Raw genomic sequence first — 72,089 nt, forward strand, 5'->3', positions numbered from 1 at the left:
ACCTGGCGGCAGGCAGGCCAGCCCATCAGAAAGCCAGACCAGCCAGCACAGAAGCCAGGAAACTCTGTCTAGTTATGTTTAAGTGACACTCCCTATCTATGTGAAATACTGATAGTCTGCATTTTTTTTTTGGGGGGGGGGGGTATTAAGGGGGCATTATCCAACATTTTGCTGAGCAGGCCTATACAGACCGCTGTCAAGTTCATATAAATTTGGCTCCACCCATGACCACACCCACATTTGGTTGCATGGCCACACCCATTTAGGTTATTTTTAAAATAGCATTCATATATTTAAATGATGATTTGTTTTTATGTCTCCAGTACAGTAATAGGGTCCTCTTACACTTTGTGTAGTGCAGTTGCGTTCTGATTTGGAACAATTGCACTGCAGCCGAAAAAGTCACACCATGTGTTATAGCCGCAATGCGGTCAAGGGAAAATAATGAACATGAGACTTCTGGTGCACTTTGGGGATTACCTCAGAAGTCACACGGTAATGCTCTGTAGCCTGTGTGTTAACCGAAGCTCTTCCATCATGCTGCGTCGCACTGCAGGCAGTGTGTCATGTCTCATTGACTTCAAAGAAAACCTGTACTGAAAATTAAAAGTGAAATAAACATACACGGGTCATACTTACTTCCCGTGTACTCTACTCCTCAATCTCTTTCTCCTTTCCCACGTCCTGTTTGTCCACTGGGATCAAGGGAATTCTCTGTCCTCCATTTTGAAAATGGCCATTACCCATAACAGCTTTCTGGTCAGCACACAGTTAAACTGTAACATCGCCCACTTGAGCTATAGGGAAACATGGACATTACCGGGTACCGTTTTCCTCCCAGCTATAACTGACAGCAACTGATATATAACTGACAGCAACTGATATATTTAAATTCTGACAAAATGTTGTCAGAACTCAAAGCAATCACTGTCAGAAGAAAATGGTGAGCTTCTGAGAGGAACTGATGGCAAGGTAACAATGTAATGTTCATTTGAAGTTACCTCATGTGTTTATTTTAAATAATTTTACTCAGTACAGGTTCTCTTTAATGGGATCTGAGGAGCTCATCTTTGTACCTAATGGCAGTCAGGCTTCCTCTGGAGGGCTGTGCGGCCCCTAAAAGAAATGCCACCCCACTCCATTACTAACCCACTGCCACACCGGTCATACCAGAGGATGTTGTAGGCAGCAGAAACTTCTCCATGGCTTCTCCCTACTCTGTCACATGTGCTCAGTGCTTTTATCTGTGAAGAGCACAGGGCACCAGTGGAGAATTTGCCAATCTTGGTGTTCTCTGGCAAATGCTAAATGTCTTGCACGGTGTTGGGCTGTAAGTACATCCCCCACCTGTGGATGTTGAGCCCTCATACCACCCTCATGGAGTCTATTTCTGACTCTTTGAGCCGACACATGCACATTTATGGCCTGCTGGAGGTCATTTTGCAGGGCTCTGGCAGTGCTCCTCTTGTTCCTCTTTGCAGAAAGATGGAGGAAGCGGTCCTGCTGCTTGGTTGTTGCCCTCTGACGGCCTCTTCCACATCTGATGTACTGGCCTATCTCCTGGTAGCGCCTCCTGGACACTACACTGACAGACAGCAAACCTTCTTGCCACAGTTCACATTTATGTGCCATCCTGGATGAGCTGCACTACCGGAGCCTCTTGTGTGTGTTGTACACTCCGTCTTATGCTACCACTAGTGTGAAAGCTCCACCAACTTTCAAAAGTGACCAAAACATCAGCCAGAAAGCATAGGAACTGAGAAGTGGTCTCACTGGCGTAACTATACTTAATAGAGCCCCCCTGCAAAATTGATAGCATGAGCCCCCCTTGGACCAGGAACTCCATGAGGGATATGGGATCGGGAGCCAGCAAATGCCAGCAGGGAGGGTTCTACTGTGAAGCAGGGTCTGGAAACAGAAAACATTTACAGATGCTTCTGCTACTCGCTACTCTGAATGGCAGGACGAGGTGGCAGGGACAGTTTTTGTGAGTAAACGGGAAAGTTTTTTATGCTAATTGACTGCACTTGTGGTTGAGAAGAGGGAGAAGGAGGGGCCCCAAAAGCCTCATGGCCCCCTGTGATGGCAGTGGGGTCGCAGGGGTGATTGCTACGTCCATGAGTGGTGTGTAGTCACCACCTGCAGAAGCAGTCCTTTATTGGGGATGTCTTGCTAATGGCCTATAATTTCCACCTGTTGTCTATTCCATTTGCACAACAGCATGTGAAATAGATTGTCAATCGGTGTTGCTACCTAAGTGGACAGTTTGATTTCACAGAAGTGTGAGTGGCTTGGAGTTACATTGTGTTGTTTTAGGCCTTGTTCACATTGTGTTTGGCGGCTCACGTGTCAGTCAGCGGTGGGCTTTTTTTCTGCGTTTCTTAAAAGTTTTTTCTGGCGATTTTCTGTGCGCTCGCTCGTTTTTGTGGGCGTTTTTGTAAGCAGATTTTGCAGAGTGCTTCCGTCTTTTGATCTGGAAAAAAATCTGGAAACAATAAATACTAAAAAAGATTTCCTATACCTTCCATTGAGGCAAATCTCCTCAAAAATGGCCCAAACGCCTCTTTTCAAAGCGGATCGCAAACGCACCGCTCTGATATGATCTCTCTCATAGAGAATCATTGCACAAGCACTTTCAGGGTGATTTTGATAATTGCCCGCGCTTAAATTTTAACAAAAAAAAACTATAATGTGAACAAGGCTTGCTTAAAGGGAACATAAACTGAGGAGTATATGGATTTTTCCTTTAAAAATAATACCAGTTGCCTGAGGGCTCGTTCCCACTGTTGCGACGCGATTTCGGCCGCATTCCGACGCTTGTAAAAACGCATGCGGATGCGTTTCCGCATGCGTTTTTACCCGCGATTTCGCATGCGATTTCACATGGCAGGGTGCCATGCGAAATTAACCATGACACTGCCAGGGCTAAATAAAATTGAAAAAGGTGCGAAATCGCACGCGAAATCGCGGGTAAAAACGCATGTAACAAACGCATGCGTTTTTACTATTAAATACATTAGCGGCGATTCGCACGGATTCCCGACGCAGGCGAAATCGTTGGCTCTTTTGTGCGTTTTTTTTCCGCTGAAAAAAACGCACCTCAACAACGCTACAGTGGAAACAGGCCCATCCACTTGCATTACATGTGCGGATCTGCATGCGTTGGACGCATGCAGATTCGCGATAGTGGGAACGAGACCTGACTCTCCTGCTGATCCTGTGTCTCTAATACTTTTAGCCACAGCCCCTCAACAAGCATGCAGATCAGGTGCTCTGACTGAAGTCAGACTGGATTAGCTGCATACTTGTTTCAGGTGTGCGATTCAGCCACTACTGCAGCACAGGGGCGTATCTGGGTAATATAGAGCCCATGGCATACACTGAAATAGCGCCCCCCCTCCCCCTCTTCCTGATCAGAGCCCCCTTCCCCTCTAAAAACAGCATTCTTTCTTGTGTACATGTGTTATGGTTGCCTGTGTTTTTTGGCTCGGAATATTGTTAGTTAATTTTTTGAAAATATCTCTTCTTATTGCCTCTCTGTCCCCATTTTTAACACTAAGCCAAGTGCGCCCTACATACATAAGTTAAGTAGCCATGTTCCCCAGATGACAGAATTAATCTGATCTGAGGTCTGAGTGATGGGGTGGCACCAGGGACATGGTAGAATAGCACTAGGGCAGGCATCGGGGCGCAGCACAGAGGCAGGTATGGCGCCCATGGTGCTGTGGCGCCCATGGCATGAGCCATGCCTGCACCCCTCTAGATACGCCTCTGCTGCAGCAAAAGAGATCATCAGGAGTGCCAAGCAACTCGTATTATTTAAAAGGAAACATCCATATCCCTCTCAGTTAAGGCTCCTTTAAAGTGTTCCCTTAATTTTTTGAGCAGTGTGGGGAGAGAGAGAGAGAGAGAGACAGAGAGAGAGAGAGAGAGAGAGAGAGAGAGAGAGAGAGAGAGAGAGAGACACAGACACAGAGATGTATGTGAGAACTGGGATATTTATAAATCAAAGGGTAAACTCAGCCTGCACTGCATCGCTAGAATCCCAGAAACCCAACTTTACTGCAATAAGCAATATTACCGTGCCCCGGTTTCATCTAGCAGCCTGACACCGAGACCTTGGACTATACATAAATCCCTCTGATCCTCGCTAGGCGCTGAATCCATTAACTGTTGTTATAAATCAATAGGCTGCAACACAGAAAGGGCCCTTAAATGCACATTTGTCTTTGCCCTGTGCAGGGGTCACATGGTCACAATGGACATTGTTCTAGCTTGAATACAGAGTACATTAGTCAGGGCTGGTGCTGTGCCTGGCCTGGTGGCACGTTTAATACCCCAGGAGGGAGTTACTGATGGAATGCAATTCCTTGCAGCCAATCTGCAATGGTCGCTGACTGCTCTAATTATTCTGGATAATTGTTATCACCACCCAAAGGTAATATTTCTTCCATATGTTCTTGCAGTCAAGCTGAATAACATAGCAGGTCTGGATTATTAAAGCAAACCTTCGCGATTTCTGGCTTTGAGCTCAGTTAAGTTGCTACTTTTATTGCTTGAAGAAGCGGGTCAAAGACTGCGAAACATGTTGCCTCTTTGGAGCTATTTTGATTAACCTCCTGAGTGTTACAGCGCTCAGGTTTTGCATTTTTTTGCCCGCCGTTACCCTCCCCCCCCCCCCCCCCCCCCCCCCAGAGATCCCGCAGCCGAAAACGTTCTAGATAGCACTAGCTAGTACAAATGCCCAGCACCCCCCTCTCCCCACCGCTCCCCCGTTTATACATTACCCAGCCTGGATCCCGCGATCGCAGCAGCCTCCCCGGACAGCTCCGGTCTTCAATATGGGGAGGATCGCATATGACGTCATGAGCAAACCCGATCCTCCCCATAGAGAGACTGGAGCTGTACCGGGAGGCTGCGCGATCGCTGGATCCAGGCGGGGTAACGTATAAACGGGGGGATCAGGGGGGGGGGGAATCGCAGAGGAGCAGCGGGTGCCTGACACTTGAACTAGCTAGCCTAGTGCTATCTAAAGGATTTAAAGTAATTTGGAAGAAAATGGGGGACTCCTGGGGCCACAGAGCGGTATGCCTGACGCAGTGTCGTCCATACCGCTAAGGAGGTTAAAGACTAATTTATGCTGAATTTATCTTTCTGAATCTATATTGTGGGAAGTAAGTCCATCACTACCTATTTTTAATCTGTTTTTAGTCCATTTTTTCCTGTTTAGGTGCCTCTGTATACAGCTGCTTAAAGGACACCCGAGGCAAAAATAAACAAATGAAATAAACAATTGTATCTATCTTCCTTCTCCTAAAAATGACTTTTTAAGATGTTCCACGGTTTTATTTTATGTTTAAATCTACTTTTTAAGTTTTAACTATTTTATTGTTTTTGCTCAATGACACATTCATTGAAGTATGCCAGAGCTAAAATCTTTGAACTATTGACCTTTTTATCTCTTTCCTGCTCTCAGAAGCCATTTTCTGCTAGGAAAGTGTTTTATCGTTGGAATTTCTTATCAGTGAGGGTCACACTGTAGTCACTTCCTGTCTGAGTCAGCCACTTACATACCTGATATTTAACTCTTTCAGACAGAGAAATCAAAAAAGGAACACAGTATTTGTGTGCTAGGCACTGTACATACCCATGTCTATCTCATCATGTCACATGTCACCTTAGGTGTCCTTTAATATGCACTAAAGTTTGTCACACATTTCAGTTATTTTGTTCTACATATCTTTGTGTGCCATCTTGCTGGCCAGAGCTGCAGAATGTATTATTTCTGTGCCATGGGAGCCACCATCTTGGTCTCTGCAAATACCGAAAATGACATTACCTGCATCTGACACTCTTTTTCTGAGTTAACCCCCTTGGCGGTATGAAAAATACCGCCAGGGGGAAGCGCAGCAGTTTTTTAAAAAAAAATAATTTTTTTAATCATGTAGCGAGCCGAGGGCTCGCTACATGATAGCCGCTGCTCAGCGGCATCCCCCCGCCCGCTTCGATCGCCTTCGGCGATCACCGATCAGGAAATCCCGTTCAAAGAACGGGATTTCCTGGAGGGCTTCCCCCGTCGCCATGGCGACGGGGCGGGATGACTTCACCGACGTCAGCGACGTCGAGACGTCATTGGGAGACCCGATCCACCCCTCGGCGCTGCCTGGCACTGATTGGCCAGGCAGCGCTCGGGGTCTGGGGGGGGAGGCCGCGCGCCGCACCGGATAGCGACGATCGGGCGCGCGGCGGCGGCGATCGGGGTGCTGGCGCAGCTAGCAAAGTGCTAGCTGCGTCCAGCAAAAAAAAAATTAAGTAAATCGGCCCAGCAGGGCCTGAGCGGCACCCTCCGGCGGCTTACCCCGTGTCACACACGGGGTTACCGCCAAGGAGGTTAAAGCAGTTGCTGGCCTAGGAGATAATTTTCCATCTTCTGTTTAGAATAACTTTTGCACTCTGCCAGTGAAAAAGTATCAAAAAGTAGGTGTAAAAGTACTGTCAAAATAAATGTAAATATTTTGTTTACTTGCTAGTGGCTTAAGGCATTTTATTTATAATATGAAAATTTCACCTAGGAGAAAACAGAATGGGATGGGGCACATTGCGTCCATGAGCATACCGCACATGGCCATGATCCGGCACATCAGGCATGAACCATGTGTTCAGTATGATGAAATAAAGGTTCTAACATGAACGTTTTCACCGACCCAATGAAGATATTACATTGGGACAAACAATTCCACTAGCTGTTTTGTTTATTAAAGAGACACTGAAGCGAAAAAAAAATGCTATAATGAATTGGTGTAATATGGATAATTACTAGTACATTAGTAGCAAAGAAAATATTCTTATGTTTTTATTTTCAGTTATATAGTGTTTTTATATAACATTGCATCATTCTCTAATATTTGCAGTTTACACACTACTCAGCATTCTAAATGATTTTACAGAGCAGGCCAGTGAACTTTTGACCTGTCCTCTGGAGAGAAAAAGAAAATACAGTGACTGACAGTTGAGATAACAAGCTTCAGAAGACAGAGCTCTCTGCGAAAGTCGTGGAGCTCAGTGGCTCTTTTGCACAGATAACAACTGGAGTTTCTTAACTCTTCCTGCACTGTAAAACAATATTAGACTTATGTTTCGGCTCCTAATGTTTTATTTCTTAGATGTGCTACACATACAAATCATTATATCATAATTTTTTTTTCGCTTCAATTTCTTAATCAGCTAGTAGCGAACTGATTGATGCAATTAACCAGCTGATAGTGATTAGCATGGTGCCTGCTGGCTTTTGATAAGCACAATTTCTTTCCCTTAAAGTGAACCTCCGGACTAAAAATCTACTCAGCAGCACTGAAAAGGCTTGGTGTTTCTTCAACAGTTTCACAGCATCAGAACTTTGTTTTTCTTACCAAAGCATCATTTTCAGCTGCATTTTTAGCTAAGCTCCACCCATCAAAGAAAACAAGCCCAGGCTTTTTTTCCCTAATGCTGTGCAGAGCATGATGGGATTTCCTATGTTGTTGTTCTCGTTGCCTAGCAACTGGAAGGGGTGTCATCCGGACACAGGACAGTTGGAACTGTGTCTCATGCTCCCTGTCACCTCCTTTCAACCAAAAAGATGGCTGCCATCATGAAATCAAACATTTGCCTGTTCTTTTACAACAGTGTCAGTAAGAGATTATATTACCTATCTATTTTAATTACCATAACTAATGTAACCTAATGACAATATGTTTGTTTAGGCTGGAGTTCCTCTTTAACCTCCTCAGCGGTATGGACGAATATATCCATCCATCACCGCCGGAGGTCGCCGCTCAGGCCCTGCTGGGCCGATTTTCATCAAATAAAAAGCAGCACACGCAGCCGGCACTTTGCCAGCCGCGTGTGCTGCCTGATCGCCGCCGCTCTGCGGGGATCGCCCGCGAGCAGCGGCTAAAGTGGGTCCCCCCAGCCGCCCGAGCCCTGCGCAGCCGGAACAAAAGTTCCGGCCAGCGCTAAGGGCTGGATCGGAGGCGGCTGACGTCAGGACGATGTAAGCACGATGTAAGCAAAACAAGGAAGGCTGCTCATTGCGGCCTTCCTTGTTTATTCTGGTCGCCGGAGGCGATCAGAATGACGCTTCCGGAGCGCCCTCTAGTGGGCTTTCATGCAACCAACTTTCAGTTGGCTGCATGAAACAGTTTTTTTTTTATTAAAAAAAAACCCTCCCGCAGCTGCCCTGGCGATCTTAATAGACCGCCAGGGAAGTTAAGGTGGCCATACATCTTGATTTCGCTGCCTATCAACCATCCGAGTTTGATAATTATGATCGAATTGGATATTATGATCGCTAAGGATATCAAATCTAACCCAAAAAAGTTTTACAAGTACATTAACTCTAAAAAAAGAAAGGTTGACTGTATAGGACTCCTAAAGGATGAGGGTGGGAACTCAATGGTGGACGACCAAGGTAAGGCAGAGTTATTAAATGCTTTCTTTGCTTCTGTCTTCACAAAAGAAACAGCACTGTTGCAAACTACAGAGGTGGAAGAGTCTCAATCTTCTAACTGTAATATTAAATACTTAACGCAGGAAGAAGTGAAGGCAAGACTAAATAAATTAAAAATAGGCAAGGCACCTGGCCCGGATGGCATGCATCCTCAGGTCCTAAGGGAATTAAGTTCAGTTATAGATAAACCCCTTTATCTTATCTTTTGTGACTCTCTTGCAACTGGCAGAGTCCCAGTGGATTGGCGTACAGCCCACGTTTTCCCATTATTTAAGAAGGGCAAAAAATCAGATCCAGGAAATTATAGACCTGTAAGCTTAACATCAGTTGTATGCAAACTATTTGAGGGGTTACTAAGAGATACTATACATGACTTCATAGTAGAAAATAATCTTATTTCTCAGCATCAACATGGGTTTACTAAAGACAGGTCCTGTTTGACTAACATGCTCAGCTTTTATGAGGTAGTGAATGCTAATATGGATATTGGGAATGCTGTAGATGTGATATACTTGGACTTTGCAAAGGCCTTCGACACTGTTCCCCACAAAAGTCTGGTGCAAAAGTTGAGGATGCAAGGACTGGGTAAGAGTCTGTGTTCATGGATAGGGAACTGGCTAATGGACAGAAAACAAAGAGTTGTGGTCAATGGATCGTACTCAAAATGGGAGACTGTTAGCAGTGGGGTCCCACAGGGGTCTGTTCTGGGTCCAGTGCTCTTCAATTTATTTATTAATGACCTAGTAGATGCAGTAGTGAGCAATGTTGCTATTTTTGCAGATGATACAAAATTGTGCAGAATCATCAACTCTCAGGAAGATAGTGTCATATTGCAACAGGATCTGGATAGGATGGCTATATGGGCACATACATGGCAGGTGAAATTCAATGTTGACAAATGTAAAGTCATGCATTTTGGACGTACTAATGGTCTGGCACCATACAAAATAATTGGGATACAGTTGGGGACATCGAACTTGGAGAAGGACTTAGGAGTACTCATTGACAACAAGTTAAATAATCGTACTCAATGCCAAGCCGCTGTAGCTAAAGCTAACAAAATTTTGGGATGCATTAAAAGGGAAATAAAAACTCGAGATGCTAGCATAATATTGCCCCTGTTTAACTCTCTAGTAAGGCCACATCTGGAATATGGAATTCAGTTCTGGGCACCACATTACAAAAAAGATATTGCAGTTTTAGAGCAGGTGCAGAGACGAGCAACAAAATTGATACGTGGGATGGAAGGTCTCACTTATCAAGAAAGGTTAGATAAACTGGGTTTATTTAGTCTAGAGAAAAGACGCCTTAGAGGGGATCTAATTAACATGTATAAATACATCAGCGGGCAATATAATAGCTTGGCGGATGAGCTTTTTGTCCCTAGGCCTTCTCTAAGGACTAGAGGACATGATCTGCGCATGGAGGAAAAACGTTTTAGTCACTTATTTAGGAAACGGTTCTTTACAGTAAGAGTGATTAAGATGTGGAATGCATTGCCACAGGAAGTCGTTATGGCAAACTCTATACCTGCATTTAAAGGGGGCTTAGATGCTTTCCTTGCGTTTAAAGACATCCATGGCTACAATTACTAGGTAATGCCTAATAATGTTGATCCAGGGATTTTATCTGATTGCCATCTGGAGTCGGGAAGGAATTTTTCCCTTTAGGGGCTAATTGGACCATGCCTTGTAAGGGTTTTTTCGCCTTCCTCTGGATCAACAGGGATATGTGGGGGACGGGCTGGAGTTGTACTTTGTACTGGTTGAACTCGATGGACGTATGTCTTTTTTCAACCAAAATAACTATGTAACTATGAAACCAGTGCGGCCAAGAACATGCCCGATGGACGATGTGACAAATTTTGGTCTGAAATTAGTTGCATGTATCGATTGGACATGCTGAAAGATTTTGGGCTGGCGTGGACGATTGGGTGCATGGTGGTAACAGTGAGCGATAGCGGGATGAGCGATGAACGTGAGGAAACCCCATGCGCTGTTCCCCTTAGCGTATAAATGTGCCCCCCATGTGTGCATTCATACATTACCTGTCCTGTATCGTCCACCAGGTGGTGCCCATCTGTCTTCGGAATCCCCCACTCTTCCATCAGCACTATACAGGCCATCTGTGTATAGCATGTGGCGCGTGTGTGACATCACGTGGTGGAGTCGGGATTTCAGCATGAAATTGATCAGGAATCGCTCTGCTGTGTATGGGCAGCTGACAGATCTCTCTCTAATCAAATTTGATCAGAGAGAGATTTGTCTCTTGGTCGAATCTTCCTATCATCGCCTGATGTTTGGCTACCTTTACTGGGTTGTGGACATTTTGCATATAAGGAAAATTAATTTTGTTGTAGCTAGAATTCAGCAGCCACCACTAGGTCCTCATGTGACCCAGGTGAAGGTTGCAATGACTGCCAGTTCAGCATTTCTCAGCTCTCTCAACTCCAGGGAGAGGGGACCAGAGGGGAGGAGCCAGCAGAAAATGCACACGTATAAGGTAGAGGTTTTCCTCCCTTGGTTCGATGTAATTTACCTACAAAAGGCAAGTAATCAGGATGAGTATAAGTACACTTTTAAATAGAAAGTAAATGATAATTTTCCTTACCATGAAATTCAGGACTCCCTAGTGGCATCTGGATCAATTTCCCTAATCAAAACGTTCTGCTATTTGTAATTAGAAGTGTGGACGTCATTAGTGGTAAGGAAAGCAGCCAGTCCATTTTCAATTCCTTTATGGATTTTTCATTACCACGTCTTGTGATAGGACAACCCACAGCTGGCCGCAGGCATTATAGCTTATCATTGATAGGACTACTGCCCTGGCCTGAGATACACAGCATAAATACTGTATTGGCTAATTAGCGCTGAAATAAAATCATCTTAAAGCGGGGTTGTCAGCAACAAAATCAAATTCCATTTACCATCTTCTCTGTGTTTATTATGAAGTCTATATCCTGACCCTGCATTCCAATATAATCATAAATGTGTCTGCTGTAATGAATCTTATCTCATTCAGTCTGGCTTCTTTCTAGAACAGGGAGGATGAAGTTTGTTACTCCCCTCCCACATTCCTGCTCCTCACTGATTGGCTGAGGGCAGTTCAGTGTAACACGAGGCTGAGAAGTCAAATACACCTCACCCCTCTGCAGAAGCTGCTGAAATACAATCTATACTGTGCTCACATGCGTTTACAAAGCAGGCTAGATATGACAGTGCAGTTTCTTGGAGAATAAAAGAGTAGGGGAGGAAATTACACCAGATTTGGCTTCAGTCACAGGCAGTAAAGGTGGAAAATGTCTCTTTACTTACTATATAAAATTCACTGAAATCAAAAAGTACAATACATATGTTTTGTAAGTATTTATCTACTTATATATGGTATGTGTTTTTTTCCTGTAATAGTATGGCTGTCCCTGCTGCTTTAGGCCACTTGCACACTACATACAATTCCAATTTGCGATTTTGATGCGATTTTACAAGTAATTCCAAATTGCGATTTTTAATTAGTACTGTATGCTGCGTTTTTCTGCATTTTTCTTTTTGTTTTGATCACATCCAGGGAAAATCGGAATCGCAAATCGGATTTGCAGTGTGCAATGCACTGACCTACACAGTGCACTGGTAGGGGAGTTTGTTGGCACTAATCTGCAAATACAGTAAAAGCTGTACTATTTATTTCTGAATGAAATAGATTAAATTGTTGAATAGCAATGGTGGCCTACAGACCACTTGTCCAATTCAGTGTTTTGTCTTTATAATGCAAGAGCCCGCTTCCATGCCAGACACAAGTCCCACCCAGTTTGTAGTGACTTCAAGTGACTCATTGTAGCTTTAGTGTAGATAACCATTATATGGAGTGCACTGGGTGGATGTGTGGTTTCTGGTTACTTGTTTTGTGCCTCTTCTTCTCACTTGTACCTAATGGTGAGTGTCCCATGCTTGCCCAGAGGAAGAGAAAATGTTAGCCAGTACAAGCAATGAGGTGCCGGTTTCTACCAATGCCAATTACCGTTTTCACAGATTTCCATTTCCAATTTCCAGGGAGTCTGTGTTTGGTCATTTTTTAGCAACCTCTTCCGAGTGGACTCTGCATTCTCTGATCTAAAATGACCAGATTTCAGTAATGCGGCATTGCTATGGGAATCCGATTTCCCATCTCTGCAGATCGTAAATCGTAAATTTCAATTCCACAAAATCCGAATAAGCATCCCTAAAGGCCGTCTAAAAGGCATGGGCTCGCGAGTCCAGAAGGACTCGAATTCAGTATTCTTATGAAGTCTAATGACTTCACCTGTGACCACAGGCAACAGGGGGTTAACTTACCCAGAAGTCTTTGGTCCCGTCTGCGTTTCATTATGCGTCATTGGCATAATGAAAGCCGCATTCCAGGACTCACTAACGCGCGTCCTCTTTCCGGCTTGAAAGAGGAAGCGCGGTAGTGAGTCTTGGAACGCAGCTTTCATTATGCTAATGGTGCGTAATGAAATGCAGACATCCCGAAGACCTCTGGGTAATTTAACCCCCCCGGTTGCCTGTGGTCACAGGTGAAGTCATTAGACTTCATATGAATACTCGTGAGCCCATGCCTGCCACCTTATTCTGCTATGCGGGGGAGAGGCAAGGGACACCTAATAACAGTATGCTTATCATGAGGACAGGTGGAGGGCTGCCAGGCAGCATCTGTGACAAGCTGTCATTAACTACTCTGTGACTTAAGTGGCACCATCAGTAGGGCTGGGAAGTGTGTAGACGAATAATCTCTATGGGTGACTAGTGTGAGAGGAGAAGGGCTTACATGAGGAGAACCTCTCAGCCAGCCTGACTAAGTGAGGAAGCTGTAAGCAGGGTCTGATTCTGGATGCTGTTCAGGGGCGTATCTACAAATTATTATTATTTATTGTATTTATAAAGCGCCAACATATTACGCAGCACTGGACAATAAATAGGGATACATACAATGTAATAAGGGGTGACAGACAAGGCGGTAGCAAACAGTTATACAACATAACAAAAGGTTATACATGCAATCAGGGTATATAATGCGTTTTACAGAGACCCAGCAAATCAAGTCCGAGTTAGTCCATGAGAAAGGTGTCATTGCTGGGATAGCAAAATTAAGAAAGACACACTAAGGGAGGGGGGGGGGGGGGTCGCTGCCAAAGGCTTACAATCTAAAGGGTGGGGGAGGGACACATAAGGTAGGGTTGTGGAAAAGGTGGTTGACTGAGAGTTAGAGTGTGGTAGATGTGGGGTGGGCCATTTTAAAGAAATGTGTTTTGAGGGCTTGCTTGAAGGTGTTGAAGGAAGGAGCGAGTCTGAGGGGGAGTGGAAGGGAGTTCCATAGGGTGGGGGCAGCTCTTGAAAAGTCTTGTAAGCGTGCCTGGGATTGAGAAATGCGTGGGGAGGTCAGGCGGAGATAATTGGAGGACCGGAGGGGGCGAGCAGGTATATGTCTGTTGACAAGCTCAGAAATGTAGTTTGGGCAGGTCTTGTGCACAGATTGTTAGTTTACAAATCATGGGGCCCCCCAGCAAAACTTTGGTGGGGCCCCCCAGTGTTCACACTCTTTTTCTTGCCTACCCCTGGCGACCCTCACAGCCTGGAGGCCCATCTCACAAGGGTCATACTACAAGTGTGGACATCATAATCTTCACACCCATAACACGTGTAGCCACAAAAACACCTGATCTGAAGGATGGACCCCTTTCTTAGGAGTGAAGTAGTAGTTAGGGCCCCCTTACAACTCTGGGCCCCTTGCGGTTGCAGTGGCTGCTTCCCTGTGGTCATGCCCCTGATGGTGTTGCTGAGCCCTGCCCATCACTGCATCTTCCTTCACAAACCATGCAATCATTCTGCACCAGTTTCTTTCAGATGGGGGCTCAGAATCGACATCGCCCTCCGGTTCCCAGTATATGCTAATGAGCCGGCAACCTCTGGACACTCTCCCTTTGTAGCTGGAATTCCTTTCTGTCAATCCAAGATATTTAGCCTAATTTGGTCTTCCCGGTTGCAGCTAAGCCCCATTCATTTTCTGAAGCCGGGTAGAGAGAGAATATGACAGCTGCCGCACTCCTGGCTCTGACTTCTGTCGCCTCCGCTTACAATAATGCGATGTTTCTATGATGTTTAGCAGAGAATACGTGTCAAAATAGTGTCATTTCCGGAAATCAGAGGATGTGTTTCATTAACAAGCAGCTATTTTGGTGAAGGAGGAAAAAAAAACAAAAGCAAAAAAATTAAAATAAAGATGTTGTTCATGAATAATGTATAAAGTAAGAGAAAGGGATCGGAGACACTAGAGCTGAATGAATTGTGTAGGAGAAGAGTAATACCCGCCAATTATTGAAGTAAATCACATTCAGCCGAAATACAAAACAGCCACTTTCCGCGATGCCATGTGATGTGAGAGATCGCGGCAGCGATGACATTCTGTATCAGACACTCTTCATTCAGGCTCAGTCATCATGACACAAGCCAAATCGAGCTGCGTTCGCCTTACGGTTCGCGGAATATGTATTCGTAGGCTTGTCTATCACACCTTGGGCTCGATTTACAAAACGGTGCTAACTTTAGCACTAGCCCTTAGCACGTCTAAACTCAGTTGAAATGTAAGATCTGATTGAGAAAACCGGTGCTAACCTACTTAGCACCCTGGTTAGCATGCCTAAAGACTTTAGACGTGCTAAGTAGGTTAGCACCGCTTAGTAAATCAAGCCCCTTGTGTGTTTCTGAGATATTGGGATACTTCCCAACTTTTTGAGATAAGAAAGTGGGACACTTAAGCCCTGCCCCCATGCCACACCCCTAGTCATGCCTACCATAAAGAGTTCATAACAAAAGTATTGTGAAATTTGCCTTCTTAAAACAGAAGGAAATGTGCGATAATTCAGCTACAAGTGAACATTTGTGGTTACCCACAATGCACCACTACTGAATATGCAAATGATCTCTTTTCCCCTGTGAGCCAGACAAGCATCCAGAACCGCTGGTGTATAGCAAGACTATAGCTTTAAATATTACACAGCCACACCAACCCCAAATGTAGACAGCCTGTTTCGAGCTTTTGGCCCTCATCGGTACATGGCAGGGATTGATATGGCTGTATGGGATAGGGCTTGGACCAGTACAACAGAGTAACCAGGCAAAAGAAAATTTCCCTAGGCATTGCTTATTAGTAGGAGGACTTTTCGGTCTCTTTTATCCCCCTATATATTCCTAGTGGTTTGGGTCACAACGAGCTGCTTGCTTACTCTATAACAAAAGTATGTTATTTTATAACTCAAACCACACTGGTCCTTTCTATGTTGGTTCATTTTCCTTCATATTAACATTTGAAATTAAGAAATATATCAATTTAAAGGGTGGGAATAAAGTTTACAGTCAATTAAACCCCTTTTATTTGCAGAAAAATACATGTATTCATACAGATCTGTGCATCAGTTCTGAAAGAGGGAAAGAGGAACAGGTTTCCCAAAGAGGGACTGTCCCTCCAAAAGAGGGACAGTTGGGAGCTATGATATATATATATATATATATATATATATATATATATATATATATATTGGCTGTTTGTGGCTCCTCCCCTCTCCAGCATTTGAACCCCAGTCACCCAATACCAACTGTAGCAGGTTTGAGGCATCTGCTATTAACAGTGTAAAAATGGCAGCAATTTAAATATTCCCCTTGAAAATCAACAGGTGAATTTTGATTGGCTATTATAGGCTCCACCCACTTCCCTGAATATTAATTTCAGCCAGTGACCATCTGGGTAAAGTTTGAGAACCCTGCTATTAACAGTGTAAGAATGGCTGCAGTTTATATTTTCCCAGTGAAACTTGTTTTTAGCTCTGCCCACTTTTTGTAACCTGGACACACAGTCACTCAATGACCACGTTTGTGAGCTTTGGGGCCCTTGGGGTCAATAATTTGTATTGTCCCAGTGAAATGAAACAAATCTAATTGGCTGTTTGTGGCTCCACCCCCTTTCTGAATTTGAACCCCAGTGACCCAATGACCAACTGTACCAGGTTTGAGGCTTGTGCCATTAACAGTGCAATAATGGCAGCAATTTAAATTTTCACCTTGAAAATCAACAGGTGAATTTTGATTGGCTTTTTTCAGCTCCACCCACTTTTCTGAATATTAATCCCAGTCACCCAGTGACCAACTGTGTCAAGTTTGGGAACCATGCCATTAACAATGTAAGAATGGTTGCAGTTTAAATTTTCCAATTCAAAAAGTTAGTTGTTTTTGGCTCCACCCACTATGTCTAACCTTGACATACAGTCACTCAATGACCAAGTTTATGAGCTTTGTGATCCTTGGCATCAATAAGTTGCATTTTCCCATTGAAATTAAACAAATCTGATTGTCTGTTTGTGGCCCGCCCCCTTTTCAGAATTTAATCCCCAGTCTGCCAGTGACTGACTGTACCAGATTTGAGGCCTCTGCTATTAAGAGTGTAAGAATGGCAGCAATGAAAATATTTCCCTTGAAAATCAATCAGTGAATTTTGATTGGCTGTTGTAGGCTCCACCCACTTTCTAGAATATTAATCCCAGTCATCCAGTGACCATCTGTGTCAAGTTTGAGAACCCTGCCAATAACAGAATGCCTGAAATCAATCTACCAAAACTGATTGGCTGTTTGTGGCTCCACCCCCTTTAGTGAATTTGGACCCCAGTCACCCAATGACTGACTGTATTAGGTTTGAGGCTTGTGCCATTAACAGTGCAAGAATCTCAGCAATTTTAATATTCACTTTGAAAATCAATAGGTAAATTTTGATTGGCTTTTTTAGGCTCCACCCGCTTTTCTGAATATTAATCCCAGTCACCCAGTAACCAACTGTGAAAAGTTTGAGAACCCTCCCATTAACAGTGAAGAAGGGCTGCAGTTTTACATTTGTATTTGACTCCACCCACTTTTTGTAACCTTTACACATAGTTGCTCAATGACCAAGTTTGTGAGCTTTTGGGTTCCTGGCATCAAAATTGTGTGAATGAAAGCAGTTTATCCAGCAAAAAAATCTGATTGGCTGTTTGTGACTCTACCACTTGAATTTGAACCCCAGTCACATAATGACCCACTGTAGCAGGTTTGAGGCCTCTGCCATTAACAGTGCAAGAATGGCAGCAATGTAAATATTTACCTTGCAAATCAATAGGTGAATTTAGATTGGCTGTTGTAGGCTCCACCCACTTTTCTGAATATTAATCCCAGTTACCCAATGACCAACTGTGTCAAGTTTTAGAACCCTGCAATAACAGAATGGCTGAAATCAATCTAACAAATATGATTAGCTGTTTGTGGCTCCACCTCCTTTAGTAAATTTGGACCCCAGTCACCCAATGACTGACTGTATCAGGTTTGAGGCCTCCACCATTAACAGTGTAATACTAGTAGTAATGTAAATATTCCCCTTGAAAATCAATCAGTGAATTTTGATTGGCTGCTGTAGGCTCCACCCACATTTCTGAATATTAATCCCAGTCACCCAGTGGCCAACTGTGTTAAGTTTGGGAACCCTGCCATTAACAGTGTAAGAATTCCATAAATTCCAAAAACATACGGATAAGTTAATTGGCTCCCCCTAAAATTGGCCCTAGACTACAGTACTTACACTACATAATGGCAATGGTAGGGATTAGATTGTGAGCTCCTTTGAGGGACAGTTAGTGACAAGATATATATATACACTGTACAGCGCTGCGTAATATGTCGGCGCTATATAAATACTAAATAATAATAATAAAAGAATGGTTGCAGTTTATATTTTAGCATGTAAAAAAATGTAGTTGTTGGCACCGCACACTTTTTATAACCTTGACATACAGTCACTCAATTACCAAGTTTATGAGCTTTGGGGTACTTGATGTCAATAATCCGTATCTTCCCATTGAAATTAAACAAATCTGATTGTCTGTTTGAGGCTCTGCCCCCTTTCTGAATTTGATCCCCCAGTTACCCAGTGACCAACTGTACCAGGTTTGAGGCATCTGCTAGTAGCAGTGTAAGAATGGCAGCAATTTAAATATTCCCTTTGAAAATCAACAGGAGAATTTTAATTGGCTGTTGTAGGCTCCACCCATTTTCCTCATTATTAATCCCAGTTACCCAATGACCAACTGGGCAAAGTTTGAGAACCCTGCCATTACCCGTGTAAGAATGGCTGCAGTTTATATTTTCCCAGTGAAATGTGTTTTGGCTCCACCCACTTTTTGTAACTTTGACACACAGTCACTCAATGACCAAGTTTGTCAGCTGTCAGGTTCCTGGCATCAAGAATGTGTGAATGGAAGCAGTTTATCCACCAAGGAAATCTGATTGGCTGTTTGTGGCCCCGCCCCTTTAGTGAATTTGGACCCCAGTCACCCAATGACTGACTGTAGCAAGTTTGAAGCCTTTGCCATTAACAGTGTAAGAATGGCAGCAGGTTAAATATTCCCCTTGAAAATCAACAGGTGAATTTTGATTGGCTGTTGTAGGCTCCACCCAATTTCCTGAATATTAACCTCATCCACCCAGTGACCAAGTGTGCCAAGTTTAAAAAGCCTGCGATTAACAGTCTAAGAATGGCTGCAGTTTTCATTTTCTCATTTAAAATGAACGGCTGAAATTTGATTGGCTGTTTTATGCTCCGCCCACTTTTCCTGGATTTGTAACCTCGGTCACCAAGTGACCAACTGTGCCATGTGTGGGGACTCTGGCTTGATTACTGTGAGAACGGCAGCCTTTTCCATTCTTTTTATTGACATGAATGGGTGAAATCTGATTTGCTGCTTGTAGCTCCGCCCACGTGTGCAGGGGGGCCGCGAGACCCCCAGAACCTATCATCCCAGGTAGTAAGGGATCTGTATACCAAGTTTCGTTCAAATCGGTCAAGCCGTTTTAGAGTGATCGCGGCGCACACACACACACACACACACACGCACGCACGCACACACGCACACGCGCATGCACACACACACACACCTCCTCTCGGGCTCGCCACTATCAATTACATAGGATTGGTGACTCTGACTTTAACTCGTGCTGTGATCCCAGAATAGGAAGCCTGCGGGTCCTCTCTGTGTATGCACAGGCTTCCTGTCTTCTTCCTCCCCTCTGCGCGTACACCGTGGATGTGACTGTTTGTCTTCATCAAGATGAATCTTCACACAAACATACACTTCTTTTTCTACTAATGCCCTTGTGTAATAAAATGAGCTTCACACATTGGGCACTATTCACAAAAGGGTGCTAACTAAGTTAGCACACCTAAAAGCTTTGGGCGTGCGAACTAGGGTGCTAAGCGGTTAGCACACCCAAAGCTTTCATTGATCGCACGCAAAGTTTAGAGCTGCGCGGTTCACGCAAAACATTGCACCGGGTGCGACTAAAACGGCACACCAGTTGCCCCTAAAACATTGCACCGAGTGCGCCCGAAATGCGACGTTTCGGGCGTACCTGGTGCAACGTTTCCGGGGCACCCGGTGCAACTCGTTTCACGCGCACCGCACAGCGCAAAACTTTGCGCATCTTAAAGGACTTTAGGCATGCTAGGGGGCTTTTAGGCATGCTAACTAAGTTAGCACCCTTTTGTGAATCAAGCCCATTGTATATTTACCAACTCATAGTGAAAAAATAAGGAACAACTTTCTTCCGGTTTGGAAAATCCGGCGTGGATTTTCTCTGGGCACTTTTCCTCCCCAAAAACATACAGATAACTTAATTGGCTTTCATCTAGACTATGATACATACACTAGACACGTGACTATGGCAGGGATTAGATTGTGAGCCCTTCTGAGTGACATTTAAGTTAAGTGATAAGACAATATACTCTGTACAGCCCTGCAGAAGATGTTGGTGCTATATAAATACTAAACAATAATAATAATTATCAGTTTGTGTATTAGATCTTCCATTCCCCTGAAGAAAAGCCATTTTAGGCCCCATTCACACTTGCGTTTTGGCAAGTAAACGGACCGGATCCTGATCGGATCCTGATCGGATCTTGACCTGATCCTGATCAGAACCGTACGATCCGGATCCGGTCTGTTTGTATCAGGCATGCATCAGGCTGCCATCCGGATCCGTGGGCAAAAAATAGTTAAATATAAATAAAAAAATGTTCGGGTCAGCAGAAGGTGCACCTGGTGCACATGTACAATCAGGTTCCTCCGCTGTAGGCATCACCTCCACCTCCGACATTCTGCCAAACAGCTCCAGCACGTCTGTCACTGCTGCTCCACTCCAGACATGCTTGGCCCATGTGTCCCCATCCGAAATGGCCGCTTAGATACGCATAGGAAGTGGGGTAGAATGTCAGGTGTTTGTAGGCAGTGTGTTCTGTGCCTTCCGTTTCCCATTGGTTTCTGTGTTCCTGATGGTGCTGTCAGGCTCAGGTCAGGCTCCGGTCAGGATGCGTTGGCCGGAGATCCGGACACAAAAAATAGCGCATGTTGGAAAAGAGTCCGGAGTCCGGATCCGGTCCGGCTCCGTACTGTACGGAACGTACGTATGTGAACGTCCGCATAGCCTTTGCATTGCTATGCGGAACGTACGTTCCGTTTGTACAGTATGCGGTCCGGATCAGATCCGGAAAATCCGGATAGCGAACGCTAATGTGAACCGGGCCTTAGTGACTGTCTTCTGTACAACATACAGGCGAAAGGAAGACCTGATCCAGACATTCCAAAAGCCACCAATCCTAATCGGATTCATGCTGGACAATAACAAATGGGACAGAAAGTTTCAGTTTGATTGGTTACTATTGAGGAGCGCTGACTATCTGAGATAATTGTCCCTGAAATTCTTTGATCAATAAATTCAATTGATTTAGGGCCGGCAAACAGCAGCATTCTATCAATAGCAACACATTTTAATAGATTGTAGACGTGACGGATAGAGGGCTAAAAATAGTAAATTCTCCTAGGTGCTGATAGTGGCTAAGCACAAAAAAATAAATACAAATACTTGGCAGCCCTAAGCAGTTGCATTAATTATGAAGATGAGTCATTTTATTTACATATGTTAAAGCTTACTTTTACATGCTACTGTATTTTCAACGTTGAATCTATTCAGGGCACGCATGTGAGTATTTAGACACGAATAATTGCTGCTTGCATGCATATTTAATGCAAGTTATGCGCAGACTGGAACTGAGCCCATCAGAATCAACAGGAAGTAAATTTGATTGGCGCACTTGCAAGCTGCATACAGTGTGCTTTTAAAGCAAACCGGTGACTTAAAGAGACCCTGTAACAAAATGTTCAGCCTTATTTCTTCTATCCTATAAGTTCATATACCTGTTCTAATGTGGTCTGGATTACTGCAGCCCTTTCTAGTTGCACTGTCTCTGTAATATATCTAATCTTTTCTTTGTCAAGCTTTGTCGACCCAGGGAGGAATGTGCTGTCTCTGCTGTGTTAGGGAGAAGTTATGCACGCCCCCCCCCCCCCCCCCATGCCCCCTCTGCTCTCCTGTGTGCTGTGTGTATGAGTCACAGGCAAGGTCTTTGTTCACAGCCAGTATGTCTGACGCTCAGGGAGCTGTGACCTTGTGAACAGCTGTGAGTGCAGAAAGATCAGTAGAGATTGGTCGGACCTCCGATTTTCGGTTCGCGAACCTCGAAAGTGAACTTTCGCGAACCGCAATAGACTTCAATGGGGATGCGAACTTTGAAAACTAGAAACATTTATGCTGGCCACAAAAGTGATGGAAAAGATGTTTCAAGCAGTCTAACATCTAAGTTTTTGCATGGTTGAGTGGGATATACGCCAAAAGTCCCGGGGAAAAATCTGGATTTGACGCAAAGCATAATTTTAAGGGCAGAAATCACATTGCATGCTAAATTGGAGGCCTAAAGTGCTTTAAAACATCTTGCATATGTATACATCAATCAGGTAGTGTAATTAGTGTACTGCTCCACACTGACAGACCAAACTCACTGTGTAACGCACCGCAAACAGCTGTTTGTGTAGTGATGGCCGTGCTGGACTGGTGCGCGCCATGGCGAAAGTGCAGGCCATGCCGGTTTTCAAGCCCATATGGTCACTGGGCTGAGGTAGCTCAATAACAGAACAACAGTATCTGTCCAGCTGATCGAATTTGGTCTGTCTACAATGAAGCAACGACCTTATTATCTTGGGTGTACCAGCCCCCCCCCCCCCGAGACACTCATACAGCCGGCGGTCATTGCTTCATTGTGATACGCAACCCCTTCACCACAAGGTAATGATCACGAAGGAGAATTGACACATGTACATGCCTTTTGTTTTGTTGTTGCAGCTGCAGTGCAGCCAGAAAAAGTAGGCAGGCATGTACAGCATGAAATGCAGCGGCCTTAAAAATCCAGGCATTTGCCTGGAGTCCTGGACCCTGTTGGTGGTGGCGGAGAAGGCAGTCAAGCAGCCTGCAGGCAGAGATGCTGTGTTGGGACTGACTTAGTCTTGGGGCAGGCAGTCACACGGCGTGCAGGCAGAGATGCTGTGTGTGGGGACTGACTTAGTCTTCGGGCAGGCCTGAGCGTGCTTTGCAGACCAGACATCCGTGGTTAGATGGACCCTTGACCCAACGCTGTGTGCCAGAGATGTCACCATTTGCCTTTCAACATCACATACAGTTTAGGTATCGACTTTTTTGAGAAATAATTGCGGCCTGGTATCTTCCACTGAGGTGTGTGGCTTTGCTATTGTGTGCTGCTTTTCCTCAGGTGGTCATCCCATTGCAGTTTGTGCTTTGTAATCATGTGCCTTCATAAGGTAGTTGACCTTACGCGGGTCTTGGTCTTTCCACGGCTCAATTTTTGGTGGCAGAGAGTACAGATGGCATTGCTCTCATCTGAGGCAGACACACAAAAAAATGTCCACACCGCTGTACCCTGGGATGATGGCACTTTGGTGATGGCTGCCGACAGAGTGTTAAGTGGGGTGCAAGAATCAGAGCAGGAGGAGGAAGATATGTCACGCTTCCATGTGGAAGCTGAGGAAGATGAGATGTTCTGTGTTAAATAGTCAACTACGTCCTGACAATATTGGGAGTTGATGGCGCGTGCCTTCTTCTGAACACTGTACTTTGGTCAAGGGCCACACAAAATCATAACAGCACGACCTCGAACAGACCTGCCAGTTGTCCTGCCCATGGCTCTGCCTTTTGTTTTGTCCATATTGGGGGGGATGAAGTGAAAGGTATGCACTGACTTGGCTAATACCATGTACGGTTACACAGGTGCAGTGAACAGGTTGCAGTGACTGCTGGTACAACAATGTGCAGTTACACAGGTGCAGTGAACAGGTTGCAATGACTGCTGGTACAACAATGTGCGGTTACACAGGTGCAGTTAACAAGTATACACGGACTGGTATATAAAACAGCGTGCGGCCAAATGGTGCAGTGAACAGGTATGCAGTGACTGGTATTACAAATGTGCAGCTGTCACACACACTCACAGGTACCATGAACAGGTGCAGTGACTGGTGGTATATAACACTGCGTGCGCTCTCGTAGGCAGGTAGGTAGGTGCACTGAACAACAACAGGTGGGTATGCAGTGATTGGTATTACAAATGTGCAGCTGTCACACACACACAGGTACCATGAACAGGTGCAGTGACACTGCGTGCCCACGTAGGTAGGTGGGTGCACTAAACAATAGGTAGGTATATGCAGTGATAGGTATTACAAATGTGCACCTGTCACACACACACACACACACACACACACACACACACACACACACACACACACACACACACACACACACAAGTACCGTGAACAGGTACAGTGATCGGTGGTATTAAATATCACACTGCGTGCGCTCACGTAGGTAGGTGGGTGCAATGAACAACAGGTAGGTATATGCAGTGATGGGTATTACAAATGTGCACCTGTCACACACATACATAGGTACCGTGAACAGGTGCAGTGTCACGGTGTGCGGTCACATAGGTGGGTGGGTGCACTGAACAACAGGTAGGTATATTCAGTGATGGGTATTACAAATGTGCAGCTGTCACACAAACAGGTAGTCACTGAATGTGCTGGGCCTGGCAGTGGCACAGTAGGAATTACCAAGGGGCCAAGGTCCAGCAGTTGTATATGCAACACAAGTGTCTGTGGGACACACACACAAAAAAAATAGATCACAAGAACAATATTAGCTCTCAGAAGAGCTGTTGAGGATGAGGAGTGCTTTTTAGCAATAAGTATCAGCTAGAAAGAGCAACCTAACAAGCCTAACTGTAGCCTAACTAAGCTTTCCCTAATGTCTCTGCAGCACCACTCCCTTCTCTAATTACTGCAGCCACACGAGTGAGTGAAATGGCTGACGCTGACTGCTTTTTATAAGGAGGGAGTGTAGCCTGATTGGCTACCCTGTGCCTGCTGACTGTGATGTATAGGGTCAAAGTTGACCCTAATGATGTAGTATAGGGGGCGGGTCGAACCGCCATAAAGTTCGCATTCGTTCGCGAACGTGAACCACCGAAGTTTGCGCGGATAAGTTCACGGTCGAACCGTTCGGGCCATCTCTAAAGATCAGTTCAAAGACCAGACAAGCAGCTAAGGCAACACTGGGAGTAACAGTCCAGCAGTCAATTCAGGCTTCAGAGGAGCCTCAAACAGGCACCTGCTCTGATGATGTATTTCCTGTTTGGCGGCCATCTTCATTGTTTACAAAAACAATGAAAAAACTGTGATTTTATCACCAAGAAAGCAGTGGGGAGCGGCGAAAATGTCACAGATGGGGCTAGGAGAAGACAACAGGCTGGTACGATTTTTTATGTAAGATTTTAACTGTACAGATTCTCTTTAAAACTGTAGTGAGAAGAATATGGAGGCTGCCATATTCATTTGCTCTTAAACAATACCAGTTGCCTGGCTGCTGATCTATTTGGCTGCAGTCGTGTCTGAATAACACCAGAAACAAGCATGCAGCTAATCTTGTCAGATCTGACAATAATGTCAGAAACACCTGAGCTGCTGCATGCTTGTTCAGGGTCCATAGCTTTTAGAGGCAGAGGATCAGCAGGATAGTGAGGCAACTGGTATTGCTTAACCTCCTTGGCGGTAACCCCGTGTGTGACACGGGGTAAGCCGCCGGAGGGTGCCGCTCAGGCCCTGCTGGGCCGATTTTCATAATTTTTGTTTTGCTGGACGCAGCTAGCACTTTGCTAGCTGCGCCAGCACTCTGATCGCCGCCGGCCCCTGCCCGATCGCCGCTATCTGCTGCGGCGCGCCCCCCCCCCCCCCCTCCAGACCCCAGCGCTGCCTGGCCAATCAGTGCCAGGCAGCGCCGAGGGGTGGCCCGGGACTCCCAATGACGTCCCGACGTCAGTGACGTCGGTGACGTCATCCCGCCCCGTCGCCATGGCGACGGGGGAAGCCCTCCAGGAAATCCCGTTCTATGAACGGGATTTCCTGATCGGAGATCGCCGAAGGCGATCGAAGCGGGCGGGGGGATGCCGCTCAGCAGCGGCTATCATGTAGCGAGCCCTCGGCTCGCTACATGATTAAAAAAATTTTTTTTTTTTAAAAAACTGCTGCGCTCCCTCCTGGCGGTATTTTTCATACCGCCAAGGAGGTTAAAAGGAAAAAAATATGGCAGCTTCCATTTCCCTCTTGTTACAGTTTTCGTTTAATTCTTTTATCTAAGTGAAGGGAAGCCTCGGGATGGCCCAAGGGCTTCCTATGTCCTTCTTGACCCCACCAGTAGTGATGAGCATACATTTCGCAAAATCGTAATTTCACATTGTAATTTGCAAGTACGATGCAAAATTGTAATGCGCAATTGCAGGTAAAATCGTAAATAATTTTCTTTAAAAACATAATCAGGGAGCGTAGTTTAGCAAATTTTGCATAATCTTTGCATAATTTTGTGCCGAATTTAGTGGTTAATACCAAAGCCACCATACATGTTATCATCACCAAAAGTACTATGTATGGTAAGTGGAATAGTGGGAACAAGTAAAAAAAATAAAAATTCTAAAATACTATGTCGTTTTTGAGAAAATCAATTTAAAAATGCAAAGGAAAAATGTTTTTTAAACTGTCATTTTTCTGATTTTAAAAAACATTTTTCCTTTGAATTTTTAAAATAGATTTTCTCAAAAACTACAAAGTCATTTTGAAAATTATTTTCAAATTTTTTTTTTTGCCCTTTCCCTACCCTTCTCCTTATGCGTAACAATTTTGGTAAAGATACCATGTATGGGGGCTGTAATCTCTAAAGTCGACATGAAATTACAGGAAAATTATGCAAAATTATGAATGGAAATACAGATATATGGTGGCTGCCATATTTATTTCCTTTAAACTATTCCAGTTGCCAGGCAGTCCTGCTGATTTCTTTTGGTTGCAGTAGTGCCTGAATCACACATCTGAAACAAGCATGCGGAAATTCCAGTCACATTTCAGACAGAAGCATCTGCTCTGCATGCTCGTTCAGGATCTATGGCTCAATATATTAGTGGCAGAGGCTCAGCAGGACAGCCAGGCAATCTGCATTGTTTAAAATTAAGCCTCCCTATTCCTCAAGTTCAAAATAGGCCATTACCATGAAGAGAGGGAAGCCTGAGGATCCTATTGAGGCTTCCCTTGGTGTTCCGCAGTCCCCCTGTAATTTACACGTAATTTCATGCTGACTTTGGCGGTGAATTGCAAAGCACCCATTAAGGCTTCTTGCACACCAAGACGTTGTGTTAGGTGGCACGTTAAGGTCGCATAACGTGCACCTAACACAACGTATGGTGCTGCAAAAGCCGACGGTAGAGTGAGCCGCGTTAGGCTGCTCGATGCCCATAATATCTCCCAGAGTGGCGCTGATTGGCCAGCGGGACCACGTGATGCGGAGCGAGACACTCCGCATCACGTGGTCCCGCCGGCCAATCAGCGCCCGCCAGTGCAGTGAATATTAAGTAGCCATGTGCGCGGCTACTGTAGCTGGCTCTCCCCGCCTCCTCCGCCCCCCACTGCGCATGTGCAAACAGTCTAACGCGGCTATAGCCGCTCCAACGCCGTAGCATGCTGCACTTTGCACAGAACGTGCAGCGTTACATGTAACGCAACGTGGGCTGTGTGAACAGCCCACTTGTGTTACATTGCTGTGCGTTGGGGGAGCGTTACAGGCGCACTAACGTGCGCCTGTAACGTCTTGGTGTGCAAGCAGCCTCAAGCTTAGCTACAAAAATTGCTACATGTGCTAAGGAGAATTGTGGGTGCAAGTCAAACATTTTTTTCAAAAAGACCTTCTAGTTTTTGAGAAAATCGATTTTAAAATGCAAAGAAAAATGTTTTTTAAACCCAGAAAAATGACAGTTTAAAAAAAACATTTTTTTGCATTTTAAAAATCGATTTACTCAAAAACGTCAATGTCTTTTTGAACAATTCCTCTTGTAACTTGTACCCACTATTCTTCTTGACATGTGTAGCAATTTTGGTAGCAATACCAGGCATGAGGGCTTTGCTATTCACCTACCAAAGTCGGCACGAAATTAAACGTAAATTACACGTAAATTACACGTAAATTGATGCGTAATTACAAATGGAAACAATAAACTGCGGAATTAATTACGCTATTGCCCTGACATTTCGCATTACGATGCGTAATTGCATATTACGATGCATAATTACGCATGGGCGTAATTTCTGCTCATCACTAGCAACGAGGGACATAAGAGCAGCGAGGGGAGCTGCTGAGGCTGCCCTCGCTTTATAGCGCACCTAAAGCATACCGTTATCTGAGTATCAGCCACGATATGCAAAGAACAGTAATACCACCCAGCATCCAAATTACCGTATATCACATATACACGTTTCCCCTGTGTTTACTTTGCATGTATAAAGCGAGTTAGGCCAGGCGCACAGTAGAGATCGCAAACTGCTGTTGCAATCGCTTACGCTTTGTGTAAGTATGTTGCTGGCGGTTTGTGCTGCGTTTCTGGTGATTAAGGAAAATCATGTACTATGTATTGGAACCCAAATGCTCACAAAATGCTGCATGTCCTGCACTTGTGACTTCCAGAATCACAATCGATCTAGTGGTCTAGAACACCATTGATCTACACTAGTGTTTTTAAAAGTGTTGCCTATTGTTGGAGCTTCAAAAACATGCCCACAATCACTCTAATGTGACCCAGCCCTTATGCAGATCGTGAATTGCATAACTCGGTTAAGCCTATCGTGCGCTGTCTGCACACATTCCGTTTCCCAAACTTTTCTGCAGCTACCCCTTATCTCCTGTTTGTGTCCTCCCCCTTTGATGGTAGACTCCATTACCATGCTGAAGAAGCCCTCCTGTGCATTTGTCATCTACTTCTTGGTAGTGGTGGAGACCCCCACAGATGACACTCCGGGGTGATCACAAGAATGCAGTCGCACAGCTGTCTGTGGAAAAGGATTTTGTGTATGCATTGCCATGGAAGCAAAGGATTAAAGTGAACCTCAGGACTAAAAATCTACTCAGCAGAACTGAAAGGCTTGGTGTTTCTTTAACAGTTTCACAGCAACAGAACTTTGTTTTTCTTACCAAAGCATCATTTTTAGCTGCATTTTTAGCTAAGCTCCACCCATCAAAGAAAATTGCCCGGGCTTTTTTCCCCTGATGCTGTGCAAAGCATGATGGGATTTCCTATGTTGTTGTTCACGTTGCCTAGCAACTGGGAGGGGTAATAAGCACACAGGATAGTTGGAACTGTGTCTCATGCTCCCTGTCACCTCCTTTCAACCAAAAAGATGGCTGCCCTCATGAAATCAAACATTTGCCTATTCTTTTAAAACGGAGTGGGTAAGAGATTATATTACCTATCTATTTTAATTAACATAACTAATGTAACTTAATGACAGTATGTTTGTTTAGGCTGAAGATCCTCTTTAACTGCTCACCATCCAGACTGTCAATCCAGTTATTTCATTCCTTCAAAATGCCAGTGAGGTCACTACCTAAGCGAGCCTGGCCTGCGGAGCAATCAGTCTGATGATATCTCAGACAGTGCCGTGGTGAACAATGTAACATGAACACATACATACACAAAGGCATACAAGAGTTAAAGCGGACCTGAACTTAGAACTTCCTCTCTGCTCTAAAAGATAAACAACAGCATAATAACCTTTAAACAAAAACATTTATTTGTTACAACTGATTCAACCCCTGCAATACATTTGCAGTGTGCCTATTTCCTGCTTGCATGGAAGCAGACATATTGTTAACATCCTGTGTTTAGCAATTAGGTGCTCTGCCATGGCAGTCAGTTGACACAGGGGAGAGATCCAATTACAACTTGTGATTAGTCACAGATGAGGGAGAATCAGACATGTCTTTGTTACAGTTGATATAAATTTGCAATGTAACTACTTCCTGCTTTCACGGAAACAGACATACTGTTAACATCCTGTGCTTACAAATTAGCAGATCTGCCGTGGCAAATTATGGTGGTGATGAGTCACAGATGAGGGGGAATTAGACAGGCTAAACTCTCTAAATACATACAGGGTGCATTTCTCTATGTTTTCCTTCTCTCCCGTGCAAGAGTTCAGGTCCACTTTAAGAAGGCACTGTTGTGACATTTAGTAGAATGCAGTAAATTGTTCAGAATACCCACGTTTACAGTAATGTTACTGGATTCAGCCCCAGAAACACTTCCTTTATCTATAGATTGCTGTATATTGCTATGTAACCCCAGACCAGTGATCTAGGCTGTTTATTATGAGGAATTCTTCTCCCAGGGCATTCTGGGCGACCAAGTATATTTTCTACTGGCTTCAGAACTAGAAACGAAACATTTCGCAGAGATCACCTGTCAGGACTAAAGATGTCAAAAGATGTGATAAATGTCCGAATGTAAATCAGGGAGAGGGAAGAGTTTGCAATGGGCAAACACTGACTACATAAATTATAAAATAAAATTGTAAAACTCATGACATTATTTTCACTGCAGTTCCTCTTTGGGCCAGGAGCACACTAGGTTGTGCAGATAACCATGCGCTTTCTGTATTGTGTGTTTTTTAAATTGTTGATGCATTTGTGTATGTGTTTGTGTTTTGCATTTGCTTTTTAATGCTTTTTTGGTGCATTTTTTCAATATTTTCCCTTTATCAATGGAGTAAAATACAGTATCATATTGAAAAAATGCATCAAAAATACATGTAAAAACACAGTCCTCTGCATCTCCATTGAGATACATTATGTGCGTTATTAAAAAATATGCAGCAGCAGTGTTTTTAAAGCAGTATTGTCACCTTAAAAATCAAATTTCAACAGCAACTGGTCTGAGTGTATTAAGTGATAAAGATGCTAATTCTGCATTCAAAACTTTTTTCTGCTGTTATGGTTTGGAGTTATCACATACTTTAGGAGCACTGGCCCTAGTGCCAAACAGTGCCAAAAAGTTGAATGCTGGGAGTTCTTTTGAATGCTGGGAGTTTTTTTTTATCTATAATATATTCATCCTCTTCCATTTATTTCCTTGCCTAGCTGATCACTTGTGTTTACAAGCAAGGCTGAGGTGACTCATTGATTGGATGTGTAAATAAAAAAAAAGACTCTGGGAGGAGGGCAGTTAATGAATACACAATGAGCAAGAGAAGGGAGGGGAGAAACTAGAGTCAGGGAGGATATGATGTCAGCATTAGCTTGGCAAGATGATGTGGATAGCACAATACATCTGTTATGTAAGTAGAAGTAGTATTTGTGGATGTGTTTTTTATTTCTAGGTTAGCATGGGTGTCGCTTGTTCTTTAAAAAAAGCACATTGCAAACTGCACACATATGGGGTTTTTTCATGCAGCCCATAGACTTTATTATGGGCAAAAACACTAGCATTTCCTGCAACGCTAGCGATTCTGTCTAGTGTGCTTCTAGCCTCAAAGCATCCTGTGTGACCATTACTTGTACAGTAGAATCTGATTATAGTAAACTCTGATATAGTAAGCCTTTGGCTATAGTAAACTTACTCCCCAGGTCCCAACCCTGCGCTTGTTTAAATATCCAATATATGACCAATTCTGATATAGTAAACTGCTGTTATAGTAAACCACTTAGCCAGGTCCATTCGCTATAAAGAGATTCTACTGTAGTTTCAATCAACAGGACCTATTTATATAAAATCTAATCATTTACTCCTCAGCGCAATCAACTCATCTAGCAAAATTCACACCTTTCTCAAGTCTCAAATGGTGAAAAGTGTGCAGAAAAGGGGAAATTAATCCAACACCTTTGATTTGATGGATGTTTTTTTCTGTTTTGTTTTCAGTGCAAAGAACTGCAAATTAGCAGCAGCTAATACCCCAATTTGCCTCTAGAGGGTGTTAGAGGGTGCATTTTAATCACATTTACTTTTATTGAAATTAATGTAATTATGCTACTTTATCATTGCTTATTAAAGTGGACTTGGTTCCAGCACAGAACAGAAGGAAAACAGAGAGAAATGCCCCCTGTATGTATTTAGAGAGTTTAGCCTGTCTAATTCCCCCTCATTGGACACAGGAAAAGACAAAGGGCTTGATTCACTAAGACAAATAGCATGCCTTATCAGAGTTACCATGCCTTATCAGAGTAGCATAGCGAGCACTACGAACTTATGCCAGCTAATTGGCAATGACAAGAGCGCCACTCGTCCTGCCCTGAGCCCCTGCAGGGCCAATCACTTTAAAGGACATTATCCCCACACTTTGATTGGCTCAATGGGCTGTCACTTGACAGAAAACTTTTGGCTAACAGGAAATCGTAATTTTGTGGTTTTCACTAAATGTTTTGTGCTGAACAATATTCATAATTGCAAACATTTTCATAATAACGAAAATGTTGTCATGAAAAAATGTTCATAAAAAAACAATCGTAATTATGACAATTTCGTGTATGGCCATAATTAAGTGAAATTGAAATAAGAATTGGAGGAGCACTCACCTAATAGAGGAGTTTCTGTGTGCCCAGGCCCAAGATCTCAGCACCAATACGATCCGTCAATGTAATCCAAAGAAGGGGCTGGCACCACAAAAATGGTATGTGATGGCAGTAAATGGCAGTAAAAAATAACTCTTCATTGAGATGTCATTAAAACGACATAGTAGTCAGATAAAAAGTTTTATCCAACTACTATGTCGTTTTAATGACATCTCAATAAAGAGCCATTTTTTACTGCCTATTTTTGTGGTGCCAGGTCATCATTAGGTGAAATTTTGCTTAATTTTTAGTAATTACAATTTTTCCATTACGATAGTAATCGTAATAATGAAATTTGTGCAATAGTTCGTAAATTTGCAATAAGCATATTCCAATCATCCCAAATTAGTATACTTTTGGTTTAATTCTATGTTGAATTTAGTCCCTAAATCCTCATACCACAATCATACATTTCTCATTCCACATTTAACAAATGCTGGTGGGTATCACAGCCCTGAGGTATTTATCTATGGCAGGGATGTCGAACTCCAGTCCTTGAGGGCTGAGATCCTCACACATTTTTGGCACAGCTCAAATTAACTGATGGGTCTGATTCTGGAAAGGTGTGGTCCATCAAGTAGATCACTCACTAATCTTCCTATGTATGGTATAGGGCCCATCCCAAGTGGCCTGCAGCTTATTCTGTCACATCGGGTTTCCTCATTTCTCAGTCCATGGTAAACACTGGCAAGGATATGGCCCTGGAGGACTGGAGTTCTCTGATCTATGGGATGCTGCTCCCTTTCTTGTCACTTAATTGATGGGATTGTTTTATGTCTGACCACTGGATGACCTTTTTGCTACCCCCACCTCTTTGTCTAATGGCCAATTCGGGAATTACACCCTTGGGCATTTTGAGTAACCTGTTGCTGTGCTGTATTGACTCATAGCTGAGATCCACGTCATTCCCCCACTGCATGGGCGATGTTTTTATTTCCATGTATTATTTGTTTGTAAATATAATGGGCACATAGATGTAGGTTGACCTCTATCTGAGTACTCTTCTGTAAGTGTGACATTCATTCCAACGGACATGCAGAAGACAGACCCCTATGCTTTCTTAAGGGAAAGCAGAGGCCTGGTCAGTCACGTACAGTATGTCCCTCATCAACATACTGTAGGATGCACTGCCATTTCTTCCCTGTTGTCTATAAAAAATGTGTAAAAAAACATTTTATGGCCAACTGCTCCCAGGTTATACATTTTTTGTTAATCAGTTATAGGCTAGTGTCCCTTCCAAAAGGATGGCCTCATCGTGGTGGAAGGGTCCAGTATGGAATATTTTGCATGCTAACTGTTTTGTAAGCTAACACCCTCCATTAATGTTAATTTGGTCATTTGTTTTGAATGCAAGATGTGTACTCTGCCTATAATTAGGCTCTGCACACCTATGCAACTTGCATGACTTTTTCAGACAATGGTTGCCTGCCTTGCTATAGACGCACATCTGCTCACAGGTGTATCGGGAACAGTGGGCACTGCCTGGACTGCCAAAGTGCTAGCGAAAATCGGGCAACATGGATATGCCGCTACTCCGCCATGGTGTAAACCAAGACTGAGACTTTTATACTGTACTGTTTATGAACAGCGGCGATCAAGCACGGATCGGCGGCGTTCGGAATGCACACGCAGCTAGCAAAGTGCTAGCTGCGTGTTGCAAAAAAAAAAAGTAAGCAAATCGGCCCAGCAGGGCCTGAGAAATCCTCCTGCGCGGCATAGCCCGAGCTCAGCTCGGGCTTACCGCTAGGAAGGTTAATATAACTCCAGAATTCTTAAGTTAAAGACAGGCTGTTAATTAACTGCATGTGAAAATAACTACAGAGGAGGTAACAACTACAGAGGAGGTAACTTAAGGAATGGAGAGATAAGAGAACTCTCTCACTGTGTGGAGGTAAGTTTACTCTTGCCTTATTATCTCCAGCATGATCTTAGTGAATTTGGGCCAATGTGAAAAATCAAATGAAGAAAGAAAATGCAACACTCACACAGTAGTATCCTATCTGCACTAGTGTAAAGTAAACGATATGGCAGTAATCTCACTGCTGCGATCGCCGACGATTTGTGATTCGTGTAAAACGCAACATGCGCTACATGCAGCATTTTTGGGGGATTTTAGAGCAATCACGCTTGCAATGTATTTAAAATGCGAATTGCGATTGCTCAAAAATCGCAAAAAAACGATGTGGCAAAACACTAGCGATGATCGTTAGCGTTTTGCAATCCCCAGTGTAAACATGGCCTAAGAAAATATCAACCAATAGATGTGAATAGAGAGCCTTCACTGATGCCCTTTGCTTTGTTGGAAGCTAAAGTAGAAAATAATGAATGAATAAACATTCAAGAACACTACTCTGCAGCTCCTCCTGGCTCTATTTAGATTCCATTTCTCATAAGTATGAATGCATGTGGCCAATAAAAGCATGTCTAATTCTGAATGCAGATGTTGATGAGAGGTTGGATTTCTGAAAGGACACATGTACACGGACTAAAAATCAATAGCCAAAGAGGGAGGGTGACAGAGAAGATAGATTACTTAGTGATTAAAATGACAGCAGTAGCGTGTATAGGAAACACACATGATATCGCTGCCACGGTATAGATAATATATGTAGCCTGCTACATCTGTACTGTGAATTATGGAAGGTATGGAGGCAGATGACATTTCCATTTGTCAATGGTTTTAAGCTCATTACCAGGAATAATTTTCCTTTTTTTTTTCAGATTAGGCTTCTCCACTATCTGGACCATCAGGAAATACTGAACATGTTAATTTAGATTTCCTGAGCATCCTTTTTAGTGCTCTGTAATTGTGTTCATGTCACTGCCTGCTGCCTCCTCCACCCTCCCAAACCTACTATGGTATTGTCTCGTGTCAGTGATGCATTCCCTGCATTGCATTGTGGGGAGGGGGAGTGTCCTGGACTGCCAGGGGGCATGATTTCAGAGCATTAAGAAAGTATTACCAGGAGGGGATGGAGGGGGGCAGAGGGGGTAGAGACAGCTCACCTAAAACCAGGGCCGGGCCGAGGCATAGGCTGGAGAGGCTCCAGCCTCGGGGCGCAGTGTAGGAGGGGGCGCACAATTCATTCAGCTGTCATTCCTAATTGTGTATGAAGCAGAAAGAAATAAGAAAAGGGGATACATGGCAGTGACTGCTAGCCAGACAACTAGAGATTAAGGTGTTGGGGAGGTTGTGGGCCTTGTGGCCCTCTTAGTCTAATAGCAATCAGTGTGTGACAGCTGGGGTGGGAGGAATGGAGGGGCGCACTTTGGTGTCTCAGCCTTGGGTGCTGGAGGACCTTGTCCCTGCTCTGCCTAAAACTAATAATATGAATGATTCTTGGAATTGTGAGATTGAGCAACTTCAGTACTGCAGAAAAAAAAATTCTGATAATTTGGTTGGAAACGGCTTTTAGCACTTGTAGAATGGTGTGTGCTACTGGGCTATTAGGGCTGGTTTAGACGGATGTTTGGAGGCGTCGTGTTCATTGGCGTCGCGGTGGCAATGCGTTCGGGCTTTCAGCAGCGTTCGCGTTGCGTTCGGATGCGGTCGCGTTTTTCCTTACCCTAGGGGGACATTACCTGTCGCGGTTAGCCGCCCCTGGAAGCTACATGTAGCTTCCAGGGGCTCCTTGAACGCCAGGGAAAATCGGGACCTATACGGTTCGTGCAAATGTGCGTGAAAGCTTGGTACAAACGCTCCCATTCACTTGAATGGGAGCGTTTAACGCCAAGCCTCGAACGCTGACGGTAAACGCTCCGCAAGCGTCCGTCTGAACCAGCCCTTATTTAACAGCTTCAGTTATTCTGGTAGAGGAACTTTGTCAGTTATTTTATAGTACAGGGGGTCCCCATTCAGGGAATATGTGGTGACTAAATCTTGGTTCACACTTTCAATTATGATTGGCCAATCACTGACCAATTTTGCCACCTCCATGTAGTCTGAGAGCTTACCTACACAATCAATGTTCATAGAATGTAATATCTGTTGACCCTCCGTGGAGGTGGTAAAATTGGTCAGTGATTGGCCAATCATAATTTAAATTCCAAGGTGAGAGGGATATGGATGCTGCCATATTTATTTCCTTGTAAACAATGGCAGTTGCCTGGCAGCCCTGTTGATCTTCTGCCATAATTAGTGTCTGAGTCAAAACCCTGGAACAAGCATATGGCTAATCCAGTAAAATCTGAGTCAGCTGAGTCAGAGTACCTGATCTGCTGTATGCTAGCTCAGGGTCCATGGCTAAAAGTATCAGAGGCAGAGGATCAGCAGAACAGCCAGGCAACTGTTATTGTTTAAAAGGAAATAAATATGGCAGTTTCCATATACCTCTCACCTCAAGTTTCCTCTAAGGCTGGGTTCACAGTGAGAGTTCCCGTTGACAGCAGGAATGCAACGGAACAGGATGTTAGCCGTGCGTTGCGTTGCATACATTGAAGCATACAGTCAGGCCTGGAACCCACTGAAAACCGCAAACGCAAAACGCAACCGCTAGCGTTTTGTCTGAGCGGTTTGCAAGCGGATTCATGCGCGTTTTTGGTCGTGTTTTGCAACATTGTATTTTTTTCCCCAGCGGGTGCCTAGCGTTTTGCGTTTTGCGTTTTTATCCTGATTGGTCCTGTGAATTATTTTTCATTTTGTTACAGTGTGCTGAACCGCAAAACGCTAGCAAAACCGCTCAGTTTAGGTTTTGCTGAGCGTTTCCGCTAGCGGTTCAATACTTTACATTGAAGCGCTAACGCTCCCAAAATGCTGCATGTCCTGCGTTTGCGTTTCTGAGAAACGTAAACGCTCCTGTGGAAGTTGCCCCATCCATTAACATTAGCCCAGCGTTTTGGCAAACTGCTAGCGTATCGCAGTGCTGCCAAAACGCTGCCAAAAGCGCTCCTGTGGGTTCCAGCCCTCAATCAGGGTTGTGAATTCAGAGTCGAGGAGTCGTAACAATTTTTGGGTACCTTCCGCCAGGAACAAATATGCCGACTCATAATAAATTTAAACTGTAATTAAAAGAGAAAATATGATAAAATGTTCTGTGTCTCAGATCATCATAAATAACATATATGCATTACCAGCTGTGCTTAGTCCACAAAAATGAAATGAAAATGAAATAAAGCAATAAAAAATAATATATAGATCATTTAAGTGTGATAAGTAATGATAACGTTTTTGGAAATTGAATGGGAGGAGCATGATGTAAAAATTGCTCTGGTTTTGAAGGGGAAAAAATAATGGTAGGGAAGTGGTTAAAGGAGTCGGAGACAGGGCCAGTGCACATCAAAAAACGCTAGCGTAAAAACAAATGCTTAGAGCTTTCTATAGTGATTTTTTAAGGAGATTCTAGCCTAGCGATTTTCTAAGTATGCCTAGCGTTTTTTGGAGCTTTTTGGTGTAGCGTTTTTTTATATTTTGCTAAAGTTGAGCTGTAACTGAAAAGCCTCTGTAACAAAAACGTTTGGAAAATCACCCTGATCTAGCGCTTTTCAGAGCAATTTTCCACCTTCCTACTCCTAACATTGAGGCTGAATCGCCTCAAAAATCAGCAAAAATGCTGCTGGACCCACGTTTGCGTTTGGGAAAAAGCACATCGCTCAGGAGTGCTCCATTCCAATCAGATATATTAGCCAAGCGCTTTTCAAAGCACTAGCGTTTTTAAAAACGCTCAAGAAAGCTCTTGGTGTGCACCAGCCCTCAGAGTTGGTGAAAACTGAGGAGTTGGAGTACTGGCTCCACAGCTGTGCAGGCAAGGAAAAGTGCACTTCACTGATTCTGTTAACATGCACGTTTTGCAGACATGCACTACTTGCAGAGCGTTACAATGCCGCATGCCTTTATAGCATAACACACCCGCCAAACATCGCCTTGGTGGTGCATTGCAGTGCAGCAAGCCACGTTACTGAGTGACCGTTATGCCCACAATGCACCACTGTGAGCATAGCCTTAATGTTGTAATCAACACTCACTCTCTTCCAAACTGCTCCCAAAATGCAAGCAAATAATAAAATAAAGTCATTTTTAGACATAATACATTATAAGTGAAATATCCTTCCTGACAAATTATTTTTAAATCTGCAAAATCCATTCTCTGATAGAGATTGCTCGAACCTCATATTTTGGGTCCGAGTACCGCGGACATGAGCTTTTGCAAAAGTCTGCGAACAGGGGGACCGGGCTGACCGCCAAAGACTTTATTGGCAGGTGAAAGGCCGCTGACATTAGCGCTTAATAGCAAAGTCCCCATACATGCTAGAAACACCAAATTTACAGTGTAGGTGGAGGGGGACAGTGACTACAAAAGGAACAAAAAATTGTTGTTGCGATCTTCGCTACAAATTGATTGAAGCTCTCCGCCGCACCGCCCCCACTCACCGTCGCTTCCCTGCCGCACACAGACACAGCTCTAGCTATACTAAGTATAGCTAGAGCTAAAGCATCTTTGAATTTCCTTCCAAGTCTCCCGATTGGTCTATTAACAGACCAATGGGGAGACTTGGAGCCAGAATTCAAAGATGCTTTAACTCTAGCTCTACAAAGTATAGCAGAGGTGCGTCTATCTCCGACTCCCTCCATGGATTTCCTTCTCCTCCCCGTACACTGCACCTATCGCCCCTACCTTCCCTGGCACCTATAGCACCTATCAGGGTGCTCCAGGGTGCCAGGGAAGGTGGGGGCGATAGGTGCAGTGTGCGGGGAGGAGAAGGAAATCCGTGGAGGGAGACAGAGATAGACGCAGGTCTGCTATACTTAGTATAGCTAGAGCTGTGTCTGTGTGCGGCGGGGAGCAGCGGTGTGTGGCGGCGGTGCGGCGAGGAGCTTCAATCAAGCTGTAACGAAGATCACAACATTAGAGGATATTGGTGTGGGAATATTTTCTTAACAGTACAGGTAAGTATTTCTGAAGATCGCAAGATAGAGCATACTGTCGTGGGGCATTACAGAGGATATTGGCGTGGGACCTTTTCCGAGGATATTGGTGTGGGAACATTTTTTTAAAGGTACAGGTAAGTATTTCTGAAGATCGCAAGATAAAGGATACTGTCGTGGGACATTACCGAGGATATTAGCGTGGGACCTTTTCCGAGGATATTGGTGTGGGAACATTTTTTTATTAGTATTTCTGGTTAATTAAGTTTATTAAAGGACTTTATTCGTCGTTGTGTTTGTATTTCATTTAACCCTTTGTGGAAATGGGTATACTCATTTCTCATTTTCTTAAAGGGGACTCCCAGATGCCGCCATGAGCCCCCCCAGGGAGTCGTCACCCCCACCTTCTCCTGGAGCACCGGAGGTGGGGAAGAGTTCCTTGTCCATGGATTGGACAAGGGATTGGGGGGAGGGGAAGGCTTGGCCGCCCCTCTCCCCCAGAGCCCCCCCATACCATGGACCATGCGGCTGGTATAGCTCAGGGTGCGAAGCCCCAGACGGCCGGGGCTCTGCATTCTAGCTATCGTAGCCTGCATGGGGGACAAGGGGCTAAAAACGCTTGGAAGGGGGGACCCCACGTCGTTTTTATTTTATATTTTCCACAATCTGAACATAAAAAAAGGTAAAAAAAAAAAATAGGAAAAGATGCCAGGGATCTTTATACAGCCATACTGGGGCTGTATAGCGATCCGTGGCCAAAGCGTTGCGGCCCCGGAGGGGTTTCCAGGGAGTCAGTACATACTGCATATGGACCCCCTGGAAACCCCATCAGGAAATGCATTGCTGTTTCTTTTGATATATGTAAATTTACACTACCGCTAGGTTTGCTACATTGTCATTTACCGCATTTAAGGCCCCATTCACACTATAAATCGCTAAATGCTTAGGAAAACGCAGAGCTTTTTTCTAGCGTTTTCCAGTGTTTTCCTCCATAGGTTTTTCAGCTTGCAACGAGATAAAAACAAGGAACACCAAGAGCCCCAATAGTGTAATATGTACTGGTAAATGGTTACTAGATATTGTAAATATTAATACTCACAAACCAGGGTTACCATTAGGCAACCACTGTAAAGGCAGGTGGGGAGATTTTCCTGACCCCACTCAGAAATAAGAAGTCGCTGAGAAAAAAGGGGGTTCAACCCTCCACCCAGGGTGGACTCAATATTATGCAGGAGAAAAGAGGCGCCAAAAGGATAAAAGGAAGCTAAATGAGCTTAAAAACCCAATTCTTGGTAAATAGAGGAGGTAGTGGTGGACTTACCTCCTCCAAGTAGACACACAATGACTGTAGTAAAGTCAATATATTTTATTTATGAACTCCAAATATGCAACGCATTTCGCAGGTTTGATCCCGCTTCATCAGGCAATAACAACGGAGCAATAGCATATGTGGTTAGTAGAAGAGCCAGGCACCTCTGTGTGTGTCTACTTGGAGGAGGTAAGTCCACCACTACCTCTTCTATTTACCAAGAATTTGGCTTTAAAGGCAGCTCATTTAGCTTCCTTTTATCCTTTTGGCGCCTCTGTTCTACTGCATAATAGGTTTTTCAGCGTTCTTTCACTGTATGAGATAGTGTTTTTCAGCGTTTTGCAGTGATTTACGTTTAGCTCTCCCATACAGGAAATGGCCGCTAGACAGGAAACAGATGTGTTTTATAGGTAATCTGCTCTGTCTTGTGGGTAATCTGCAATATTTACTGAGGAAAAGCGCTTGAAAAATGCTGAGGATTGTGAACAGCCCAGCGCTTTTGGGGCGATTTTGAAGCACTCCTATCTTTAATATTGAAGCGCTAATCGCTCAAAATCGCTCAGAAATGGTGCAGGCTACAAGTTTGCGTTTCAGCTAATCGCTGAAAAACGCAAAATGCTTAAATGAGAACAGATACATAGACTTAACATTGCACAAGCGCTTTTCAAAATTGATTTTCTCAAAAACTATAAAGTATTTTTGAAAAAAAAAAAACAGTGACTGCATATCATCAGGGGCACTCTGCATATTACAGGGGGAACCAGTGACTGCATATCATCAGGGGCACTCTGCATATTACAGGGGGAACCAGTGACTGCATATCATCAGGGGCACTCTGCACATTGCAGGGGTAACCAGTGACTGCATATCATCAGGGGCACTCTGCATATTACAGGGGGGAAAAAGTGACTGCATATCATCAGATGGACTCTGCATATTACAGGGGGAACCAGTAACTGCATATCATCAGGTGCACTCTGCATATTACAGGAGGAACCAGTGACCGCATATCATCAGGGGGACTCTGCATATTACAGGGGGAACCAGTAACTGCATATCATCAGGGGCACTCTGCAGATTACAGGAGGAACCAGTGACTGCATATCATCAGGGGCACTCTGCATATTACAGGAGGAACCAGTGACTGCATATCATCAGGGGCACTCTGCATATTACAGGGGGAACCAGTGACTGCATATCATCAGGGGCGCTCTGCATAATACAGGGAGTAACCAGTAACTGCATATCATCAGGTGCACTTTGCATGATACAGGGGGAACCAGTGATAGCATATCATCAGGGGCACTCTGCATATTACAGGAGGAATCAGTGACAGCATATCATCAGGGGCACTCTGCATATTACAGGGGGAACCAGTGAATGCATATAATCAGGGGCACTCTGCATATTACAGGGGGGAACCGATGACTGCATATCATCAGGGGCACTCTGCATATTACAGGGGGGAAAAAGTGACTGCATATCATCAGATGGACTCTGCATATTACAGGGGGAACCAGTAACTGCATATCATAAGGTGCACTCTGCATATTACAGGAGGAACCAGTGACCGCATATCATCAGGGGGACTCTGCATATTACAGGGGGAACCAGTAACTGCATATCATCAGGGGCACTCTGCAGATTACAGGAGGAACCAGTGACTGCATATCATCAGGGGCACTCTGCATATTACAGGAGGAACCAGTGACTGCATATCATCAGGGGCACTCTGCATATTACAGGGGGAACCAGTGACTGCATATCATCAGGGGCGCTCTGCATAATACAGGGAGTAACCAGTAACTGCATATCATCAGGTGCACTTTGCATGATACAGGGGGAACCAGTGATAGCATATCATCAGGGGCACTCTGCATATTACAGGGGGAATCAGTGACAGCATATCATCAGGGGCACTCTGCATATTACAGGGGGAACCAGTGAATGCATATAATCAGGGGCACTCTGCATATTACAGGGGGGAACCGATGACTGCATATCATCAGGGGCACTCTGTATATTGCAAGGGTAACCAGTGACTCCATATCATCAGGGGCACTCTGCATATTACAGGGGAAACCAGTGACTGCATATCATCAGGGGCACTCTGCATATTACAGGGGGAACCAGTGACTGCATATCATCAGGGGCACTCTGCACATTGCAGGGGTAACCAGTGACTGCATATCATCAGGGGCACTCTGCATATTACAGGGGGGAAAAAGTGACTGCATATCATCAGATGGACTCTGCATATTACAGGGGGAACCAGTAACTGCATATCATAAGGTGCACTCTGCATATTACAGGAGGAACCAGTGACCGCATATCATCAGGGGGACTCTGCATATTACAGGGGGAACCAGTAACTGCATATCATCAGGGGCACTCTGCAGATTACAGGAGGAACCAGTGACTGCATATCATCAGGGGCACTCTGCATATTACAGGAGGAACCAGTGACTGCATATCATCAGGGGCACTCTGCATATTACAGGGGGAACCAGTGACTGCATATCATCAGGGGCGCTCTGCATAATACAGGGAGTAACCAGTAACTGCATATCATCAGGTGCACTTTGCATGATACAGGGGGAACCAGTGATAGCATATCATCAGGGGCACTCTGCATATTACAGGGGGAATCAGTGACAGCATATCATCAGGGGCACTCTGCATATTACAGGGGGAACCAGTGAATGCATATAATCAGGGGCACTCTGCATATTACAGGGGGGAACCGATGACTGCATATCATCAGGGGCACTCTGCATATTACAGGGGGAACCAATGACTGCATATCATCAGGGGCACTCTGCATATTGCAAGGGTAACCAGTGACTCCATATCATCAGGGGCACTCTGCATATTACAGGGGAAACCAGTGACTGCATATCATCAGGGGCACTCTGCATATTACAGGGGGAACAAGTGACTGCATATCATCAAGGGGACTCTGCATATTAAAGGGGAAACCAGTGACTGCATATCATCAGGGGCACTCTGCATATTACAGGAGGAACCAGTGACTGCATATCATCAGGGGCACTCTGCATATTACAGGGGGAACCAGTGACTGCTTATCATCAGGTACACTCTGCATATTACAGGGGGAACCAGTAACTGCATATCATCAGGGGCACTCTGCATATTACAGGAGGAACCAGTGACTGCATATCATCAGGGGCACTCTGCATATTACAGGGGGAACCAGTGACTGCATATCATCAGGGGCGCTCTGCATAATACAGGGGGTAATCAGTAACTGCATATCATCAGGTGCACTTTGCATGATACAGGGGGAACCAGTGATAGCATATCATCAGGGGCACCCTGCATATTACAGGGGGAACCAGTGACAGCATATCATCAGGGGCATTCTGCATATCACAGGGGGAACCAGTGACTGCATATCATCAGGGGCACTCTGCATATTACAGGGGGGAACCGATGACTGCATATCATCAGGGGCACTCTGCATATTGCAGGGGTAACCAGTGACTGCATATCATCAGGGGCACTCTGCATATTACAGGAGGAAGGAGGAAACCCTGCGGGACCACCACAAAAGAGGGTGAGATGGCGTCAGGGGACTTCTGGTCGAAAGTACTGGAGGAAGAAGTAACCACTTCTTCCAGGGGTGAGAATGACCTACAGATTATCAATATTTCTGGTATTGAACTTCCTGAGGGTTGTGATTCCCTTCTAAAGAAGGGTTTAAATTTTTCTGTAAGTTGTGACTTTGACAAATTCCAATTTGAAGTGGACTGGTATAAAGCCATTAGAAGGCTCAATATCTCTACCTTCCATTTCAAGGGAAGCCCAAAGGCAACTCCACTTATATGTAGCCCTAATAATTTGGGCTTTTCTGTACCTAATACTGGTTTAGATCTGCAGGTGTTTAACGATCTGGTATCACTTCTACGGGAAAATGAGGAACACCAAGTAGAGAGTGAAATGGGGTCTGCCGCGGAAGAAGCGCGACTACCATTTATTCCCTGCAGGTCTACCAGAGACTTCCCCCCTACCCCTGGATCTGATATAGATCTGTTTGACAAGGTTGCACAGGGTGATCTTAAAGCTCTGATCTACCCTAAAGTAACACAAAATCTGACAAACAAAGAGATGTCAGCCTTGAAATGGCTCAGTAAGAATGATCAAATTGTGCTAAAAAAAGCCGACAAAGGCGGCAACCTCATGGTAATGTCAAGGGAGGGGTACCTACGGGAGGCTTTAAGACAACTTGAGGGAGTGGAGGGGTTCTATGAAAAGTTGCGGGGAGACCCTACACAGCAGTACAAAAAGTTATTAACCACTCTCTTGAGAAAGGGAGTGGAAGCTGGGTGGTTAACCCGCAAACTTGGTGAGGGCCTCCTCCCCGATTTCCCCAAGAAGCCCGTTTGGTACTTTCTCCCTAAGGTTCACAAAAGTCTGGAAAACCCTCCGGGGCGGCCAATTGTGTCAGCTAGGGGCTCAGTGACAGAGCCCCTGTCCAAATATTTGGACTTTTTGTTGAGGCCATTTCTTGAGAGGGTCCCTTCTCACCTGGCTGACACCTTGGCCGCCTTGAGATTGCTACCGACCATACAATGGGAAAAACACTACAGTCTGGTTTCAATCGATGTCGAAAGCCTGTATACCAGAATCCCCCAGGACAAGGGGGTGAAGGCCATTGAGACCTTCCTCATCGAACAGGGGAAGGATGAGCGGTGGGCATTGTTTGTGGGCGAGTGCCTAATGTTTGTACTCGCCCATAACTCCTTTCTGTTCAATAACCAATGGTACAGGCAATCCTCTGGCGTGGCGATGGGGACATCGGTGGCCCCTACCTTTGCCAACCTTTTTCTGGCACATTGGGAGGCGGAGTATGTTTACTCGGCCTCGAATCCCTATCGTCACGCCATTGGATCTTGGCATCGTTACATAGACGATGTGATGATGGTATGGACTGGAGGAGAAGAACAGTTCCATGATTTTGTGAACTGGCTAAACACCAATGAGTTGAACATGAGATTTACAGGGGTATGGGGAGGTCAAAGTTTAGAGTTTCTCGACCTGACTCTATATGTGGAGGGGAATAGGGTACTGTCAAAAGGCTATCGGAAGTCCACTGCAACAAACTCCCTATTATCCTACTCTAGCTACCATCCGAAACATGTCTTGGATGGGATACCCTACAGTCAATTCTTGCGTCTAAAACGCAACAATAGTAAGCAAGAGGATTACCTGGAACAGAGTAAGGAGTTGGCAAGGAGGTTCTTAGATCGAGGATACCCCCCTCCATTATTGATGGAGGCCTTTAATAAAGCTAATATGAAAACAAGGGGGGACCTCCTCAAGAAAAAGAAAAATAATAGAAACAACTTACAGGACATGGACCAACCTAGGGGAGCTGGAAATAAGGTCCCTTTTATCTTTAACTACTCACCCATGGCCTCAAAGATAAAAGAGGTGGTCAATAAACATTGGAGTGATCTTAAGTCCAACCCTACGTGGGGGGAGACCCTAAGTGAACGACCGCTGGTCACCTTCCGCCGGGCTCGCACTATTGGCGACTGGGTGGTTAACAGTGAATTCTCGACCAAAAAAGAACCTAATTGGCTTACAACTATGAGACCTGCTGGTAACTATCGGTGTCTGAATTGTACCCATTGCCATCAGTTCATTCCAGGTAAAACAATTTCCCTGGGAGGACATATAGTACCAGTTACTGACTTTATACAGTGTGGTTCAAAGTTTGCTGTATATGTAGTGATCTGTCCCTGCGGAAGATTTTATGTGGGGGAAACAACTAGGCCAATTAAGCAACGCTTTCAAGAACACTATAAATCAATTGAAACCGGAAAGGGGGCAGGGAGACTCATATCTCATGTAAGAGAGATTCATGGGGGGAATGCTGATTGCTTACGATTTTGTGGCCTGAAAATTGTGGAGACCCCACACAGAGGCGGAAATAGGGAACTTTGTTTGCGCAGAGAGGAAGCAAGGCTCATCTCACAAACTGGGGCATGCGGGAGATTGGGACTTAATGAACGCAACGAATTATGGTGCTTTCTGGACAAGCACTGAATCTTAATGTCTCTAAATTAACCTGATTGTGTTAATGCCTTTTGTCGTTTCCTTCTTTTTCTTCTCTTCCCCTTTTTCTTCCCCCCATTTGTGCGTGTGTTTTTCTTCTCCCCTCTCTCCTCCTCTGTTCCCCCCTTTGTTCTAATTCTCCCCCCCCCCTTTTCCTCCCCTCCCCTTTTTTCCTTTTCCTTTCCTTTCCCTTTTTTTTTTTTTTTTTTTTCTTCTCTCCCCTCCCTCCCAGTTGGTAATTTCCTTCTTGGATGTTCCGCTGTCCTACCTCTATTCCTTGAACATTTACCTCCTTAGGCAGTGGTGTAACTCTGGAATGTTGGCTCCCTGTTGCTAAGGTGGGCTCTTTAAAGTGGGGATCTGCACTCAGAAATCTCTGTGGGTGGCTGCTAGTAGGGGTTCCCCTTAGCCTTCCCTCGATCCTACCGGACTGTTATCCCCTTTAGGGAAATATTGATCCGGAGGTATTCTTTAATCTTTGATATTTAATTGGGTTCCGTTTTGAAGTGTTAGCTATTTCTTAAATGAACTTTGTGTAATTAAGATGCTTTTCTCATCCCCTCAGATGCTGTGATTCTATGCTGTATATAAGATTATATGTTTTCGCTATATTGATTTTAACGCTTCTTGTCTATTTGTTTATGTTGTAGGCACGCCGTGCTTCAGGACTGGTCGCCTAGACAACTAGACGCCAGCCTGTACCCCTCACCGATACCGCTGCGCAGGACGGAAGGAGGGGAAGAGAAGGGTGAGTCACCTGACTCCCTGTGGACCAATTAGGTTCTTTGTACTGGACGCTCCCGAAAGGGAGGCGTCAGGAACCCTCTGGACGAATCAGGCACTGCCTGTTAGACGCTCCCGAAAGGGTGACGTTAGGACTTGCCTGCCAATCAGCGGCTCGGGGCGGTGCGCTCTGCACAGGGCGCGCGCTCGGCGGTGGGGCGTTTCAGAAGTGCGGTAAGCCCATCTACATCTATCTTTAAATGTATAAATGTCGCCTGTTGTCACTGTATATGTTGTTGTTGCCTCTGAAGAAGCAGATTTATCTGTGAAACGGCTGTTAGGCCTTGCAATTTTCTGTCAGGAATCTTGGGGAAGGAATAAAGGAGTTTATGCATCACATGTGCTGGCTGGTGCCCGGATCTCTGTTTGCTCTCTTTGCTACAATTGAACCTGGTTTGTTCCGGAGGCACGGCCCACAACCCCTGTTACCCCCTTGGGGCTGCCTTCCAGTGCATTTAGTGCCACCCTACGTGTTTGTTTCTTTTTTGCCATATTACAGTAGGAACCAGTGACTGCATATCATCAGGGGCACTCTGCATATTACAGGGGGAACCAGTGACTGCATATCATCAGGGGCACTCTGCATATTACAGGAGGAACCAGTGACTGCATATCATCAGGGGCACTCTGCATATTGCAAGGGTAACCAGTGACTCCATATCATCAGGGGCACTCTGCATATTACAGGGGAAACCAGTGACTGCATATCATCAGGGGCACTCTGCATATTACAGGGGGAACAAGTGACTGCATATCATCAAGGGGACTCTGCATATTAAAGGGGAAACCAGTGACTGCATATCATCAGGGGCACTCTGCATATTACAGGAGGAACCAGTGACTGCATATCATCAGGGGCACTCTGCATATTACAGGGGGAACCAGTGACTGCTTATCATCAGGTACACTCTGCATATTACAGGGGGAACCAGTAACTGCATATCATCAGGGGCACTCTGCATATTACAGGAGGAACCAGTGACTGCATATCATCAGGGGCACTCTGCATATTACAGGGGGAACCAGTGACTGCATATCATCAGGGGCGCTCTGCATAATACAGGGGGTAATCAGTAACTGCATATCATCAGGTGCACTTTGCATGATACAGAGGGAACCAGTGATAGCATATCATCAGGGGCACCCTGCATATTACAGGGGGAACCAGTGACAGCATATCATCAGGGGCATTCTGCATATCACAGGGGGAACCAGTGACTGCATATCATCAGGGGCACTCTGCATATTACAGGGGGGAACCGATGACTGCATATCATCAGGGGCACTCTGCATATTGCAGGGGTAACCAGTGACTGCATATCATCAGGGGCACTCTGCATATTACAGGAGGAACCAGTGACTGCATATCATCAGGGGCACTCTGCATATTACAGGGGGAACCAGTGACTGCATATCATCAGGGGCACTCTGCATATTACAGGAGGAACCAGTGACTGCATATCATCAGGGGCACTCTGCATATTACAGGGGGAACCAGTGACTGCATATCATCAGGGGCACTCTGCATATTACAGGGGGAACCAGTGACTGCATATCATCAGGGGCACTCTGCATATTAATGGGGGGAACCAGTAACTGCATATCATCAGGGGCACTCTGCATATTACAGGAGGAACCAGTGACTGCATATCATCAGGGGCACTCTGCATATTACAGGAGGAACCAGTGACTGCATACCATCAGGGGCACTCTGCATATTACAGGGGGGAACCGATGACTGCATATCATCAGGGGCACTCTGCATATTACAGGGGGAACCAGTGACTGCATATCATCGGGGGCACTCTGCATATTACAGGGGGAACCAGTAACTGCATATCATCAGGGGCACTCTGCATATTACAGGAGGAACCAGTGACTGCATATCATCAGGGGTACTCTGCATATTACAGGGTGAGCCAGTGATTGCATATCATCAGGGGCGCTCTGCATAATACAGGAGGAACCAGTGACTGCATATAATCAGGGGCACTCTGCATATTACAGGGGGGAACCGATTACTGCATATCATCAGGGGCACTCTGCATATTACAGGGGAAACCAGTGACTGCATATCATCAGGGGCAATCTGCATTTTACAGGGGGGAACCGATGACTGCATATCATCACGGGCACTCTGCATATTACAGGGGGAAACCAGTGACTGCATATCATCACGGGCACTCTGCATATTACAGGGGGAACCAGTGACTGCATATCATCAGGGGCACTCTGCATATTACAGGGGGGAACCGATAACTGCATATCATCAGGGGCACTCTGCATATTACAGGAGGAACCAGTGACTGCATACCATCAGGGGCACTCTGCATATTACAGGAGGAACCAGTGACTGCATACCATCAGGGGCACTCTGCATATTACAGGGGGGAACCGATGACTGGATATCATTAGGGGCACTCTGCATATTACAGGGGGAACCAGTGACTGCATATCATCAGGTGCACTCTGAAAATTACAGGAGGAACCAGTGACTGCATATCATCAGGTGCACTCTGAAAATTACAGGAGGAACCAGTGACTGCATATCATCAGGGGCACTCTGCATATTACAGGGGAAACCAGTGACTGCATATCATCAGGGGCACTCTGCATATTACAGGGGAACCAGTGACTGCATATCATCAGGGGCACTCTGCATATTACAGGGGGAACCAGTGACTGCATATCATCAGGGGCACTCTGCATATTACAGGGGGAACCAGTGACTGCATATCATCAGGGGCACTCTGCATATTACAGGGGGGAACCGATGACTGCATATCATCAGGGGCACTCTGCATATTACAGGGGGAACCAGTGACTGCATATCATCAGGGGCACTCTGCATAATACAGGGGGCAACCGATGACTGCATATCATCAGGGGCACTCTGCACATTACAGGGGGAACCAGTAACTGCATATCCTCAGGGGCACTCTGCATAATACAGGAGGAACCAGGGACTGCATATCATCAGGGGCACTCTGCATATTACAGGGGGGAACTGATGACTGCATATCATCAGGGGCACGCTGCATATTACAGGTGGAGCCAGTGACTGCATATCATCAGGGGCACTCTGCATATTACAGGGGGAACAAGTAACTGCATATCATCAGGGGCACTCTGCATAATACAGGGGGAACCAGTGACTGCATACCATCAGAGGCACTCTGCATATTAGAGGGGAACCAGTGCCTGCATATCATCAGGGGCACTCTGCATAATACAGGGGTAACCAGAGACTGCATATCATGAGGGCACTCTGCATATTACAGGGGGAACCAGTGACTGCATATCATCAGGGGCACTCTGCATAATACAGAGGTAACCAGTAACTGCATATCATTAGGTGCACTTTGCATAATACAGGGGGAACCAGTGACAGCATATCATCAGGGGCACTCTGCATATTACAGGAGGAACCAGTGACTGCATATCATCAGGGGCACTCTGCATATTACAGAGCGAACCAGTGACCGCATATCATCAGGGGCACTCTGCATATTACAGGAGGAACCAGTGACTGCATATCATCAGGGAACTCTGCATAATACAGGAGGAACCAGTGACTGCATAGCATCAGGGGCACTCTGCAAAATACTGGAGGTGGAGGAACCAGTGACTGCATATCATCAGGGGCACTCTGCATATTACAGGCGGAAGCAGTGACTGCATATCATCAGGGCACTCTGCATAATACAGGGGGAACCAGTGACTGCATATCATGAGGGGCACTCTGCATATTACAGGGGGGAACCAGTGACTGCATATCATCAGGGCACTCTGCATAATACAGGAGGAACCAGTGACTGCATATCATGAGGGGCACTCTGCATAATACAGGGGGAACCAGTGACTGCATATCATCAGGGGCACTCTGCATATTACAGGGGGAACCGATGACTGCATATCATCAGGGGCACTCTGCATATTACAGGCGGAACCAGTGACTGCATTTCATCAGGGGCACTCTGCTTATTACAGGGGGGAGCCAATGACTGCATATTATCAGGGGCACTCTGCATATTACAGGGGGAACCGATGACTGCAAATCATCAGGGGCACTCTGCATATTACAGGGGGAACCAGTGACTGCATATCATCAGGGGCACTCTGCATATTACAGGGGGGAACCGATGACTGCATATCATCAGGGGCACTCTGCATATTACGGGGGAACCAGTAACTGCATATCATCATGGGCACTCTGCATAATACAGGAGGAACCAGTGACTGCATATCATCAGGGGTACTCTGCATATTACAGGGGGAACCAGTGACTGCATATCATCAGGGGCACTCTGCATAATACAGGGGTAACCAGTAACTGCATATCATCCGGTGCACTTTGCATAATACAGAGGGAACCAGTGGCAGCATATCATCAGGGGCACTCTGCATAATACAGGAGGAATCAGTGACTGCATATCATCAGGGCACTCTGCATAATACAGGAGGAACCAGTGACTGCATATCATCAGGGGCACTCTGCATATTACAGGGGAAACCAGTGACTGCATATCATCAGGGGCACTCTGCATATTACAGGGGAACCAGTGACTGCATATCATCAGGGCACTCTGCATAATACAGGAGGAACCAGTGACTGCATATCATCAGGGGCACTCTGCATATTACAGGGGAAACCAGTGACTGCATATCATCAGGGGCACTCTGCATATTACAGGGGAAACTAGTGACTGCATATCATGAGGGGCACTCTGCATATTACAGGGGGGAACCAGTAACTGCATATCATCAGGGGCAATCTGCACATTACAGGGGTAACCAGTGACTGCATATCATCAGGGCCACTCTGCATAATACAGGAGGAACCAGGGACTGCATATCATCAGGGGCACTCTGCATATTACAGGGGGGAACTGATGACTGCATATCATCAGGGGCACTCTGCATATTACAAAGGAACCAGTGACTGCATATCATCAGGGGCACTCTGCATATTACAGGGGGGGAACTGATGACTGCATATCATCAGATGCACTCTGCATTTTACAGGGGGAACAAGTAACTGCATATCATCAGGGGCACTCTGCATAATACAGGGGGGGAACGGATGACTGCATATCATCAGGGGCACTCTGCATATTACAGGGGAAACCAGTGACTGCATATCATCAGGGACACTCTGCATATTACAGGGGGAACCAGTGACTGCATATCATCAGGGACACTCTGCATATTACAGGGGAACCAGTGACTGCATATCATCAGGGGCGCTCTGCATAATACAGGGGTAACCAGTGACTGCATATCATCAGGGGCACTCTGCATATTACAGGGGGAACCGATGACTGCATATCATCAGGGGCACTCTGCATATTACAGACGGAACCAGTGACTGCATATCATCAGGGGCACTCTGCTTATTACAGGGGGGAGCCAATGACTGCATATCATCAGGGGCACTCTGCATATTACAGGGGGAACCGATGACTGCATATCATCAGGGGCACTCTGCATATTACAGGGGGAACCAGTGACTGCATATCATCAGGGGCACTCTGCATTTTACAGGGGGGAACCGATGACTGCATATCATCAGGGGCACTCTGCATAATACAGGGGTAACCAGTAACTGCATATCATCCGGTGCACTTTGCATAATACAGAGGGAACCAGTGGCAGCATATCATCAGGGGCACTCTGCATAATACAGGAGGAATCAGTGACTGCATATCATCAGGGCACTCTGCATAATACAGGAGGAACCAGTGACTGCATATCATCAGGGGCACTCTGCATATTACAGGGGAAACCAGTGACTGCATATCATCAGGGGCACTCTGCATATTACAGGGGAACCAGTGACTGCATATCATCAGGGCACTCTGCATAATACAGGAGGAACCAGTGACTGCATATCATCAGGGGCACTCTGCATATTACAGGGGAAACCAGTGACTGCATATCATCAGGGGCACTCTGCATATTACAGGGGAAACTAGTGACTGCATATCATGAGGGGCACTCTGCATATTACAGGGGGGAACCAGTAACTGCATATCATCAGGGGCAATCTGCACATTACAGGGGTAACCAGTGACTGCATATCATCAGGGCCACTCTGCATAATACAGGAGGAACCAGGGACTGCATATCATCAGGGGCACTCTGCATATTACAGGGGGGAACTGATGACTGCATATCATCAGGGGCACTCTGCATATTACAAAGGAACCAGTGACTGCATATCATCAGGGGCACTCTGCATATTACAGGGGGGGAACTGATGACTGCATATCATCAGATGCACTCTGCATTTTACAGGGGGAACAAGTAACTGCATATCATCAGGGGCACTCTGCATAATACAGGGGGGGGAACGGATGACTGCATATCATCAGGGGCACTCTGCATATTACAGGGGAAACCAGTGACTGCATATCATCAGGGACACTCTGCATATTACAGGGGGAACCAGTGACTGCATATCATCAGGGACACTCTGCATATTACAGGGGAACCAGTGACTGCATATCATCAGGGGCGCTCTGCATAATACAGGGGTAACCAGTGACTGCATATCATCAGGGGCACTCTGCATATTACAGGGGAAACCAGTGACTGCATATCATCAGGCGCACTCTGCATATTACAGGGGAAGCCAGTGACTGCATATCATCAGGGGCGCTCTGCATAATACAGGAGGAACCAGTGACTGCATATCATCAGGGGCACTCTGCATATTACAGGGGAAACCAGTGACTGCATATCATTAGGGACACTCTGCATATTACAGGGGGAACCAGTGACTGCATATCATCAGGGACACTCTGCATATTACAGGGGAAACCAGTGACTGCATATCATCAGGGGTGCTATGCACATTAAAGGGGGGGCAGTGACTGCATATCATCAGGGGTGCTATGCATATTACAGGTGCAGCCAGTGACTGCACATGGGGGGGGGGGGGGTGCTCTGAAGCCACAGCACTGCTGCGCATGGTTTACAGACTGCTGGGAATAAGAGCATCTCTGTAAGAAACAGCCTTATGGGAACAACATCAGTAATAGAATATAAGTACATTATTGATCAGGCCTGTAGCACAACCCAAATGACATCCCTCTAGTGTGGTCTTTGGGGACCAACTAACCATTGCACACAATGTGGCTGGATCTTACAGACATGACCCACCTTTCAAAAATAATGCATAGCAGTTCACTAAAAAGTGTAAGATGCATGGAAGGTTCCCAGATGTTTCTATCTCTGCTTCTCTTCCCTCAAGTACATTTGGGGTACTTTCAGGCCAGGTTCATACATAAATCTGCTTATTTCCGGTCCAATCCAGTACTCTCCTGTCCTGTGTTAAATTCCCTAGATTGATATTACTGGTTTAGTGGACAATTTTTGCATTAACCTCCTTGCCGGTTATCCCGAACACAGTTCGGGGTAACCTGCGCAGGAGGATTTCTCAGGCCCCGCTTTGCTAGCTGCTTGTAACTTGCGATCGCCGCCGCTCGCCGCCGATTCGCCGCTACCCGCCGCGCCGAGCCGCCCCCTCCCGCCCCAGACCCCTGCGCAGCCTGGCCAATCAGTGCCAGGCAGCGCTAAGGGGCGGATCGGGGTTCCCTCTGACGTCACGACGTCCATGACGTCGGTGACGTCATCCCGCCCGGTCGCCATGGCGACCGGGGAAGCCCTGCAAGAAATCCCGTTCTCAACGGGATTTCTTGCATACTCTGATCGCCGAAGGCGATCGGAGTAGGTAGGGGGATGCCGCCGCTCAGCGGCTATCATGTAGCGAGCCCTTGGCTCGCTACATGATTTAAAAAAAAAAAAAAAGTGCGGCGCTGCCTCCTTGCCGGATTTTTTAGACCGGCAAGGAGGTTAAAGAACAACTATCAATAAGCAAGTGTTCTTATGCTGCAATGTACAAGTAATGTCAAAGTATTTTTTAATAGTTGTGTAAGCGTGTTTCATCTTAAAAATTGGAGCCAAAAGCTGTACTTTGGTTTATGTAGATTATAGCTGTATCCATTAGCAGAGGTGATTCTTTTTTTATTTGAAATGTAACATCACAGCCAGTGCTGGTCTCTCCATCTCTCAGAAGACTACAGACGATATTTCTTTGATAGTAGAGAAAAAACTTTTGTGTGTGAAACCTGACACCAAGGCAGGATGTCTACATAAAATGCTTACTAGCAGATAAGACATATATTTCTTTCTGCTAAGTGCTGCACACCAGTTCTGCTCAGACACTTCAGCTTTCCCTGAAAGCCTCATGTTTATACAGCTAACTCACAGAAAAAATGAGCAGCTAGTGAGACCTGCTGTCACATACAAAAGCTGAAATGTACACACAGGGTTAACAGATGTAGGACGAGGGATTCTCCCTCTCCACTCATGATTCACTAATCTGATGCCTGTCCACAACACCCATCAATGAGACACTTTTAAAACATTAAAGGAAGAGATAAGCAGGAGAAGCTATCCAGCAGTACTTAGGAACACCTACAAAAGCTATCATCATCCCAGTTTAAAATACATGTTTATTGTGTTGCCCTTTAAACAATTTAGATGTACATACAAGAAACTTCTCAAGCTAAGCAAGAATCAAATATGTACACATTATGGAGCACATAGACCTATAGCGCACAGTCTGACCAATCACAAAGGTTCCTGTTTCAGCAAACCTGATGGGGAACACAATGTTTAACATGTTTAAAATCTTTTCTCCCCATGATTTACATTATGAAATTTATCACAGGTGGTGACATCTTTACTGCTGGCAGGTGCATCACTGTGGAACGTTTGTTTACAATATGTTCCAAAGTCAGTAGAAATAAAATGTGGTTAATCAGAATGCTCTGGAGGAAAATTCTACATAATAAACTGCCAACGCTAAACATCATTACGAGGGTAAGGTTACCTACCAATAAACAACAATATATAGACAGAGGAAGTGTTTCTGATGTTGCAACCAGGATACATAGGCCTTGATTCACTAACCGGCACTAAGCCGGTTAGTGTGCCTTATCACTTAGTGGGCACAAACTACAGCGCTAACCTCATCTGAGGTTAGTGTGCCTTATCTGAGGTTAGTGTGCCTTATCTGAGGTTAGTGTGCCTTATCTGAGTTAGTGCGCCTTATCTGAGGTTAGTGTGCCTTATCTGAGTTAGTGTGCCTTATCTGAGGTTAGTGTGCCTTATCTGAACTTAGTGCCTCTTAAGTAGCTTTGTGCACACTAAAAGATGCACAAAGCTACATCGCGCACTGCACCGCACACAGTGTAATGCATCGATCTTTGAGCGCGGTGCAATGATAACGTCGCACCCGCTATACTGTATATGATGCGACCATAAGGTTGCATAGGATGCGACGATAATGGTGCACTGATGCGCCATTTAGGTTCCATCCTGTACAGTCTAGCGGTTGCAATGTTATCGTGCAGTGCGCGATGTAGCTTTGTGTATCTTTTAGTGTGCACAAAGCTACTTAAGGGGCACTAAGTTCAGATAAGTCACACTAACTCAGATAAGGCACACTAACTCAGATAAGGCACACTAACCTCAGATAAGGCACACTAACTTCAGATAAGGCACACTAACTCAGATAAGGGACACTAACCTCAGATAAGGCACACTAACCGGCTTAGCGCCGGTTAGTGAATCAAGCCCATAATGTAAAAGTGTTTTTTTTAATAATTTACTACTTTTTACTATATGTCACTGCAGTGTCTCTTTAAAGGAACACTCTAAGGACCAAATACAATTAGTCCTAGTTGTTTGTGCAGCAATATATTGAGGCAGGAAACACACGTGACAGTGCGGTTCCCCCATGACTCTCAAGATTTTCCACAGGTGATGGAATACATTGTAATTACAAATGGGTGCATAAAAAGTAGAATGCTGGCTGTTTTAAAATGGTGGGGAAAACGTAAACACAGGACATAAACAAATGAGAATGAATATGAGCTCCATGAATGGGCCATTGACTATAATGGTCAGTGAAGCAGTGTGTGTTTTGCTATACATGCAAAACATGCACGGAACTGCACATGTGTCACCTGCCTGAATGTTACGGCAATATTACAAAAAAAATCGAAATACATTTCTTTCCATTTCCCTCCTTGATATTTGGATTAGTTCTGGATTTTAGTGTCTAATTGTGGTGCAAAGCTTTCTGCTTTTAGACTCTACAATTCAGATCTGATCAAACTCCAGAGAACCCCCCCAGTTTAGGCATCCACTCCCACCCCCAGAACTCACCTCTCTGGGGTCTAGACCAGCACTGCATTTATTCCTCCTGTCCTCCGGGGGTGCTCTATCTCTATGGTGAGATCATCGTCTGTTGTCATGAGACAGACGCCGATCTCACCAAAGAGATCAAGCGTCTTGGAGGACACGGAGGAGACTGTCCAGATCACTGGGAAGTGAGTATTGAATGCTGTTCCACTGCTCTCTCTGCAGTAGCTCGCCTGGCGGTAGTCACCACCTCAGGCTTGTAATTACCACTAGCAGCATGTTCGGGTCACCTCGAGCCTGGGTCGGGAATACCGCTAGGGAGGTTAAGAGAATAGAACCTTGGAGGATGCAGCGCCCTGAGAGGTGTCACTGATTTCTTGCTGTGCTGCCTTGGCTGATATTTTGGTTAGAGCTATGGGTGGAGAAACATCTCTCCATTCCTACCCATCTATGGATCACATCTTTTAAAATAACATATAATATGCATAACCAAGGGAGGACTGGCTGTTATTATTTTGCTGCTGGACTAGTAAAACCAGCACATGTCTAGTCTACATTATATGCATAAATACTGTCTGCTAAAAGATTTCAGTTTTTTGTCTTTAAGATATACTTTAAGCATATGTCAGGCAGGCAGGGTGTTATAGCTGCAGCCAATATCTTCAGAATTGGTCATAGCTCCCGCTTTGTGGTACGGATGCGAGACAGACAAGCCTGGTTTAAAGGGGAACTGAAGAGAGAGGTATATGGAGGCTGTCATGTTTATTTCCTTTTAATCAATACCAGTTGCCTGGCAGCCCTGCTGGTCTATTTCTCTGCAGTAGTATCTGATTAAAACCAGAAACAAGCATGCAGCTAGTCTTGTCAGATCAGACTTATAAGTCTAAACCACTGAAACACCTGATCTGCTGCATGCTTGTTCAGGGGCTTTGGCTAATAGTATTAGAGGCAGAGGATCAGCAGGGATGCCAGGCAACTGGTATTGTCTAAAAGGAAATAAACATGACAGCCTCCATATACCTCTCTCTTCAGTTCCCCTTTAAATATTTGTGCTTCCTTATGCATTCAGTCCATTTAATGAATTGTTGCATATAAAGCCAATTTTTAAGAACCAGGTGTCATTTTCTTCACGATTCAATTTCCAGGCACCAGTCATTAACTTTCTTTGTGTCAAAGGAAGTCTCTGCAGCTAAAATAAAATCATTTTTTAAAGGCCAGCTAAAGCTAAAACTGAGCAAGGCAACCATCCCTTTAAATTCACCTCTACATCAATTAAGTATCTAGGAGTAAACTTACCCTCTTCTCTCTCACAACTTTATTAATTAAATCTCCCACCTTTAATCAACACAATCAAACAGGATTTAGCAAAATAGGATAGACCACAATTCTCCTGGCTTGGTCGAGTTAATATACTAAAAATGAATATCCTACCCAGAATTCTATATCAAGCAATCCCTATCATGCCCCCTTTAGAACACTTTAAAGAACTCAAATCACTCTTCACAAAATTCATATGGCGTGCCAAACCACCTAGAATTAGATTCTCAGCTATAACATTACAGAGAGAGCAAGGGGGACTAGCAGTACCAGATTTCCGAAAATATCATGCAGCAGCAGCCTTAGTGCACATAGTAGATTGGCACAGGCACAGAGAGCAGAAAAGATGGGTACAACTTGAACATGAGTTAGCAAATATAAACTTAGCCTCCTTGACATGGTCAATAGCAAAACCTAATTCTCCATTTATCTCCACTCACTCATCTCTTTTGACACTGACTAAATTCAGACAGCTGGTGGGAGTCTCTCCCTGGCCTACCCCCATCATTCCAGTTTTGGACAACCCACAGTTTCCGTATGGTTGTCACCCCAATAGATACGTATCTTGGCGCATGAATGAAATCCTACGTGTACGAGACTTTATTAGACAAAATTCGTGGATCCCACTGGAACAACTCAAAGTAAAGCTTGATAACCCATTCCTGGATATATGGAGTCTACTCCAATTTCATAATTTCTTACAATCCATGGGCTCTAGATCTATGCTTTCACGTCCTTTGACTCCTATTGAACAGTTATGCATGGGCACGTCACCAATTAAAAAAATCACTTTCAGTCATCTACCAAATTTTAATAGCTGATCCCACTTGGGCTTCAGATCTAAAGAGTAGATGGGAAACTGATTTACACTGTGAATTCACAGATTATCAATGGTCTAAAATCCTCCTACTGAACTACAAATCCTCTATATCTTCCAGGGTCCAGGAGCACAACTATAAATGAATTACCAAATAGTATTACACTCCTAGTAGATTAAGTAAAATATACCCGGAAGTGGAGCCGGTTTGCTGGAGATGTAAAGCAAATGAGGGGTCGCTTCTTCATATCTTCTGGGAATGCCCAAAAATTAAATCATTTTGGTCACAAGTACAACACTATATAAAACTTCTGACAGATGGCGAACCAGTAGATGACCCCTCTTATTATCTACTGCATAATACCCCCAAATCACTTAAAAACATTCAAAAAGTCCTTAACCAAACATTTAATCCAAGCAGCACGTATGCTCATTCCGAGACATTGGAAATCTGAGGTAATACCAACCATAGTAGAGTGGTTTGAGGAAATTAAGTATATAGACCGGATGGAATCAATGACACATACCTTATATGATAGGTATGAAGTATACTCTAACACGTGGATTCATTGGCACATATTCACCGAATCTGAGGAATATGGGGAGGCGATCCATCAACAATAAGGAAGGTAATGTGGTTCCCTCGATGTTTCCTCTTAAAACAAAAACCCTGAAGATAACAAAGGTAAATAAGAACATCTAAGTGGGGTCTGGAGGGGAGGGTACGTCTGGACACTTTCTTTTATTTTATCCCTTTTATTTTTCTCTCTTTTTCTTTTTCTCTCTCTCTTTATTGTATGTTATTTTGTTTCTCGAGCCATTAATACAAGACATGCTAATAACATCTTTAAAGAGACTCTGAAGCGAGAATAAATCTCGCTTCAGAGCTCATAGTTAGCAGGGGCATGTGTGCCCCTGCTAAACCGCCGCTATCGCGTGGCTAAACAGGGGTCCCTTCACCCCCAAACCCACCCCCGCAAGCATTGGTCGCAAACTTGGTCGTGAGTTTTTTTTTCCTGGAGGCAGGGCTAACGGCTGCAGCCCTGCCTCTAGTCGCGTCTATCAGCGGCGCATCGCCGCCTCTCCCCCGCCCCTCTCAGTGAAGGAAGACTGAGAGGGGTGGGGGAGAGGCGGAGATACGCGCTGACAGATGCGCGTGGGGCAGGGCTGCGGCGGTTAGCCCTGCCCCAACCAGGAAGAGATCCCCCGCTGCACTGAGGGGATTCGGGGGTGAAGGGACCCCCGTTAAGCCGCGGGATATCGGCGTTTTAGCAGGGGCACACATGCCCCTGCTATCTATGAGGTCTGAAGCGAGATTTATTCTCGCTTCAGACTCTCTTTAAGATAACATTGGCACCGGAGATGGAAATGCTGGAAATTCTTGAAGGCCTAGAGAGGGCTATTGCTCTGGCCTGCAGGGGGTAGTGGGCGTATGATCCCTCTGTGGCCCCACTCCTCCTGGTAGTACCGGGGCGGTCCTATAATTATATCCTACAATTAAACCTTACAGGTCGAAAGGATCGGACACTAGCCTGATCTGGCTATATTGGATAACTAATTAGTATTATTTTTGTACTTTCCTGTGGACTATCACTTGATGTGTATATATATACATACGATATCTCAGCATATTCTTGTACAGTGCTGGATTGCTGTACATAAAATGGATCTTCAAGATGGTTATTCTGTTGGTTACAATTGCTAATTTGTTATTGATGGCTAAAACCTATGTTATTTGAATACAATATGTTTATGTTACTGCTTTCTTAAAATGATAAATAAAAAGAATCTTTAAAAAAAAACTGAGCAAGGCGATTTCTAATGTGAATACAGTTGAAAAGGTACCATAATATAAACATAGAAGCAAATTAGTGGACAAAATACCTGCACCATCAGTCTAATAGGCTTAGAGCTACCATATAACTTTCTTTCCGCCCTATGTAGTATTATCTTGTGGGTGGGTCAATCAATAGTGGCCATGTGACTCTCAAAGTAGGACAAACAAACAAAAGAGGCTAGACTATATTTCCCAGAAATACAACAGAAAACAGGTGGCTGAAGGCCTGTGGCAAAGGAAGGCAGCAGAGGGAGTGGCAAGGGAGGAGCATGAAAATTGTTAGCAAATTTGCCTTGCTGCACAGTTCCTACTTGGCTCATGCAGGGGCAGTACTTGGAGCCCTGGTGCAATAGTCCAGGTAGCACCAGCCCACCAGCCCTGAAAGGACCAGAAAGAAAAATGGTAGTTATAGAACTTGTTGTCTATAAGGCAGAAATTGGTTCATGATAGAATTCCAGATTAGGTAAATTAATAATTGATGTATTTTAAATTAGCTAATGAAGTAAGACAAGCTCGGCCACTGACTGCAATCCTTTCTGTATACAGGGGATCTTTAAGGCTGAGGGACTGGTGTACCTCTGTCCCAGGAGAGCTACACTGGTTTGAACTTTGTGCTATTTGTACTTCCCTCTTTTAAGGGAAACTGAACAAGGAGGGACCAGACTTAGGCTGGCCAATTTTTCAATCGATCTCCAGGCAATCTAGTCAATGTGATCAAATCTTTTGATCACACATTGCCTCCAATATATCAGGTTGATTAACTTTCAATTGATTTTGGGCAATTTACTAAAGAGACACTGAAGCGAAATAAATAAATAAATTATGATGTAATGAATTGGTTATGTAGTACGGATATTTACTGGAACATTAGTAGCAAAGAAAATATTCTCATATTTTTATTTTCAGTTACATAGTGTTTTGTATAACATTGCATCGTTCTCTAATATTTGCAGTTTACACACTACTCAGCATTCTAAATGATTTTACAGAGCAGGCTAGTGAACATTTGAATGGTTCTCTGCAGAAGAAAAAAACAATACAGTGACTGACACTTGAGTTTAAAAGCTTCAGAAGACAGAGCTCAATGGCTCGTGGAGCTCAATGGCTCTTTTGCATAGATAACAACTGGAGTTTCTTAACTCTTCCTGTACTGGAAACAATATTAGACGTATGTCTCTGCTCCTAATGTTTCATCTCTCAGTTGTACTACACATTTTTTGCTTCAGTGTCTCTTTAAATGAAAGTCTGATTGAACACATTGGAAATATCTTTGTGAGGGGGGAGGGACAAGAGCAGTATGGGGGGGGGGGGGGCAGATGGCCCATATTCTGTTCAATAGTTTAAAGAAGTATGCTTTGAAGTATAATTCATAATTACACAAGATGACCATATTTGCTAATCACATTGCAACGGTCTGCTTGGTAGTTTTGGCCTACCTCACTTTCTGCACCACAAACGCATCCAAGCCAAATCTAACTGACTGAAAACAATAGACTTTATTTGCTTAAATTCAGTTATGATGTTAAAATGTCAAAGTGCTTATGTTCTTACCAAAGGTCATCATGTGGCTTTGGGTCTTGTGCCTAGGCACACAGAGGAAGCAGCAGCATTTTTATTGACAAGGGCAGCATGGTGGCATGGTGGGCAGCACCAAGGTGTAGTGGATAGCACTCTCGCCTTGTAGTGCTGTGTCTCCGGTTTCTAATCCCATCCAGCACCATCTGCAAGGAGTTTGCATTTGTATGTGTGGGTTTCCTTCGGCTACTCTGGTTTCCTCCCATACCCCAAAAACATACAGATAAGTTAATTGGCTTCCACCTAAAATTGACCCTAGACTATAAGCAGGGGTGGGACTAGAGGGGAGCCACCTCTATGATTGCAGGGGGTCCCAGAGCTATGGGGGCCCCCAACTACTAACCTTCCCTTCCTCCGAAACAGGTAAGTATACTTCAGATCAGGTGTTTTTATGGCTACACTTGTTATGGGTGGGAAGATCATGGTGGCCACACCTGTTTTATGACTCTTATGAGATGGGCCCCAAGGCCATGAAGGGCACCAGGGGTAGACAAGGGAAGGGGTGGGAACATTGGGGGACCCCATCAAGGTTTCACTGGGGGGCCCCATGAGTTGTTGTTTCCCCACTGACTATAAGGGGTATATGACTGTGGTAAGGATTAGATTGTGAGCTCCTCTGAGGGACAGTTAAGTGATGACTTTATACAGCACTGTGGAAAATGTCAGCACTATATAAATACTAAATATTAATAATAATTACAATCATAATAAAATATGAATGCTCAAAATAGTATTGTGAACCATCAATGTATTGGATTTACATGAAGTGTGATGTTCGTGGCAGGTTCACTTTAAAGGATACCCGAGGTGACATGTGACATAATGAGATAGACATGGGTATGTACAGTGCCTGGCACACAAATTACTATGCTGTGTTCCTTTTTTTTCTTTCTCTGCCTGAAAGAGTTAAATATTAGGTATGTAAGTGGCTAACTCAGTCCTGACTACAGGACTACAGTGTGACCCTCACTGATAAGAAATGCCAACTATAAAAGACTTTCCTAGCAGAAAATGGCTTCTGAGAGCAGGAAAGAGATAAAAATGGTCAATAGTTCATAGATTTTAGCTCTAGCATACTTCAATGAATGTGTCATTGAGCAAAAACAATAAAACAGTTAAAACTTAAAAAGTAGATTTAAACATATAACTGTGGAATATCTTAAAAAGTAAATTTTAGGAGAAGGAAGATAGATATAATTGTTTACTTCATTAGTTTATTTTCGCCTCGGGTGTCCTTTAAACTTAGAAGTCAATCCTTATTTATGATAAAAAAATAAAGTAAAAACCATTACTGAAGCAGCGATAAACAAGCCTGCAACTGTTTGGCATATCTGCATCATGAGCTAGCTCTTTTGTTATGAGGTCTGCTGATATAGCACCCTCATATACATGCTCTGCTGTAGACAGTAAACAGATTAATAATACTTATAATTCTATATCCTAATCACTTGTTTATGAGTTGTGTTAAACCATGAGGTGATAAATGTGTATGCTGTAAAGTAAGTCTGTATTGAATGCATCTTACTAAGTAGCAGTTATGCAGGCAACATCACAGAATCTCACAGCCTTCTGGGTACTGGACGTGACCAAAATAGCAATCGGAGATCTTCCCTGTAACTCCAAGCCCAGCTACACCCTGCAACATTTCCAAGTGAGCAATCAATTTCTATAGATCTGAGGCAGAGCCTGGTTAGATTTGTGAGCACGCTGCAGTGTTGTAATGTACAAGCGTCATTCCAGTGACACCCCCACCCCTGCCCCCAACCAACTCCGCAAGCATTCAGCCTTCTTCCCAGTGACATATTGCCATTGATCAGGGCCAATGTAAATCGGCCTAAACAGTCATTACCAGAACTGCCATTGGAGTGGAGGTATACATCATGTAGCCATGTGTATCCTCTGAAGCAGAAATCTTCCAAAACCAACACAGAATCACATCAGTAAAATCTCCTTCGCTAACCGACAGCAAGCAACAGACACAGAGCTGGATGTATTCAAATGCAATAACCCATAAAAGGCAGCTTTAACGTGATGAAGTCCGACAAATAAATGATGAGATTTGGAAAGTTTCAGTTGGGTTCCCCAACCTTGCAGATTTATCTTTGTAGCCCATATAACATACAGTAGGAAACAGGTGAAAGCTGAACCACAAGTCTCAGCATGCTAATGACTTGTGCTTTTACGTTCTTAACTACAAAAGAGTCAATGATGAGACTTTCACACATTAGAGGATGTGAGAAAACACTGGATTCTACTAGGAGAAGAGAAATCCACAGGGACATTCGCTGCACACTATGTCATAGCATGCCACAGACTGAGAGGAGCATAAATGAACTGTAAACTTCCCCCCAAAAAATGTCCATGAACTTCTAACTCACAGCACCCCCACCCCATCCCATGTCCCCCATTCCCCTGCTTTGGCAATGCCTGTATTGTAGCTTGGTCATGCCAATAAAGCTATCTTTGATTTGATTTGACTTGAGTCACTATTTGTACAAGTCTCAAGAATAAAGTGTTAATATCCAATTCAAACCCTTGGATAAGCCTAGACAACCATTATTAATGGTGTATTCACGTTATACTCTACACTACACTTTGTCAGTCCCTCTACTCCTGGAGCCTGTCATGAAGTCAAGGATTCCAACAATGACAACTACTTGCCTATGGTATATTCACGTTATATTTTTTTGTAGTACACAAGTTTCTGTGTCTGTCCTTCTTGAGTCACTGATGAGCTTGTAAATGGATTAAAAAGCTTACATTTTACGCAACTGTATTAAACATGAGCCACTTAAAGAGGAACTCCAGTGAAAATATTGTAATAAAAAAAGTGCTTCATTTTTACAATAATTATGTATAAATGATTTAGTCAGTGTTTGCCCATTGTAAAATATTTTAAATCTCTGATTTATATTCTGACATTTATTACATGGTGACATTTTTACTGCTGGCAAGTGATGTAGCTGCTGCTTGCTGTTTTGGCAGTTGGAAACAGCTGTAAACAGCTATTTCCCACAATGCAACAAGGTTCACAGACAGGAAACTGCCAAGAGTACGTACTCAGAATTTCTTTGTGGGAGGGGTTTCACCACAATATCAGCCATACAGTGCCCCCTGATGGTCTGTTTGTAAAAAGGAATAGATTTCTCATGTAAAAAGGGGGCATCAGCTACTGATTGGGATAAAGTTCAATTCTTGGTTCGGAGTTTCTCTTTAAGGCGACGACTAGACATTTTCTCACACACAATGAATAGAGTATACATCACTGAAATGATAACACATATCCGGAAGATGTTATGAATGCTAAGGAATAATGGCACTATATAAATAAAATAATAATGATAACAATATCCTTTGATTTTCCTCTATACAGTGGCGTACCTAGGGCATTTGGCACCCGGTGCTGGGTATTAAAAGACACCCCCCCCTAAAAAAATGGGCGTGGTCACAATATAGCTAGTTTAGTTGCCCCCAGTATAGCTAGTATAGCTGCCCCCAGTATAGCTAGTATAGCTGCCCCCAGTATAGCTAGTATAGCTGCCCCCAGTATAGCCCCAGTATAGCTAGTATAGCTGCCCCCAGTATAGCTAGTATAGCTGCCCCCAGTATAGCTAGTATAGCTGCCCCCAGTATAGCCCCAGTATAGCTAGTATAGCTGCCCCCAGTATAGCTAGTATAGCTGCCCCCAGTATAGCTAGTATAGCTGCCCCCAGTATAGTTAGTTTAGTTGCCCCCAGTATAGCTAGTATATTTGCCCCAGTATAGCTAGTATAGGTGCCCCAGTATAGCTAGTATAGTTGCCCCAGTATAGCTAGTATAGTTGCTCCCAATATAGTTAGTATAGTTGCCCCCAGTATAGCTAGTATAGTTGCCCCCAGTATATCTAGTATAGTTGCCCCCAGTATAGCTAGTATAGTTGCCCCAGTATAGCTAGTATAGTTGCCCCCAGTATAGCTAGTATAGCTGCCCCCAGTATAGCTAGTATAGCTGCCCCCAGTATAGCTAGTATAGCTGCCCCCAGTATAGCTAGTTTGGTTGCCACCAGTATAGCTAGTTTAGTTGCCCCCAGTATAGCTAGTTTAATTGCCCCCAGTATAGCTAGTTTAGTTGCCCCCAGTATAGCTAGTTTAGTTGCCCCCAGTATAGCTAGTTTAGTTGCCCCCAGTATAGCTAGTACAGTTGCCCCCAGTATAGATGCCCCAGGAGGGGTGAAGCAGCGCTAGAAGGAGGGGCAGTGGGGGCAGCGGTGGGGAGGGGGGAAATATCCCCCCTCCCTCACCTGGGACCACTCCTTCTGCCTCTCTCCCCCTCCATAGATTACTGGCAGGCGGTAGCAAGTGCAGGGGCGGCGAGGAGGCATGCGCAGAATTACGCACCACTTCCGCGTTCCAAGCGCTGGCAGTGTCATGTCATCACAGATCTCCGCCTTCAATGCCGCCCACTGTGCTTCCGCTAATCAGGAAGCACAGTGGGCGGCTTTGAAGGCGGAGATCTGTGATGACATGACGCTGCCAGCGCTTGGATCGCGGAAGTGGTGGGTAATTCTCTGCTTGTCTCCCCGCCACCGAGCCCGCACTTGCCACCGCTAATCTATGGAGGGGGAGAGAGGCAGAAGGAGGGGTCCCAGGTGAGTGAGGGGGGGATATGTCCCCTGTCCCCACCGCTGCCCCCACTGCCCCTCCTTCTACTGCTGCTTCCCCCTCCTGATCTGCTGCTGTGGGGGGTCGTGGCGACACCCCCCTAGCTGTCTGTCACCCGGTGCGCCACGTCCCCCTGCGCCCTACAGTAGGAACGCCACTGCCTCTATTTTCATTAATAAACTGCTGTTCTTCCCCACATATAGACATTTATGTGGTATAACAACAGAGGCGCCAAGTAGAGTAAAATTAGTTAAAATTGTTAAAAAGGGGGAAGTGGGTGGACTCACCTCCCTTCTGAAAAAATGGCCAGACAACGGGCAGGTTACTTCAAGTTTAAAGTAACATTTATTATGAGCTCCAAAAGTTCAACGCGTTTCAAGGGTAAAAGTCCCGCTTCTTCAGGCAAACAATTTTTGGAGGGAGCAAAGTCGGATCAAGAGCCAGATATAGCGCCTCATACATAGCGATACAGAGGTGCTATATCTGGCTCTTGACCCGACTTTGCTCCCTTCAAAAATTGTTTGCCTGAAGAAGCGGGACTGTTACCCGTGAAACGCTTTGCACTTTTGGAGCTCATAATAAATGTTACTTTAAACTTGAAGTAACCTGCCCGTTGTCTGGCCATTTTTTCAGAAGGGAGGTGAGTCCCCCCACTTCCCCCTTTTTAACAATTTTAACTAATTTTACTCTACTTGGCACCTCTGTTGTTATACCACATAATTGTTGAGTCCACCCTGGGTGGAGGGGTGTATCCCCATTTCTTTCTATCTACAGAGAGCGACTTCTTAACCCTGAACGGGGTCAGGTTACAATTCTCCCCGCCTGCTTATCCAGTGGTTGCCTTGGAGGCGACCCGTTCTTGTGAGTATAATCATTGTGTGTGTTTGCATCAGACATCACCTTATTAACATACTACACCATATCGGGCTCTCGGTTCCCCCCGTTCTTTCAAGCTCACATATAGACATTGTATTACATGTACCATATCAGTCTTATTACTATGTAAACAAACATTTACTGCTTTTTCCTTGTTGGAAAAAACAAATCGTAGTGGTTTGAAACAATTAGATAAGGGAGAAGAAGTCTGTTTCTGAGTCAGCACAGTCAATAGCCATATCTCATGAATGGCACATGCGTTCAAATAGAGGAAAGCAGTCACATTAACTAACACTCTTGGATGACAAACTTGATTTCAGGGCACTAGCTGTGAAACCTGACAGGAGTACTTTGGTCATGCAATGACTTTAATGTTTAAGGGAAATGCCAGTTTAGTTGCTCAGCCACCCCCCTCTCTGCCTTCAGAGTCCCTAAGCTTGCATAAATAACAGGAATGAGTGAAAAATGACACCATACCTGCGCCCTCTGTCTAAGCTGGAAGCAGCCCTTTTGTGAGGTTATCTTATATTTAACCTAGCAATTCACTGGGATCTAATGAAATTGCTGTAGTGTCACTTGTCCCCGGCGAAGTGACACGCTGACTCTTCTCAGTCATTGATCCGACTCCAAAAATAGCTGTCTCCATTATTTTTGATAGACAAGTCCTATCTCAAATCAATTTACTACAAAGCTTGCCATTTAAGTCACAGCAAGAAACCTTACAAATAAACACAAGTATGCTGGTATTGCCCTGGTTGGGCACTGCATACAGCCTTAAAGCAAAGTAAATAATATTGCAAAGCATTTATAATATATAAAGCTCTCTATATATATATACAGCAAAGCAAATAATATTAACCTCTTGACGACCAGCTAACGCCGATTGGCGTAAACTGGTCGTCTGCGGGTTTCCATGGAAACGGCCGCTCGTTCGAGCGGCCTTTCCATGTCCGTTCACGGAGGCTGTCTCCGTGAACAGCCGGAGAGCTGACGATCGTGGCTCGCCGGCAAAATGTAAACACGCGGGGAAGAAATCCCCGCTGTTCACATCATACGGCGCTGCTGTGCAGCAGCGCCGTAAGGCAGATCGGCGATCCCCGGCCTCTGATTGGCCGGGGATCGCCGTCATTTGATAGGCTGAAGCCTATCCTACAATGCGCAGGACGAATATCCGTCCTGCGCAGCTCAGGGAGGGAGGGGGACGGAGCGCCGAAAACGCTGCGGAGGGGGGCTTTGAAGAGCCCCCCCGCAAAGCGCAGAGAGCCGGCGGCGATCAGACCCCCCCAGCAGGACATCCCCCTAGTGGGGAAAAAAGGGGGTAAGTCTGATCGCCCTGGCTAAAACCTGATCTGTGCTGCGGGCTGGAGAGCCTACGCAGCACAGATCAGACCGAAATCCACTGGTCGGCAAGTGGTTAAAGGTTAACATAAGGGTGCCCACTAATGATACAATCTTGATTGTACAATCTTACCACGTTTATGTAATATGAGAGAATGCATCTATTCAAAGTATATTCCCTCTGTTTACCCTTCTACTACATAGATTGGTGCAATTGTACATGTACAATCAAGATTGTATAATTAGTGGGCACTTTAAGGCAAAGTGGGAGGTACAAAGTGCAGTAACCCATAGCAACCACCCATCCCATGTATGCCCTTGTGCACACTGATGGTTAGGTTACAGTGAATTAGTTGATATGGGAATCAACTCATTTTCACTGCTTTTTTTTAAATAAGGTATTAACAGCCCTATATGATGCAGGTGGGTGTGCAATCTGTACCATCTAAGCAGATATAGTGGGCTGCACACACAACCATATACCTATACTACTAGTGCAGGGTTACAGATGCTAATCAGACACAGGCGGTGCACACCCTCCAAGAATGCACCATGATGCCTCCCCAAGCTCTCTCCATAGACATACAATATATTCACCCTGCAGTGTATCTATCATCATCAGCACAAAGCAGCTAACGCGTCTGCCCTGATTTGCATACATGTATATGCATAGCGGCCGTAAAGCATCGAGAAGCGGCAACAGCAGGCTTAATATATAAAATTTATTCTTATAACAATAGAAGCTAATTCCATGCCACTGAATTGAGTTTGCCTGTCCGCCCACCCCCCTCAGTAGCAGTAAAACAAAAGCATACATTAAAGAGTGCATAGTACAGAGCTATGGTCGCCTCAGTATCAATAGGAGGTAATATAAGGGCACATTTTTTTTTTCAGTGTAACAATGAAAATTATATTCATCAATATCTCAGATTAGTCACTGTTTAAAAGGTCATTACACGTTTGCTATAAATGAGTGCTGTATGTGTCATTTTGCAATTTAATATTTTTTTTTTTTTAAATATGTTAATATTGTAGCCAGGTAAGAATTACAACTGGCAGTAAGCTCCAATGCAAGAATTTTTGTAACCATGGCAACAGTACACTGTGTATTCTGTTTGGAGTACTGTTGTCTTGAGTCTATCCACAAACTCCCACTTTGCAGGCAGGAGCAATCTGCTGCACATAGCAGAAGCCTTATTTGCTCCTATGTGCATGTGCACTAATCTATTAACCTGGCATTTTGCCAAGCAAAAAAAAACTGGCAACATCTGTTGAAACACAGGGAAAAAATGGCTGTGTTGTATATAGACACAAAAAAAGAAATTCATCCAGATGGAAACATTTTTAGCATGGCTCCTCTGTTATACAGAGAGCCAAACGCACAACATTTTTTTTCTTAGCAAAAGTGCAATTTCCTTTTAACTGTTGTTCAGGACTGTATATAACGAATCATTTATTTGTACAAAAAGACTGTATTCCCCGTGTACAACAAGTACAGTTCATAGACAGGAGTTAAGCAAACAGTACATTGTTAAATCAACACAGAGAAGAAAAGAAAAAGTAGAGAGAGGGAGAGAAAGAATGAGAGAAAGAGAGAGAGAGAAGTTATTATTACTACAGAGCTGAGAGCAGTACTAGACCGTGCAGTTCAGCACCACACACAGTGGACAGCTCCTCACTAGCCAGCAGTTCAGCATCAGCACCACACACAGTGGACAGCTCCTCACTAGCCAGCAGTTCAGCACCACACACAGTGGACAGCTTCTCACTAGCCAGCAGTTCAGCATCATCAGCACCACAAACGGTGGACAGCTCCTCAATAACCAGAAGGATTAAAAGCAAGGTGCAGCGTTTGAGATTACCTACCAATACTTGACTTAAAAGCTCCACAAGGCAAATGTTATGTCAGAAAATAAAAAGACCAATATTTTTTTTTTCTTAAATGAGACATTATTTGCTTTCTGTATGTTATTTTTTTTTGTTTTAAGTTGTTTGTTGTTTTATTGTTTTCCACTCTCCGTGAGAGACTC

The 72,089-nt window shown here is 44.6% G+C and overlaps 1 protein-coding gene across 1 annotated transcript in view; it reads right to left on the reverse strand.

Moving 5' to 3' along the window:
- Positions 1 to 70,767: 70,767 nt before the first annotated feature.
- C2H11orf87 (chromosome 2 C11orf87 homolog) overlaps positions 70,768 to 72,089 on the reverse strand; it is a 3,098-nt gene continuing 1,776 nt past the window's right edge. The window contains exon 2 of the mRNA XM_068264983.1: positions 70,768 to 72,089. This exon is cut by the window's right edge and continues 1,146 nt beyond it. The gene's annotated coding sequence lies outside the window, so the exon portion shown is untranslated.

The sequence above is a fragment of the Hyperolius riggenbachi genome, chromosome 2, assembly GCF_040937935.1.
Source record: "Hyperolius riggenbachi isolate aHypRig1 chromosome 2, aHypRig1.pri, whole genome shotgun sequence".
Classification (NCBI taxonomy): Eukaryota; Metazoa; Chordata; class Amphibia; order Anura; family Hyperoliidae; genus Hyperolius; species Hyperolius riggenbachi.